Source organism: Engystomops pustulosus, chromosome 1, assembly GCF_040894005.1.
Source record: "Engystomops pustulosus chromosome 1, aEngPut4.maternal, whole genome shotgun sequence".
Classification (NCBI taxonomy): domain Eukaryota; kingdom Metazoa; phylum Chordata; class Amphibia; order Anura; family Leptodactylidae; genus Engystomops; species Engystomops pustulosus.
Window position 1 is genome coordinate 285,925,765 of NC_092411.1, and position 72,089 is coordinate 285,997,853.

A 72,089-nucleotide genomic window follows, 5' to 3' on the forward strand; every position below is an offset into this window, starting at 1 on the left:
GCATATGGTCTCTACACCTTTCTTCCTTAAGTCTCTAAATCTATCAAGACAAGCTTGAGGTTTTCGTGCCAGGATATCCCTTCATTGGCCCTAAGGAAACAATTTGTATCCTTAAGATACAAGTGAATATCCATTGCAATAGGTATCAATAGCCAATACAAAAATTGTGACCTTATTGGATTATTGCCACACACTGTAGGAATCGCTACCTTGTGACGTGCTTCACCTTGCGCTCATAGATAATTCTGATGCATTCCCAGGGGCAAAATTGTCAAGGCTGAAAGCTTATAAAAATTTACGCATGACCAGTAGTGACCAGTGCAGAAAGATTATAAGGCCGACACTAGGGCTCAGTCTGTGATAATCCCTACTTCCCCACAAAACAGCAGAACTGAACTGTACTCATGATTATCATTTTAAGTTGTTTTTGTAATACAATATTTGCATTAATATATTTCAGATGCTGAAAACTGTCAAAAGTGTTTGACCTCAGAGTGGCCAAATGAAAATAGGGACAATTGTATCCCAAAATCTATTGAATTTCTCTCCATTGAAACAGATGTTGTAGCTTATGTTTTCTTACTAATTTCTCTAATATCTTCTATTGTGGTTGTATTAATCATTGGAATATTTGTCTTTTTCCGGAATTCTCCTGTGGTCAGAGCTAATAATCGTAGCCTCAGCTTCATCATCCTTATTTCTCTCAAGCTTAGTTTGCTTTGCACTTTCCTGTTCATTGGTAAACCAGAGGACACAACCTGTATGTTCCGCCACATCTCCTTTGGGATCATCTTCACTGTTGTGTTGTCTTCAATCTTGGCCAAGACCATCGTGGTTTGCATTGCTTTCAAGGCCACCACTCCGGACAGCTATTGGAGAAGATGGATGGGTGTTAGACTTCCCTACTCTATAGTGATGATCCTATCATCTCTTCAAATCCTGAATGGAATTATATGGCTTTCATTTTCCCCTCCTTTTCAGGAGTTAGACATGGATTCTTATCCAGGAAAGATCATTATGCAGTGCAACGAGGGCTCAAAACTGGCCTTTTACCTCATGTTGGGTTATATGGGGTTCCTGGCAGCAATGAGTTTTGTTCTGGCTTTTATGGTGAGGACATTACCTGATATCTATAATGAGGCCAAGTACATCACCTTCAGCATGCTGGTGTTCTGTAGTGTCTGGATCGGCGCCATCCCAGCCTATCTGAGCAGTAGGGGGAAAAGTATGGTTATTGTAGAAGTGTTTGCTATATTGGCTTCAGGTAACGGGATAATGGTTTGCATATTCTTACCTAAACTGTGGAATATCTTAATAAAACCAAATCTAAAAACAAGATATTTATTAGAAAAATTATTCAGAAGAACATAAGTGACATTAATGATTGGACTCATTTTGACATATGGTGAATTCATTGCCTTGCATTTACTTTAGAAACTCTCAGTCATTATATGGGGAAATGTCTGTAGGTCCTTTACCCCCACCTTATATTTAATCATACTTTGTACTTCTTTTGTGCATTTTTATATTATACTAAAATTGCTTCCTGGAATTCATCCTCCTGTTTGTTTCTAATAACATCCCACATTGAGAGCGTTATGAATGGGCAGAATGTCAAAGAAGAATTTCAAATGGGAAGTACCATATCTAGCTGGTGGGGGACACTGTAATAAGCTTCTCCTGAATAAGCTATAAGACCAGAACTATTTAGTCAGCTACGACACTATCATTTTTTAATTATATTGGACACATTTTTTTCAGAATCCTCTCTACTTTTCTAATAACTTTACAATAAATAATGCAACTGATTATAAACAACAATGCAATATATCTGAAGAAACTTCCAAGATTTATTTGGGTCAGATTAGGCACATTCAGATTCCATTCAGCCCAATCTCACAAAAGAAACATAGTTTTAGAAATGCCAGTCACAAAAATTGGAATTGAAGGGTTAATTCAGTTATTGGCCGATGAGCGTAATATTTTTCAGGAATTTTAGGAGTCCCTGCCGATATGTCATGGAGCTCAAATAGCTTAAAGGGAACCTGTCACCAGGAGACCCATTTTTAGCACTCCCCCAGTCCCCACAGAGTACATACACTGCCAAAGTGTTTTTGTATTAAAAATTGGTTTTACAGAAAAAAAGATATGTTATATTGTACCTTTCATTAGCATCTGCTGTGTGACTAGGCAGTTGCCAATTGGGAGGGGCTGGAAAGGAGCAGTTCCCCCCCACCCTTGGGAAACATGTGACCTTTTCAAATATATGAATAACTGCCAACATTCGGGATTGGCTGTAGAGGAGCAGGGGGCGTCGCTGAGCCAAGTGATGGGTGTTTTCATATATGTTAACCCCTTCCCGACATTTGACGTACTATTACTGCATGGCGGGAGGTGCATTCCCGCAAAATGCGGTAATAGTACGTCATGCTTCTGGCGCCGGCTCCAGAACGGAGCCCGCGCCAGAAGCTGCGGGTGTCGGCTATATATTATAGCCGACACCCACCTCTAACACCCACGATCGGAGATTTCTCCGATAGCAGGTGTTAACCCCTGACACGCCGCGGTCGCGCTGACCGCGGCGTGCTAGGGGCATTTGAGAAGAATCGGACCCCCCCGCGGCGCTTACCGGGGGGGTCCGCTGCTCCGATCGCAGCCCCGGGACTGCCGGTGCCCGGGGCTGTGCGATCCTCTTCTGTGAGCCGGGTCCGTGCCTTCTGGCAGGACCCGGCTGTAACACACTGAGCATGCGCAGCATGCTCACTGTGTTACATTACACAGTGTAATACAACTGTATTACACTGTGTAATGTGAAGAAGAGCTTGAACAAGTGATCAGTGGATCACTTGTTCAAGCTAACCTGTAAAAGTTAATAAAAAAATGTACATTAAATCATTTTTTAATAAAAAGAATTAATTAAATAAAGTTAAAGTCCCCTAAACACAAATATTCCCTATACACATGCAATAAAGTGAAAAAAAACACAAAATCGCCAAAAAAACCCACATATTTGGTATCGCTGCGACCGTAACAGTCCGTACAATAACACAGAAACATTATTGGACCCGCTCGGTGAACGCCGTAAAAACAAAACCTGTAAAACACGCCAAAAATGTACATTTTTCATAAAATCTCTACACAAAAATGTTCTAAAAAGTGATCAAAAAAAGTTATGTGCATTAAAATGGTACCACTGAAAAGAACAACTCAACTCGTAAAAAATAAGCCCAAAACTAGCTCTGTCAACCAAAAAATATTAAAGTTACGTCTCGAAAAGATGGCGATGCAAAAACAAATGAGATTTCCTCTATATTAGTTTTTATCCAGTAAAATTGTAAAAATAAATGAAAAACGATATAAATGAGGTATCACCATAATCGTAATCACCTATAGAATAAAGATAATATAGTATTTTTAGTGTACGGTGTACGACCCCCAAAAAATATGAAAAAAAAATAAACCAAAATTGACAATTTTCTTTTCACCCATACATTCAAGAGTTAATAAAATCTCATCAATAAGCTAATGACCCACGAAAATGAATTATTTGTAAAGTGCATCTCATGTCACAAAAAATAAGCCCTTATATGTACAAATTGCCAAAAAAATAAAGATTGTATAGCCAATAAAAAGTGACAATGCATAATCTGCTCTGAATGGCGCAGCTTCCCTTCGATGCCCTGGCGTGTGCCCATACAGCAGGTTACCACCACATATGGGGTATTGTTATACGCAGGAGGGATTGGGTATCAAATTTTGTGGAGCGTTTTGGTATTTTATCCACTGAGAATTTGTAAATTTTTTGAAAAACACATTCATTTAGCCAAAAAAGTTTACTTTCAAAATTGTATCCGATTTTGTTTTAACCCCTGTAAAATAATTAAAGGGTTAATAAACTTCATAAAAGTTGTTTTACGTACCTTGAGGGGTGTAGTTTCTATAATGGGGTAATTTATGGGGTTTTACTTTTATTTAGGTCTCTCAAAGTGATTTAAAACCTGAGCAGGTCCCTCAATAGCAGGATTTTGCGTTTTTTTTTTTTTGAAAATGTGAAAAATCGCACCTAACGTTCAAAGGCCCATAACATCCTACAAAAATAAGAGGATGCCTAAAAAACCATGTCCACATAAAGTAGGCATTCCGTGAATGTTAGTTATTACATTTTTTTGTGGTTAATATTTAGAGGGGATGGGGCAAAAAGTTCTATTTAAATAGTATGTGTATCACACATCTAAGACAATATATGAAAATTCACAAGAGGAGATGTGTATAGAAAGTAGATAAATTTTATTTGAAACAATATAAAAACACTTAAAAACCCAAGCATTGGGTACATATCACAAATACTCCCCAAGTACATACATGTTAAATGACAAGAACAAAAGTATGATGCACAAGTTGAGACAAAGGTAAGTAGTAATCTCAAAAATGTAAATACTATATACACATGCCCGGGACCAATAACTGAATAATATGCAAAGTGCAATGTAAATGAGAGGTCCAGTACAGATAAAGTGCAATAGTGAAAAAGTGCAAAGACTACATTACCAAAATACAAAGTAGAGCCTCGGGGAGGAGAAGGTGCCCCACGCGTATCGCCCGGCTCGCGGGCTTCGGCGAGCCGGGCGATACGCGTGGGGCACCTTCTCCTCCCCGAGGCTCTACTTTGTATTTTGGTAATGTAGTCTTTGCACTTTTTCACTATTGCACTTTATCTGTACTGGACCTCTCATTTACATTGCACTTTGCATATTATTCAGTTATTGGTCCCGGGCATGTGTATATAGTATTTACATTTTTGAGATTACTACTTACCTTTGTCTCAACTTGTGCATCATACTTTTGTTCTTGTCATTTAACATGTATGTACTTGGGGAGTATTTGTGATATGTACCCAATGCTTGGGTTTTTAAGTGTTTTTATATTGTTTCAAATAAAATTTATCTACTTTCTATACACATCTCCTCTTGTGAATTTTCATTTTTTTGTGGTTATTAAATTTTTTCCAAATTTTCACCAAACATCTGATTTTCTCATAAATAAATGCAAAACAAAAAACCAAAATTTTTCAACTAACATGAAGTACAAAGCGTCACGAGAAAACAATTTTAAAATCACTTGTATATGTTAAAGCGTTCCGAAGTTATAACCATTTATAGTGACACAGGGCAGATTTGAAAAAATGGGCTGTGTCAGGAAGGTGAAAAGTGGCTTCAGCGTTAAGGGGTTTAAAGGTCACATGGAGTAGCTGTTCCCCAAGGGTGGGGGGGAAACTGCTCCTTTCCAGCCCCTCCCAACAGGCAACTGCCTAGTCACACAGCAGATGCTAATGAAAGGTACAATATAACATAACTTTTTTTCTGTAAAACCAATTTTTAATACAAAAACACTTTGGCAGTGTATGTACTATGCTCTGTGGGGACTGGGGGAGTGCTAAAAATGGGTCTCCTGGTGACAGGATCCCTTTAAGAAAGGGGGTATATCCTCCAAAACATTGCATTATGTGTATCTGTGGTGAATATACAGTGAGTATGTACATCAGTGCCAGTACACATATCACCACTACGACTAACTGCCTCCAGCCTAATCTTGAATGGCTTAAATAACTCTAAGGAAGGTATAGCTTCAAGGGTCCAGAGCAGATGAATACTTGACAATACGAAGCAGATGAATCGCACTGCCAGTACTCACAGAGTTCCCCCCAAAATTACACAATTATTGTGCCCTACAACTTTTAATGATCCACCCCATCCCAATGCCAGGCTCGTTTCAAAAATCAAGGCAGTGGGAGGAACACATCTGTCTCAATCGGTTCTGTAGGCCTTGGATGAGGAGAACTCTCAATGGGAGCATAGTAATTTGGTTGTTTTTGGTCTCAAAAGACACTATAGGGCGAGGAGGGTCTCATACAACCAGAACCATAATCCTATGTTCACCTATTGAGAAGATAGAACCCATTCTGTGTCCTGGGTCTGGTCCAGCAGGTTTTCTAGAACCCAACTATGGGTAGGGGGAAATGTCTATACCTTTGATAAAAGCCAGGCATCCCCCATGGCCATTATTCTTTGCCCGCAAGATTATTACTATCAAAGTAGGAAGAGTGTGGGCCATCTTTCCCCATTGGTTGTGCACAATATATGTATTGTCTATGGACTTTTAATTGAAAAGTCTTAAACGCTTACAACTTTTTTTCGTCTATGGGCATATATTTTTTGCTTTTTCATGTTGACGTTGTTTTATCATGTTGAATTAATTTGCTTTTCAACGGATTTATATTTTCGTGGAAAGCACAACATTTTACCACATTTTTCTGTATTCATTTTCCAGGTTGCCGGATCAGTTTAACTCCTGTGTTTAGTTAAGCAGAACACTCCAGGCTTCAAGATACCACCCTGGGGATTTCTACCTACAGTAAGTCGAATACTCTTTTTCATCATTTTTCTTTTTGTGCTGTAAAGGTAAACTGTACATGTATTCCCTTGTGTGTATTGTTTGTACTTTTTTTGATTTTTCCATGTAAAGAGCTCTGTTGGGGCTTGTTTTCTGCGTAAAAAATTACACTTCATAATGATGGTATTTAATATTCCATGCCCTGTACTGGGAAGCGGGAAAAAAATTCAGAATGAAGTGAAAATGATGAAAAAATGCATTTGTGACGTTTTCTTTGGGCTTGAATTTTACAGCTTTAACTGAGCGCCCCAAATCACATGTCTACTTTATTCTTTAGTTCTGTATGATCATGAGGATACCAAATTTGTATAGGTTTTATAATGTTTTGATACATTTAAAAAAATTTAAATCTTCTGTACAAACAAAATTCTTCATTTTGCCATGTTCTGGCACTAATAACTTTTTCAGTGCATGGAGCTGTGGGTGGTGTCATTTTCTGCAACTTTTGATGACGTTTTCTATGCTATCATTTTGAGGACTGTATGGGCTTTTGATCACTTTTTATAGAATTTTTTTTTATTTCTGCAGGGTCTGATTGCTAATACTATATACTGCAATACTACTATATTGCAGTATATAGCTATTTTACTATGATTTCTAATAGCCTGCCATCTGCTAGCTATTAGAAATCATTGCACATGGCAAGCCTACGAGTCTCAATGAGACTGTAGGCTGCCATAGCAACCGATCACCACCCTCCGATGACGTCACAGCAGGCGGCGATCGGCCATCCAAGATGGTGGCACCCATATAATGGTAAGTTAGGTGCAGTGGTCGGGTTCAACCGCTGCACTTGTCAGGTTAACTGCCGCGATCGGTGCCAGCACCGACTGCAGCACTAACAGGCGGGCGTCATCCGTGTTATACAGCCGTCACCCACTGTGTATGGAGAGAGCTCAGCTCGTGAGCTCTCCCCATACACCCTTCGCAGCTCGGGAGCGATATAGTTCGTCCTCGGTCGCGAAGGTGTTAAGCTACGTTGTTCTTTTATCTTGATCTACAAATTGCCACATCTTGGTCTTGGTTATATGTTTGGCTTCTGACCTAATATAATCCTGTAAAGGACCAGGCTTACAACGAGAGCTAGTGACAGTCTACTGTATTAATTAGTCTCTGTTTCACCGAGGCTAGAAAAAGGGGACTTTCATCCATTCAGGATTGAGTGTTGTGCCACATTGAAAGTTGTTTAGACAACTCTATCTCACTTTCTTTGTTTTCCAGAACAACTAAATGACTTAGGCAGCACCCCTAGATCCTTCAGTAAAACCATTAAACGGGTTAACTGCTGCAATTGTCAGACAGCTGCCTTGTATGGCGAGGATCAATACTAGTAAAGACTAGTGATTAGCGGACCAGATAAAACTCAAGCCTGAGCTTAAAAATTCTTTTCATGTCCAGTCCAGGTTAGGGTCAGAAGCCCCACTGGTAACACCCACAATTGATGCTAGCACCAAAGCCCAAACCGCAGTCAGGTACGGGGAGATGAACCCACAAATTCAGCACAGACCTGAACACTAGTGAAGACATTCCTAATTTTTTTTCACAGGGTGGGGTGGCTTACTGCCAAGAGAGCAGAATATATTTTCTCATAGCTCCCGCGCTAACTATTGAATCTGCTACCATGTAGGGGTGAAGATTTGGAGCTGAGTGCAGCGTGCTCTGGTCTAAATTAATGAGAAGGTGCTGGTGTTAAATAGGAATTAATGAGTTGGAAACTATATATATTACATTATATTATATTATATCATATTATATTATATTGAGAGGCTGCAGTGTATTATATGTATATGGAGGTGGCACATTATGAGGAGCACATAGCTGTTATCTTAGGGACATTATATTGACTGTGATTTTTTTTATGGATTTAGTGTGGAGATGTTTTCCAGAGGCCACAATCACCAGGGTGGCAAATTCTGCCGAGAGAAGTTGCACTGACATTTTCTACCTGATGGAGAAGGATTGGCAACAATGTGATGACTACAGGAAGAAGAGCGGGATGGACCAAACCAATATAAACATAATTTAAACAGTAAGTGCCTGTGCCTGTCTGAATGCAGCCCAGATGTGCAGTACATGTAGTGCTGGTATATAAATATTTGTGGTGATTTACAGCTGATATATATTTTTGGATATTTTTATGTATGCTGTTTATTCTGAGTTGGTAAATATTTATATGTGCAGCATAATCCTTTGTATTTATGCATTTGGTGTATTCATTTTCGGTATTTATTTATATATGTGGTATATACATTTCTGGTATATATCTATATGTGTAGCAATTTCACTGGAGGGACATATCATTCTATTTGCGCTAAATTACCTGCAGGTAGGCCTTATTGCAGATGATCCCATAGCAACTGGCCTCTCAGATTTAATTGTTATGATTTTATTGGTGGGGGCATTTCATTTTACCCCTCAGGATCTGACCTGACTTTACTCCATTTTTACTACAATTTTAAACTCTTAGCCACGTGTGAAATGTATAGCTACATCATACGTTGGCTGTGGGTGTGGAAAGGGTTCAATGGCAAAACCCTCTTCATACAGTGTGAGTGTTTGCTACACCCACCAGTAAAACCCATGATTGGTCCTAGCAGTGATCATGAGTGTTAACCATAAAGATTTGCGTGCGATGGTAAAAAGCTGGTGGTGCAACTTCACTTTGGTCATTGCTCCTCATGACTTCAATGAGGAGCAACGATCTGTTCCTATGACAGCCCTGGGTCTTTGTAAGATGGGAGGCTGTATAACTTCTAATCATTTGTTACATGATGTGCCAGTGGCTCATTGTAATATATGATCAGTACTGCAGTATGGCAGTATATGGTAGGATCAATCAGACAGCGCGGGGTACCCTACAAGGTCTGAAAAATAGTAAAAAAAATAAGTAAAAGAAATAAATTTTAAAAAACTTAAAATTCAAATCACCCCCCTTTCCCTAGAACTCCTAAAATATAAACAGTACGAATCATAAACATGTTAGTAGAGATGAGCGAGCACTAAAATGCTCGAGTGCTCGTTACTCGAGTCAAACTTTTCCTGATGCTCGAGGGCTCGTTTCGAATAACGAACCTCATTGAAGTCAATGGGAGACTCGAGCATTTTACAAGGGGACCAAGGCTCTGCAATAAAATGTGTTTTATTGAGAAATAAGGAAGTCAGTCCTGTTTCTTTGTTTTTTTATTCAATGGAATATTCGTGGAACTTCAAAAAGGAGAATGACCCGTGTTAAACATCTGCAATGTGTTCTTCACATACGATTGTGAAGAACACCGTTCTGCACTAATGTCTTCTAATAAGTTAGCAGATGTACGGAAACATCTGCAATGTGTTCTTCACTGAAGAACGCATTGCACATGTTTCCGTACATCTGCTAACTTATCCAAAGACAGGAGTGCAGAACGGTGTTCTTCACAATAGTATGTGAAGAACAATATGTGTGAAGAATCTTCACACTTATTGTTCTTCACATACTATTGTGAAGAACACCGTTCGGCACTAATGTCTTCTGATAGGTTAGCAGATGTACGGAAACATCTGAAATGTGTTCTTCACTTAAATGATCCTATGTTCACTGTTTTCACTGCGTTTCCTTAAGTGAAAGCTCATTATCGAGCAGGCGAAATACTCGTTCGAGCAACGAGCCGTATGGAGCATCAAACGAGCATCAAGCTTGAACGAGTATACTCGCTCATCTCTACATGTTAGATATGTGTCCTAAATTGTCCAATCTATCAAAATATTATAATGTTTATTCCCAGCATTTCATCCCATAATAAAAATAACGGCCAAAAATCCAAAAAGTCACTTTTTTGCCAAAATAAGTGTACAAAAGTCTGTACCGTCTACAATATCAGAGCAATGAAAATGTCATCTCCACTCACAAAAATGACACCTCACACAGCTTTATGCACCAATTTATAAAAAAAAATTTGTTAGCGCCAGGGAATGGAAAAATAAAGATTTTTTTGGTACAGAAAATCTATTTTTTTTCAGTTTTTTAAAACACAACAAAACCCATAAAAATAGGGTATCTCTATAATCCTACTGACCCCAAAAAAAAAGAAACCCATGTCATTAGGGGCGTACAGTGAAATCTGTAAAAAACAACCCCACAAGAATATGATAAAAATGCATTTTTTCACCAATTTCACTGCATTTGGAATTTTTTTACTGCTTCCCAGGACATGGCATGAAAAATTAAATACCGTCACCACAAAGTGCAATTTGTTACTTGGAAAAAAACATGTCTTCATGCAATTCTTTACATTGAAAAACAAAAAAGTTATGTATTTTTGAATGTGAGAAATGAAAGCGCAAAATCGAAAAATTGCCACGTATTGTCTGCCTTGGGCACCAAAATGCCTCGTCCCTGCCCTGTCGGTAGACACAGACCTCTAACACTACAATATCTCAGTAATGCAACAAGATTCAGTAAATAGCATCAGAATTCTTTGTTTCTTTTATATTTTCCGCACACCTGGGACATTTTACATTTTATTTTTTTATCTTTGTTATATAAATTTTACAGATTTAAAATAAAGCCTAGAACAGGATATAAAGCTCCTCCAGTCAGTGCCGGTGCAGTCCTGATCTTCTCATCAGATCTGTGTCTGTCATGTGTCTGGGGTCACAGAGGAGACTCTGTACTTATTACCTGATGTTCGGTTACAGTAAATCTCATCTTTTATGGAAACTCTGCTGGTTATTTCTCTTGTATCTGACTCTTAGCTCCGCACAGTCACAGACCTCAGCAGCTGGATGTCATCTCACCATGAAGGATTATACATTTGAGTACAAATATTCTCAGGATGGAGACATTATCATCGGAGGGATCTTCACTGTACATTCATGGATGAATCCTTGGAGATATAAAGGAGAAATGTTCCCCAGAATGTATTGCATATTGTAAGTACCATATTATGGATCAAGTAATTTTTTTTAGAGTAAAAGACATTGGTGTTCAAAAGTTTGTCAACATTTCATAATTTAGAGCAGTGTCACCTCGGCTATGTTGGTGGGCGTCCTACAATCAATGGCTCAATGTAACACAACATTTCTATTGCTTTAAGGTCAGGACTCACTGAGCCATTCCAAAACTGTAATTTTAATTCTTCTTAAATCAATAGTTGTTTGAACACCTTCTGGGTTGAAGTTCAGATTAATCTCTCGGTGAGATGTCCTGATATTTTCCTACACAATGTCCTAGTATAATGGTCACTTCCTTTGTCTATCTATGTTCATGCCCCTTCTGTTTCCTTCCCCATCACCGCCAAAGTCACGTGATGGGTGGAAAAGCCAAGAAAGTGGTGGACATGGAGCTTTATAAGTTCCCTCTAATGTCTGACTGTGGTTAGGTGGAATCCAAACTCTTCAGAGATGGTTTTTGGACCTTTTATACCTTTTATCAACTACTCTTCTTCCGATCTTCAGAAATTTCTTGTGTACGTGTCATCATACACTTCCACAAGCTTGATTGTGAAAATCAGACATTGATAGATGACTGAGAAAAAAAGAAAAAGTTTTTCAGCTCACCTATGGAAACATGTAGATGACGATTCGTGGCTGCACGGACACCTGGGTTGGGGAGCCAGTAAGTAGCAGCAAGAGAAAAAAGTGTAGTCCAGCTTCCAACGAAAGGCAAAAATATACGTTAAAAGTCCTCTTATTTAGAAAAAATTACATATTAAAAACATCATAGGACGTCCATGAAGAAGAAACTGACGCGTTTCGGGTGAGAAAACGCCCTTAGTCGAAGCCTGACTCTTATTGATAGATGACTGTTCTTTGTATGTAATGTAGTTTCCATATATTTAGAACTATAGAAAAACCCTGAAGGGTACACAAACTTATAAGTACATCTATCCATACAGAGAATCTACATTATGTAACATACTAAATGTATTTGTATCAAATTTGGTCTGAAAAGTGGGGTGCAGCAGGGTACAGTATTATCACATCTGGTTTAGACCCATTGGGCACATTTACTAAGAGAGGTGTGCTGGTTTTCTGTTGGACTTTGCACATCCTTTAAGGAGAAAACTGCTTGCACAGGTATTTAAGAAGTGTCTGTGCCACATTTGTGTCTCACATGACCATTTTGTGTTGTGGCTGCACCGTTCTTCATCCAACACAAATGTCTGCACTGAAGAAGGCGTTCCGGTGCTGTCAGGCCATGCGCCAGATTTATCATGCAAAGTCCCAAAGAAGTGTGTGGCAAGGCCCATGTTAAAGGGGCACCAAAAAAAGTGGTGGGCGCCAGATTCATACAGAATGAGCACCAGAAATCCCGAATCTGGCGCCCTCTGCACATTGCACAGGCAAACTGGACATTGTGCACACTGCACTGTTTTTAGTAACTGTGCCCCATTGTGTCTCTAACAAGTTTGACTACTCCTACCAGTGTTATCCGAGTGATCCTTTGGTATATTTTAGTATACTATACAACTATGAGAATTGTCAATCCATGGAGTAGCCTGCCTCAGGCGCTGGTCCCAGCAGGGACAGCAGAGAGCTTCAATAAGGGACTAGATGCCTTTTTACACTTAAATAACAATGATGGTTATGTTATATAGAATTGTTTCCCATAAATCTCTTCCTCATCCAATCCCTTCTCTTCCTTGGTTGAAAAGACATGTGTCTTTTTTCAACCGTATAAGCTATGATATTATATTATATTACTAAACTAATATTTCCATAAATAACTAATCGATATCTATTGCTTTCTACAGTGCTGGCCCTAGAGAGTACATCCATCTTTTGACATTTATATATACTATTATTGATATTAACAATGATCCAGATATTCTTCCTAACATCACCCTGGGATATCATCTGTATGACTCCTGTGGACATGAGAAGAAGGTGATAAAAGATGTTCTGCAGATCTTGTCCGGACACACAGTAACTGCTCCAAACTATTCATGTATGGACCATGGCACAGTAGTTGGATTTATCGGAGACCTAAGATCTGTCACCTCTCTACCAATGGCCCAGCTATTAGGGATGTATGGATACACACAAGTAAGTTTAGATAAGAAAAATTTTCAACATTTTGTCATCACTAAATGCTGACCGATCCAGATAAAACTCTAAGGTCTTTCAGTAATGCAATTGGTGCATATGTAAAAAAACAAAAGTGCAGACACTAGAGGCTCCCCCTGCTGCTTCATTTGCCACAGCCAGTACCACCATCTCCTGTTTGTCAAGGTCACCTGTTCTTTGTTTGGACAATGTTTTGCAACAAAACTGGTCCTGAGTAAGAGTATTTACAAATTTCAGGCTTCTGAAATGCTCCCATTGGACAGTATTAAAGATCTGATGTTGGCAGGTGCACCACAGCATGAAGTTCCCAGATGAAAATGGGGGACTGAATTGGTGAAGGCACTACTAGCAGAGTTTTCATTCGACATTGTGGAAGATTATCTGTCCCTATGTCTTCTAGTACTTAGGTATGGGTGGAAAAATGGACACGTGGCTAGAGCATGCACTCTAAGCCTTGCAAGTTCTGTCCTGCCCTGCAGCTAGGGTCCTATTAGAGCGCTTGTTCAGCACTGCCAGTGATGTCATCACCCACAAGAGGATTCCCCTCTCTATAGCCAACGTGGACATTCTCACGTTCTTAAGATGACCCAGACATGGATCAGACGTGACTTGGCTGTGTCAGTGTCTGAATAAGTTTGTAGAGACTTAAAAATCACATTACCTACACTTTTACTTGAAATTGCCAATTTAGGCATTAATGGAATTAAAACTTAAAATTGTCAAATTCTACAGTACCTGAACGAAACGCGGAATTTAACAGTATTTAAACTTGAAATTCTTAAATTCTTTATTATATGAATTATCCAATACTGCAGTAGCTGAATTTTAACTTAAACATTCTTAAATTCCACAAACTCCAACAAAATTTAAACATAAAATTTTTATATACTTTAGTAATTTGACTTTAACTCTAGTTAAGAGGAAGAGTGTGTGGTTTTACCATTACTTCTTTAATCCTTTGTGTAAATATCTGAGTCTCAACAACCAGAGCACCTTTAACTGCTGTGATATTTTTTTGGGGTTATGTTTTATTTTTAAGTACTTTTCTTTGCATATTTTGCTTTGTTATTCCCACAATTTTGAGCCTTCTAGCCCTTAATATTTTATAGACGTATTCAGGAATTAAAATTGAAGTCCCTGTTTGTTTCAATTGGGTTCATGTTTGAGTTTAACTTTGTGGTAAAGTCTGGATGCTGAACTGAATTCTTTTTTCATTATTTGGACAAATGCGAAGTAGACAACTTTTTCCCAACCACCTCATCACTGTCTGTAATACTCAACTAAATGAACTAATAATGCATCAAGGTCGCAGATATATAGGATACTATTTTTGAAACACCATCGCAAAATTGCAGCAAATCAAATGTTGATTTCAAGGAAGGAGAACATAATTCGAACTAATCCGGTTCCTTATTTCCAGCTCAGTTACGGGGCCAGAGACTCCTCGCTCAGTGACAGAAGATTATATCCACATTTCTTCCGCACGGTTCAGGGTGATGAGACACAATATGTGGCTGTAGTGAAGTTATTGTTGTATTTCCAGTGGAACATGGTTTGTATTTTTGCTACAAATGACGACACTGGAGAACGGGAACTTCGCCTTCTTAGACATGAGCTCAAGAAAACTGTAATATGTATCGAGAAAGTAGTTTTTATTACACAAGATAAGCAGCTGGATGCATCTGTCATGGAGGATTTAATAGCTGAAGTCATTATATTTTGTGGGACAAGTAATAGACTCTTGAATAGTATTCTCGATAAATCATCACTAAGTATCAAAAACAAAACTTTTATATTTCCGACATCTTGGTCACATGATGGTATTTTTCTAAGTGGAAATCAATTTAACTGTAGCCTCATATTTAGTCCTGTAAGATACACATTGAGGGGATTACAGGAAATATTTCTAAGTGTTAATCCATCCCAACACACACATGACCCCATCCTGGAGGATCTGTGGATCACCACATTTTACTGCTTTTCTGGAAACAAGTTAAAGAATTTTCTTTTACAAGACACTATTACTGTTCCTCTTCGTAACTGCAATGGTGAGGAACGTTTCTCAAACGGCACCCATTATTATGTGGACGGATCACCATATAAAGTGTATATGGCTGTAAAGATGATGGCCCAAACGTTAGATCACATCCATAAAACCGTACAAACAAGCGGAATAAACAAAGATAATAATGAGTTTAATGTATACAAGAAAAAGGTGAGACAACATTACAAGGTGATTTTACTTAATTTACCATATAAGAAAAGCACAAAAGAAAAGGACCACAGTCCTTTAAGTCACTCTAGAAATGTTCAATTGGGTTGAGGTCAGGGCTCTGGCTGGGCCAGTCAGTAATGGTCACAAAGAAGGTGAACCTTCACCCCAGTCTTCTGCAAAGATGTTTCATCCAGGATATATCCTTAATTGACCACATTAATCTTTCCTTCAATTGCAACCAGTTGCCCAAGCATCTTATACCCCCTTCTTAGGATGATGCTGCCACCACCATGTTTCACTGTTGGGATTGTAATTGGCAGGTGATGAGCATGCCTGGTTTTCTCCACATATAAAATACCTCTTAAAATTAACAATAAATTGTTCAATATTTTGGTAGTGATTCATTTTTTTGCAAACTTTATACAGGCTTTGATATGTCTTGCCTGAGGAGAGGCTTCTGTCTGCAAACTCTGCAATTAACCCCCAACCAATGGAGGGCTGAAGTAATAGTTGACTTTGTGGAACATCCTCTCATCTCCCTTCTGCATCTCTGGAGCTCAGTCACAGTGATCTTCTTAACCTCTGTCAGTAAGGCTCTTTTCCTGCGATTGCTTAAATTGGCTGGAGGAAGGTTGAGGAATAGTTGTGGTTGCCCCAAACTTTTTCCATTTAAGGATTATTGAGGCCACTGCGCTATGGGCTCCGTGAGCAGTTCCTTAAATCTCATGATTCTCATATGCTCTGACATGCACTGTGAGTTGTGGGTCTTCAGTACACCTGTGTGTAGTCCACATCAAGTAAATGAGTTTAATTAAACACAGCTGGGCTCCAATGAAAGAGTAGAACCATCTCAAAGAGAATCAGAAGGAAATGGACAGCATGGGAGTTAAATTTGCATGTCAGTGGAGAGAGTCTTAATACTTTGGACCATGTTATATTTTAGTTTTTCTAATAAATTAGCAAAAATATCTGCATTTCTGTCTTTCTCCTGTCAAGATGAGATGCAGAGAGTACATTAATGATTAAAAGGAACTTTCTTGATCTGAATAATTAGTTGCAGTGAAACAAAGAGTGATAAATACTTGAAATTGTTTGTTAATTAAGATTTTTATGTTGTAGCTGAGACATTACATGAGGATACCGTGTATCAAGGGTTTGGAGTTATCAAGATTTTGCTTTAACCATAAAGGTGAAATCTCTGAACCATTAGAGATTCTTAATTTTATAAATAAAGAAATTGGTGATACTGTACAAGGACTTGCAGCATCTATTGGTTCATTTGAAGAATCACTTCCTCCAAATCAGCAGCTAAATATTTCACCTGCGGATATAATCTGGATAAATAATAAGGTAGGTCATGCTGCAATTTACTTTACTATTTAGACTACTGGAGGCTTCAGGCTCCGTGTAGCATTTGAATGACCAACATTGGGGCTTATTTACTGCGGGTCCCGTGGCCACATTTTTGCCAGGTTTCCTGACTTTTCGGGTATAACGCTTGGGATTGTGTCGCAAATGATCAGATTGTGCACTTACATGCACTGATAAGAAGAAGGTGAACTCCGGTGGACCTGATTGGGGAAGCAACACATGCAGGATATCGGGCACAGGATCTACATGGATCGCAGCAGGCGTGCACTCCGGCGGACATTCCGGATCAGTGATTGCAACTCCGATGGGTAAATGTGCCCCATTGTGTTCCAAACATCATCAATACTTCTAGTTATTTTTTACAAAGGTTTATAGAATAACATAGGAAGTATGATTTGCCCCCTATTTCAAAGCGGTGCTAATGATCACTTTCATAGGTAGGGTAAAACATATCCATGAACTGACACATAAAGATATGTGCACAATACCAAAACAGATGAGAAATAGCTAAACTCATCCACCATAAAACAACTGAGTGCAGCAACCAGACAGGAAAAAAATTCCAAGCAAACAAACAACACTGAGGACCTTGAACATAGTAGTCATCCAAGCGGAATATAGACATCATGCTTACTTTTCCTAAAATTCAGATGTTCTTATGTTAATTTTCTCTTTCCCAGACACCTTATAGCCGGTGCTCAGAAAAATGTTCTCCAGGCTTCAGGAAAGCTGTGAAACAAGGAGATTATATTTGCTGTTACGACTGCATCTCTTGTTCTGAAGGAGAAATTTCAAATGCAACTGGTAATAAAAGCTCGGACTGGATAAAGAACAGTCCTTCTAGGCTGAACCCCATCAGCTAGTTTCTAAGACCAGGAATTCCAAAATTGGGATATTTGGTATCGACCTAAAAGGTCTTCAGCTAAAAGTTTGAGTTTGGTATTTGGGCTGGTAAAACACACCATAGTTATTGGTAGCAATCACAGTACTGTGAGTTTGTACCCAAACCAAACCTCATTGGGTCCGCTCATCCCTAAGCATGCTAAATAAAGAGATGACATTTCGCAGTTGATTGAGCTGGGCAAAAAATGTTGGGCCAATCATTGTCATATCTTTAGTAAAATTGATGATTAAGGTTTTGGTTTGTGGTTGTGCATCAAAAAGATAAGAAAACTTATTTAGCAATGTTCAGTGGGTGCATTGCGGCCTGTAGTAAAATCCAAAATGTTCTTTATTTGCTCAATAATGTGCGCTTTGAACCCCATCTTGCTATAAAAAGAAAAACTGAAATATGATGTAAGTCACAAGTATAAGTATTCAGACCCTTTGCTGTGACACTCATATTTAACTCAAATGCTGTTCAATACCTTCTGATCCTCCTTGAGATGGTTTTACTCTTTCATTGGAGTCCAGCTGTGTTTAATTAATTTGATTGGACTTAGATAGGAAAGACACTTCTCAAGGAGCTCAGATACAGAATTATGGCAAGGCACTGATCTGGCCAAGGTTACAAAAGAATTCCTGCCGCACTCAAGGTCCCCAAGAGCACAGTGACCTTCATAATCCTTAAAACGGAAAAAGTTTGGGATGACCACAACTCTACCTCAACTGCCAAACTAAGCAGTCGCCTCCTGATGGAAACCTCTCCTCAGTGCAAGACATATGAAAGCCGTACACAGTATGCAAAACACATAAAGGACTCCCAGACTATGTGAAGTAAGATGAGATGAAGATTGAACTTTTTGTTGTTACTTCTCAGTTGTATGTGTGGAGAAAACCAAGCACTTCTGATCACCTGCCAAATATGATTCCAACAGTGACAAATGGTGATGACAGCTTCAGGCTATGGCGGTGTTTTTCAGGATGACTATGGACAGGACAACTGGTTGTAATTGAAGAAAAGATGAATGCGTTCATTTCCTGGAAATATCCTTTTCCAGTGTACTCGGGACCTTAGACGTGCTAACGGTTCATCTTCAAACAATGACCCTAAGCAGACAGCCAAAAGAAAAAAATCAGCCCACCAATGTTCATCATCCAAACTAAGGGAACTGGGAAGGATCTGCAAGGAATAATGGCAGAGGATCCTCAAATCCAGGTGTGGAAACATATTGCATCATTCCCAAGTAGACTCCTGGCTCTGCTGGCTCAAAAGCTACTTCTATTCAATACTGAGCAAAGAGTTTGAATACTTATGGCCATAATATTTTAGTTTTTCTTGTTTAATAAATTAGCACCAATATCTAATGAGGAAAAAAAAAATAACTTTTTTTGAGCTTACCAATTGGCTGCAATAAAACAAAGAGTGAAAATTAAAATTTAATAATTTCCTTACCCACTGTAGTTTCCAAATGTTAAGATTTTAATACCACCTTACCACTGTCAGACAGTGCTATGTGAATGACCAAAGTAGTCCTTAAATGATTATTAGCTTACAGGAGCCCAAAGGTGGGGGCTGAGAGCTAAGGAGTGAGTGAGCAGCACAGATGTTTTTTTTTAATTCAAACCAAAATAAACCTGGGACTCAGAACAGGATTCTGTCATTGTGCAAGGTAAGTTAAAACCCAAAATTTAATTGTAATTCAAATGCTTATAAAAGTCAGAAAGACAACTTTGTAATATAGCTGCAACCTGTCTTTTAGTCAAAATGAGGTTCTTGGTGACAGGTTCCCTTGAAAGGATATTATATTTTTATTTTCTACTCACTATCACTACTAACACCTTAAAGGGGTTGGCCACTCGTTTACATAAATTGCCTCTGTGCCTTTACTGAATTTTCAACAATTGATTCATCATCCTTGATACTTCCTGTAGTGCAGTCCGTAGACTCTCTGTGGATTTTCTTTACATGTCTGTGCACTGATAAATAGGAGGGACCTACCTGGAGGAGGAGATGATGACTCATCTGCTCCCCCCTCCCCTTTCCCTGTGTCTGTCAGTGAGACAGACTGAGAGAAAAAAAACACAGTGGAGGCTGCCATGACAGACGTACTGAAGGAGTGAGAAGCCAAAAGCTGTGTATATATGCAGAGGGCAGCATGGGGAGAACAGGGAAATGCTGAAGCTCTTACAGGAGGCACGGGTACATATACTTTACATGCAGAGATATGTTGAATACAACAAATTTATTGAAAAGTGTCCAACCCCTTTAATAATTTACTTACAAAATCGGTGACATGTTCAATACTACTTTCACCTGTTGTATCCTTGAAAATAAAGATAGATCTTATGGAGGACATGCAAAACGTGGCATTTCTTGCCTTGGTCGCAGAGAAAATTTTGGTGCATCCTCAGAGGAAAAGTTATTTAGAGAGGCCAAAATCTCAGAAATCCTGACAAATCACGCACCAGCAGTAAATGGTTAAGACCAGCGCTGAAGGGAACAACAGATCATAAGGCCAATGCCAGGACTCATTCTGAGATAAACGGACCTTGTGCTGGCCAGATATCATGGACCGAGCACAGTGCTGGGGACGAGACTTCATGTTTTATAGATATATACAGTGGAAGGAGTCCCTGCTTCCCCACAAGACAACAGTAGCAATCTGGAATCATGGTTATTCTTTTAAGTTCTTTATCTAATTTACTATTTGCATTAATATATTTTAGATGCTGAAAACTGTCAAAAGTGTTTGCCCTCTGACTGGCCAAATGAGAAACGGGACAAGTGTATTCCAAAAATTATTGAATTCCTCTCCTATGGAGCTGATGTTGTAGCTTATGTTTTCTTATTATTTTATCTAATATCTTCTATTGCGGTTGTTTTAATCACTGGAATATTTGTATTTTTCCGGAATACTCCTGTGGTCAGAGCTAATAATCGTAGCCTCAGCTTCATCATCCTTATTTCTCTCAAGCTTAGTTTTCTTAGTATTTTCCTCTTCATTGGTAAACCAGAGGACACAACCTGTATGTTCCGCCACATCTCCTTTGGGATCATCTTCACTGTTGTCTTGTCTTCAATCTTGGCCAAGACCATTGTGGTTTGCATTGCTTTCAAGGCCACCACTCCGGACAGCTCCTGGAGAAGATGGATGGGTGTAAGACTTCCCTACTCTGTAGTGATGATCCTCTCATCCATTCAAGTCCTGAATGGAATAATCTGGATGTCATTTTCCCCTCCTTATCAGGAGTTAGACATGGATTCTTTTCCAGGAAAGATCATTATTCAGTGCAACGAAGGCTCAAAACTGTCCTTTTACCTCATGTTGGGTTATATGGGGTTTCTGGCAGCTTTGAGTTTTGTTCTGGCTTTTATGGTAAGAACATTACCTGATATCTATAATGAGGCCAAGTACATCACCTTCAGCATGCTGGTGTTCTGCAGTGTCTGGATCGGCGCCATCCCGGCCTATCTGAGCAGTAAGGGGAAAAGTATGGTTATTGTAGAGGTGTTTGCAATATTGGCTTCAGGTAATGGGATAATGGTTTGCATATTCTTACCTAAAATATGGAATATCATGACTAAACCAGATCCAAAAACAAGAGATTTATTAGAAAAATGAATCAGAAGAAAATAAGTGACATCAAGGATTGGGCTCATTTTGACAACTTCTACTGTATTTGTAGTCAGTCAGGTGGTGAATTCATTGTCTTGCTTTTACTTTTGCTCAAGAAACCTTCAGTCATTGTCTGTAGGTCCTCTACACCCAACCTTATACTTCATCATACTTTGTGTATCTTTAATGCATATTCATATTATACATATATGCATCAATAAAAAAATAATGTAGATCACCATTCTAGATATAAACTAACAAGCAGAGTATCAACTCCAAGAGTGGTAGTAGTGCCTTAAACCAAAAATGTATTAAATGACATAAAAAAACGCACACAGATCAATGTGAAATCTTACAAGCTTCAGGTATCTTTCTAATGTTACTTTATACATCAGTACCCTGCGAAAGTAAAGCAAAAACATATCATCCAAAACAGCCACTGCCTGATGTTTGGTAACAATCTCCCGTAATGTCTTACCATGATCCAGGCATATTGTAGTTGCAGCTAGACAGGAGTTTCGGAAGCCTGCAGAAATGCTGTCCCTGCAGGGTCCCCAATAACTCCTGTAGTACCATGACTGTCCGTATCAAAAAGAACTTCCCACGTTCACACACACTTCCCCGATGTGTCATCAAAAACTGATTCTTCAGAGGGACTAAGATGTTGAGGTAAAAAGGAGAGGGTAATACATCAATTAGGGTGCAGTAGAAGAAGGTCTTGCTGTGCACCTTGCCCATATAAAGACTGCTAGGCGAGCGTCCTGGTGGTGGAGCGTGGGACTCAGATGAGCAGAGTGGCATGACGTTCGTGCCATGAGGTTTTACTTCTGCCTATTTAAAAGCCCTACTCTGTGCTCTACCCGATTTGCTAAGGGATTCCAAGGAACACCCACATGACCGGCAGCGGTGTGTGTACAGTAGTTTAGTGGACCATAGTGTAAATTGCCAGTGGAGTTGCTGGATACAGGTGCCCATGCGCTAGTTCGGCAGGGGGAGCTACATAGAAGCATCTCCTAGGAGACATTGGTTTCCTTCTACTTATTACAGTCATCGAGACCACTTTTTTGCATCGCCGGTTTCATCCATGGCTAAGTAGATATTTAAAACTGTAGTTGGACTGTGTGTTCGAAAGTACCGACACCAATGTATAATGGAGCGATTAGCCTGATCTAAGCTGTACATGCACGGTTAGAGCAGATCATGGGTAATTTGGGGGATTCATAGAAGACGTGGGACATTATGTGAACTTGCTCTAACTCAAGGACCTTCTAGATACCAGGAAAAATGAAGAAAAGAACTGTCATTAAAGTATCATATAATTAAGTGGGTTCCTATCAAACCTTTGTATTGGGGACCTATTGGCACAATACTGTTAATGGGAGAAAGCTACATGGGACCACCCATATATGGAGCTGTCATTAATTTAAAAAATGGGACAAGTACAAGTTGGCCATTTTGACCATTAAGGGAGATAGTGCCTAGGACATAGATCCATCTTGCTTCCTTCTTAGGATTATCTTGTCACAATCACTCCCCCATTCTGTATATGGGACAATGTCTATCCCCATAAATCATTATGCAGAGGCATCACCATTGTGTTACCTCGTTTGTACCTTCTATATGTTACATCACCTAGATGATCTCCAATTCTTCTTCTCAGTTCTCTGTGTGTTTTGCCCACCTACTCAAGGCCACATCTATAGATTATCTTGTAGATGGAACCAACACTCTTGCAATTCATGTAATATTTTATTGTATAGCATATACACTTTGCCTGTCTGTATATAAGGACATGCAATGCAGCCACCACATCTATAGCTGCCTTTCAACTTCCTGCACAGCCAAAAGCCTGCCATTTCAGGGCAACATAGTGACCGTTGACCACCAATACCTGATAGATTAGGTTTCACAAAAAGTAATCAAGGGATGAGGACAGACCATATCCTTCACATCTTTGTCCATCAACAGGATGGACCAGATCTTTTTGAGGATTGATCTTGCTTCCGCCCCATAATCCTTAGTTTCTTATCATCCAGAGAAATGTTCTTATTAGAGAGACAATGAAGTTCCACCTGACTTTTCTTTAAACAGCCCTAGTATGCCTCCCACCAGTCCAGGAGCAGGTTGGCATATGAGGGAACACAAGGGCTCCCCATCACTGTGCCCATAAGCTGGTGGTAAATCCGGCTATCAAACAATAAAACATTTGTAGTCGGTGAGATCTTGGATCAGCTTGTTATGTGCCTAAAAACTACACTCTACTGCCTCCAAGTGCTTGTCATGGAGGGTGGAGAAGTAGGTATTTCGGACAGGTATTCCGCTGTAGGTTTTCACCTTAAAGGGGTTATCCGAGATAAATAAATAACTTAGAACCGGGCTGGGGTGGGCTTTTTTTTTTAAAAAAAAGCATCTTCACCTGCATCTCTGCTGATGTCCAGCGCCGTGGTCCCTTTGATCCGTGCTCCTGTTTGTTTACGGGGACACAGAAGCAGTGCTCTGGGAGATTCCGGCTGGCTGAGGTGGCCGAACACTCCCATCTGACACCATATACCCAGAGCTTACAATTTTCAGAGGGGGTGGATGGTCGTGGCTGACCACCTCAGCCAGCCAGAAGCTCCCAGAGCGCATCTTCCGTGCCCTGTAAACTAAGAGGGATGTGGATCAGAATGACAATGGTCTGGGACATCAGCAGCGAGGAGGTGAGGATACATTTATTTATTCTTTAAAAACCCACCCCAGCCCAGCCCTAAATTATTTATTAATCTCTGATAATCCCTTGAATATCTCTGTACCCGTTGTGTCACCTTACAATTCATAACACATTTTCCTATACTTATTTGTGCAAAGTTTAACAATGTTAGTACTCACCATTCCGATGCCCAACATTCCGATGTCAGCCGCAGCCTTATTTAAAAGTTTACGCCACTTTACTGCCTGACTTTTCACTTAAAATAATGTGCAAACTGCACCTAAAGTAGCGTAGCAATACCAATTCAGACACCAAAAGTTGGCACACATTGTGGTGCAGTGCGCCGGGCACCAGATTATTGAAGACCATGCCTGATGTGGAGGAGTTCCTGCCTTTGGGCATGGGCCACTAAGAGCTAAAGAAAGGGGGCATATCCTCCAAAACACTGCATTATGACACCTTGACTGTAGGATGGAGGTAAAACGGCGAGTTGAGTCCACAACTAGAAAGTTGGAGAGAAATTGGAGCAGATTTGGCAGCACCCCTAGATACTGCAGTCAAACCATTAAACAGGTTGACTGCTGCAATCTTCATACACCTGCCTTGTATAGAGACACTCAGTACTGGTGAAGACTAGTGATGGGCATACCCCAGGCTGGCGATAGGAGACGGCAAGCTCGGCATCGCAGGGGTCCCCTGCATTTAGTCTTTTGGGGGCAGAGGATGTATTGCTCTTTTAATTCCCCTTGAATGCCCAGGTGAAGATGCCTATCAATGATCTACTGTCTATACATCTATCATCTATCTGTCTAGTTATCTACCTCCTTTAATTTGTCTATTTCTCTACATCTGTCTATCTAACCATTTATCTATCTAGCTTTATGTCTCCCTGCAGTATCTATTTACTTTCTATTATCTAGCCATATATCAATCAATCGCAGTTTGGGTCTATCGACACTAGTGAAGACAGTTTTGTCCGGGTTTAGTGTAATATTGTTATTGAATTTTATTTTAATATCAGTTTTCTATTTCCTGTACAGTTTTGCACTGTTCTATACCGGCCGATACATATAGCCCCGCCCCTGCTGTCATGGTTCATTTGGTAATGACTAGAGGTGTGAGGCGACATGTATTAGTTGATGTTTACCCAAAATGGCCTGAGTAGGCATGTCAAATTGAAAACATCAAAGCTCCTCAAAAGACTACCCATCAGAAGACTTTGAGAAGATTCTACCTAGAGCAAATATACTCTATGGAAGGTACCAACTAATCCAACTCAAGAATGCTTTTTGTATCACAGTTGTGTGGGTCTCATTCCCCACAGAGGCACACTGAAACCTACACAACTCAAGTAGCATGGGACTTGGGGGTAAAAAAAATAAAATTAGAATATTTGGGATTATTCTATAAATAAGGAAACAACATAAGTCAACACTTCTTAAATTATCCTAATGCAGGCAGCTCAATGTTCCAGCACTGCAATGAAGTCCCCCTTTACACCAGCTCTATGTGGCTCACACAAAAGAACCAGTGGGTGAACTTTCATAATGCTATGGAACATTTCTTTGCCAGGTAGGACCTGTAGTAAAAATAGACACTGCACAGTTGGACACTGGATATATCAATACGTGGGACCCTCTCAATTTATCAAGGTGTGTCAGGGGGGCCTCAGAACTATGCGTCGGCACACGAGTGTGATGAAACATAAGCCATGCTCTGAAAATAAGCCCTACTCACAAACTATATCTTCTGAACTGTGGAACCTTAAAACACAGTCCTGGTGTTACATTAAAGAGAATCTACCCTTTAATATTGCATAAGGGTTGATTGTTTGATTTTTATATACACCTCCTATTAATAAATATAACTTTACCTGTCGCTTTTTCCATGTCTATGGCACTTAGAAACACTATTTAAGGGGGGGGGGGTATCAGCTCTTTAACCTCTTTAGGATGTGGCATTTCTCCTTACAGCATAAAAAACGTTATGAAATATTTCTGAATGCTTGTATGATTAAGGAGACACCAGACATGTGCATGTTCTCTTATGTTTTACTACTTTTAAAAATAAAAACACCTTTTTAAGCAATTTGCCTAATCTTCCGCATTTGCCTATGTGTCACCATTACACAATCGACAAAATATTATTAGGGTTTGTTCATTGCAGGAAAAGGTAACAGTTAGATTGGTACTATCATAGGGCACATCTGACTTTTTAAACACTTTTTATTACATTTTTTTGCAAGGTGGGAAGCTACTGTTGCGAAATTTAAAATAACGTTTGGGTGCTCTAAAGAACTGCATTAGGCTTTTCATAGGCTGCTGTAGTGCAGCAGTATTCTTACTGATTCTAGAGGATTATTCAGCAATACCTGGAAAGACCAGACATGAATATTAGCATTTACCAAGATCTTGAAGGTCCTGTTTTTCGATCGTTTTCAGCTCCAGTAAAATCAAGAAGGTTCTGTTGTTAGTGATAAGTCTGCAGTTATTCATAGATTCTGAAGATGTTGCTGTCATTAAACAGTGTGTAGTAATACCTAGGTCATAATGGTGTGGTTCCGGGCATAAAACTTTTTTGTCCTTCATTGATATTATTGATTCTACTATGAATATAAAAGAAAACAGGCAAAGACTTATCACACCAATATTGTCAGGGAAACTCTAATGAATACATGTGGTGTGCTGTAACGAATCTGTCCAGCAACAACACAACCACAACCAGACGTAGCACAAGCTGTCACACTGGGTAAGTGTTGGCAAACTAAACCTGTGATGTTCCTGTGGGCTATGGCACTGTCTGCAGCAGATAAAAGTGCCCTGACAAGGGCAAACCCGCTGTCAGGAACCTATTAGACCCTGAGTGACCATGCAAGGTGACACAGAAAAAGACTTACTTCTTCTGGCAGCTGCCAAATGGTGGAGCAGACAGGTAACAGGAAATAAGAGATAGACCAGTGTTCACACAAGAACACAGAAGAGTGACACTACACTACACAACTGAAACACACAGAGAAGCAGATTCAGTAAGAACTGGGTCAAAACCAAGATGGCAGCAAAGGTACAGAATCAAAAAGAGATAGAATGGTCGATTAAGCAAAGCCGAAGTCTGACACACAGAAAAGCAAAAGTAGCAATAGCCCACGACAGGCAAGGAGTAGGATTGCAATAACCAGCACCCTCTGAAGGAACTGGGCAGAATATACAGGAAGTAATGGACGCTGCCCCCAGAACTGACCAGTGATAGTTTAGAGATGTCATTGGCAAATTTGATGTGCTGAAGAGCCACAGTAGAAATGTTTGATTTATTCATATTTATAATTATATGACCTCTTCGAGGCAGCGGTAACAGTTTATTGAGGTGAAAGTACATGATAGATTTCCTCCTGCCCTGCACAGCCCCCCCATTTTCCTTCTTAACCCCTTCAGCACACAGCTTATTTTGGCCCAATTTTTGAAATCTGCCCTGTGTCACTATAAGTGGTTATAGCGGTGGAACTAATCTAAATTAGTTTAAAATTTTGGTTGAAATCTTTTGTGTTTAGTTATGAAAAAATGGACATTTGGCAAACAATTAGAATAATTCTTCTTCATTTTCAAAGTTCTAAATTCTCTACATTTGAAGCAGATAGTCACAGCACCCAAATTAATTCATAACTAACATTTCCAAAATGTCTGCTTTATGTTGCCGTGTTTTTTTTAACATTCCACATATTTTACTAGGATGTTAGAATGTTCCCAATTTTACTGAATTAAAAATCAATTTGGAGAAAATCTTGTAAATTTTAGCATTAACTTTTTTCAGACGCATAACGTTTTTATTTTTTCAGCTTACAAATCTGGTTAAGGGCTTATTTTTTAGCAAGAAGAGTTGTTCTATTTAGTGGTGTTATTTTGGAGTACACAACATTTATTAATCACTTTTTATAGCATTTTGTTAAGGGTATTAATAAAAAATTATATTTTTTCAGAAAGTTTTTTGGTTTTATTTCTATGGTGTTTATCATTCGGATCCAATAATGGTTCTGTTTAATTTACAGATTGTTAAGGATGCAGCGATACCAAATATGTGGGTTTTTTTGTGTATTTGTGTTTTTTATACTTTATTAAGTGTTTGTATGGAAAATTGGCATTTTGAGGGCTTAAATTTATTTATTTTTTTAATTTTATTTTAATGTTTTAAATCTATGGGTTTTTTTGAAATTTTTTTACTGCATACAAACTTGAACTTGAACCAGTGATGCTCTGAATTTAGACTGTCTCTCTGAGGCATCGGATAGTAACCAGCCATCATTGTAATGCTCAGTTTCCCTGGTATCTTCTTACCATCTCTTTAATGTCCTGATGGAATTGTTCACTCTGCTCTTCACTCACAATTTCTAAAATTCTCAGGAAAGTAGTCAATGTGGGAATGGAGGAAATGCAATGCTTCAATTTTTTTCAGCATTTGCCTGATGATCTTTTTGCAGTCTGGATGTTTTGTGTTGCCTAAACTCTTCTACATCCTCTAATGCAGTGGTGGCTAACCTATGGCACTGGTACCAGAGGTGGCACTTAGAGCCCTTTCTGTGGGCACCCAGGCCATCACCACAGATGACTCCCGGTATCTTCCTGCAGTGCCAGACAGCCTAAGACTTGCTACGCACAGAGCTATTTTAAAGTGACAGTGCTACCTGGGACTACTGGAGGGTGGGAAGGTGTGGACAGATCTGGATTATCATTGTAGCTCCTGCTCCGGCCCTGACAATTCTTCCTGTTTAGGGGATCCTGGAAGGAAGCTACAATGATCATCCAAATTTCTCCTATTTTCTGCTTTATTGGTGTCCTCAGGGTGCTGATATGAATGAAAGCTGTGACAGAGAAGGGAGTATAAATCACAAATTAAATTTCTGTGTTGGCACTTTGCAATAAATAATTGGGTCTTGGTTGTAGTTTGGGCACTCGGCCTCTAAAAGGTTCGCCATCACTGCTCTAATGTCTGGTTTAACTAGCACATTGACACAATAAAACCAATAAACTTCTCTTACTTTGTGCAATACCATAGGAATCTCTTAACGGAAAGTTTTTTTCTTAACCTTTATCCAATTTTGTCGTTAATGTTTTTTTCTATAATTCTTTCATTTACAAAATTGCATGGAAATTTTATTAAAATAATCAAACTGTTCATTTGCTGACTGATTGTCATCAGTGCGGTGATTCTGTAAGACAGTGCCAAAAGCTCACAATATAATGTGGAGATGGTGGAGTAAACAGAGCAAACAGCTTTACTACAGGAAGAAAGAACAATTTATTTTATATAGTTTATTGTAGTTGTTAATTATCATTACCATTCATTTCAAAGGACTAGAGACTGACAAAAAATAAAGCCTAAATACTCACTGTTTTTGAAAAAAACAACTAAGTAGATTAACTTTTTTATGATAAACAACATAAATAATAACATTACTTAAGGCCAAGAGCAAAAACGGGGCTTGGTATTATTTACAACCCTTTATTTTACTGCTTCTAATGTTTGATCCAGGCTTAATGAGTATAGTGTAGCATTTAGGAAAGAATATACAGACTAATATTCCAGCACATGAGGTCAAGATGGCAAATATCTCCACAGCCACCATGTATTTCCCTCTGGTGCTCAGATAAGCCGGGATCATGGCGATCCAGACACTGCAGAACAGCAGCATGCTGAAGGTGATGTACTTGGCCTCATTAAAACTGTCCGGTAATGTCCTCACCATGAAAGCCAGAACAAAGCTCACAGAGGCCAGGAGACCCATATAACCCAACATGGAGTAGAACCAGATATCTGACCCTTCATTACACTGGATGATGATCTTCCCAGGATAAGACGTGAAGTCATACTCCTGATATGGAGGAGCAATGGCCAACCACATAACACAGATCACAGCTTGGATCGTAGAAAATACCAGAACAATAGAAATTGCTAATTTGTGTCCCATCAACTTTCTCCATGGACTTGTGGGCTTGGTGGCTTTGAAAGCAATGCAGACTGTGATGGTCTTAGAGAGTACAGAAGACACAGCAATGGTGAAGAAGACTGAGAATAAAGTCTGCCTCAGCTGACAGGTTATATCCACAGGACGACCAAGGAACAAGAAGACCGAGAGGAAGCTCAGCAGGATGGAGACCAGGAGAGTGACGCTTACACTCCGGTTATTGGCTCTCACAATAGGAGTGTCCCAGTATAAGAGAAATAATCCCAGAATAACAATGGTGACAATGGAGAAAAACACAACTAATCCAGAGAAAACTGAAGCTAAAATATCTGATTCATAGGATAGAAACTCGTAGGGTTTAGGAAGACATTTCACTTTTCTCTCATCCGGCCAATGGTCAATGGGACATTTGTGGCAGATTTCATTGTCTGGGAGAAAAAGAAGACATTTTTAAAATCTAGAGTAGTCTATATGACACATACATCTGTACTGTAATATATTATATTACTATAAGACTTTTTAGAAAGAAAAAAATTCTTTCTAAAAAGTGTCTACATCTTATAGTCTTATATAGTCTTTAGGAGGTGTGTTTGTGTTCCTGTGTATAGCAGTGCCCAGTTAATGTTTCTGTATGTGTGCCTATCAATGCCCAGTGTACGTAGCAGTGATGACTGTGTCCCTGTTTCTCTTCTTGTGTGTGTGTAGTAGTGCTGTGTGTTTGTGTGTATAGCAGAGCTTTGTGTATGAATGAATGGATGTAGCAGAGCTGTGTCTTCTGTGTTTGTATGTGACCAACAGGGATATTTTAATTGGTGTAAAATATATTTTTCTGTCTTTGGATGACTAAATCTGCAGGTGTGTCTTAAATTAAGCACAATCCTATTGTCTGAAAATCATTGTATTAATCCTTAGATGAACAGATTTTTGGTGTAAAACACACCGTCTGCCAAATCTTTAATGCCTTTAAAACCATTTTTCTTTCACTTTTCCAACTCGTCTGACAAAGGGTTCATTGTTTTAATGAAAATGGGGCATGGTTGGACAGGAAATATTCCATGTGCCAAAAACTTCAGAGCAGATAAAAAAAGGTCTTACAACTTCAAAAAACGTATAAAACTCACTGTCGCTGGTTCACCCTATACCAGGTTTTGAGGCTGCAGGTTAAAAAGTGTACCTCCCTATCTTGGTACAATACATGTGCATTAAAACCAGAAAAATAAAATTTTAACCAAGCTCTAAATACTTGAACCACAGATAGCATTAGCTATAATCCTTATAGCAGTATCAGCCGGGATTATCTGGAATTCTTTTCCTTCAGATAACATGTTTGTGTCCAGTTGTAATACTATTTTTCTGCTTCCTTTGGTGTGAAGTTTCCTTTTTCTGATAAACTCCTCTTCTTGGGTACCGGTATATCCCCGGCCGGTGTCTATTTCTGGACGCTAACGAAAAAAAGTGTGAACGATTACGTATCCACTAGTAGATACTAGTGGATACAGAATCACTACTCACAGTTTTTTGTTGGCATTCGGAAACAGCTGCCGGCCGGGGCTATACTGATACCCAAGAAGAGGAATCTATTTGGAGCGCGGTTAAAATTTTTTTTCAGGTCTTACAACTTGCCGCACCATAACTTTACCTAACCTTATGGTGCAGCAGCGAGTGTATGAAGATCGCTCACAGGCCTGTGAACAATAGGTCATGTCATGCCCATTATAGCACAATTATACCTTATATAGTTCCCAACACTGAAGTATGAAAAAGTTATTAGTCTCAGAATATGGCAAAATGAAGATTTTGATTTTTTTTTTGTGATGATTTTTGTATACAAAATATTTACATTTTTGTACATTCTGGTTTAGGCAAAAAAAAAAGCATTTTATAGGAATTTTTACCGAAGTCTTTTTGAGACAACCCATGATCATCCTGAGCGTGACAATACACCTAGCAATTATGGATTCCTCACTTGCTTAATTTCCTCCTTTATCACAAAAATGTACTTGAACAAATCCTATCATATAAGTTCAAATAAGTTCTATAGGAGTTATTCTATCACTAGAACTAGTGTTCTATAGCCCCCACACCAGAAAATAAACTGCCATAAAGATGCTAGGTATGTGGAGATGGAAAAATCAGTTATTATGGGATTCAAGCATAGATACATTATTTAGATTTGAAGACATTTAAAATTGGGAAATAATTAAGATGTTTTTTTTATTTTTTTAAATAATTTTCTGCCATATATACATTTCTTCAATTACATGTTATTATTAAAAATGTGTGAAGATAATTTACACTAAATGTAGTCATGAGGTCCCTTAAATACAATACAGCTGTCCTTGGACATGACCACCCCTGCACATGGCAATGGTGGTGCACCTGCATTATTGAGCCCTGCCTTACCTGGATTTAGCATTTATTAACACAGGATGGCTGTTGAATATGCAATACATGTCCTCCATTTTTTTATGCAAAAACTATTTGTCTCTTTCAAGATCACTCCAGCAGAGATGGTTTGAATGGCTATAAAGCCCTTTTTTGAATTGGCCATAAATAAAAGATCATTTTGGTGATTTATGCGCTTAAGATAATCCTCGAACACTACAAACTACAATTTAATAGTACATACTACAAACTAAGCTGTGAAATGTGCATTGCATGGGCTGTACTTAAAGTTGGACCACTACCGATCTCCTGAATGCAAAGAGGTGGACCTCAACCCTTCAAAGATGAATAAAAAGTGTTGAGGGGACCTAAACCCAAATGTTTGTGTTTGTACCGAACTACATTTGATGTTTGGGTCCAATTTTGGCTCAACATCCCTTATCATTAACTTTTTAAATGCCACTGGCATTGTTACCCTCCAAACATTTTTTCAATAGAATTTTAAAGCTCATCTGTTTTTCAGTATTAATGTACCATTCTACACAAACACGATCCATTTTAAGAGGCCTGTATCCTCCCCATTGTCTAATATTTTATTTTACCTGTCACGTTGGAAATTTCTTCTTCAGTGCACAGGACACAGTCATAACAGCAGATCAAATGTCTTCCGTCCTGAGCTTTCCTGTATCCAGGGGAACATTTCTCATTACAACGAGACTGTGGAAACTGTTAAATATTGGAAAAAAGTTCAATATTTTGAGAGATATGGAAATAACACTGAATAACATGAATAGCTTTGAGCGTAACTCTGACGTTACCTAAAATAGGTAAAAATAGTTTTAGCACAGCTGAGGAGAGGATGGAAAAATAATTTAAAGGAGATTAACCAGAAATAAAACGTAAATAAAAAACAGATAAACATACTCACCTACGCTCCTCTTCATCACATTCCCAGCAGTGTTCTTCTCTAATTTTGACATGAAGGAAACACCTAAAAAAGAAAGCTATAGGTAGCAGTGTCGATAGTGGAAAGAAGATGTCCAGCCCTCTGGGCTGCTAATTATGCCCGTCCCAACACCTTCCTCTCCCATGTTGAGAGAGAGAGGTGACGCCACGCGAGAGGCATGAATTCATGCTTCTCGTGTGACCTCACCTCCCTGTCCCATGTTCCCAGCCTGGGAGAGGGACGTGCAGGGGCAGGCATAATTAGCTACGTGCTGCAAACTCTGGCGTATCAAGATTAGAGAAGAACACTGCAGGGATCGTGATGAAGAGGAGCGTAGGCGAGTATGTTTATCTGTTTTTTTTCCTTTTCCTTTAAGTATTACAATAGTTAAGAAATCCTTACTTGGTACTTATTTTCACATTTGGTTTTCTTTTCTTTTCCTTCCGTTCCTTTTTTTTAATTCCATGCACGCTGGCTCGCTACCAAATGGAAGTGTGAGCAGCAGTTAACATATTTTCTCCCCTTCAAGATGCTGTCAACCTTGATGGATGTTTGTCTCTAATGGGCGTTTAACAAACCTTTACCTGGTGTTCACCTATCACGGTACCCTAAGAGGAACTTATTCGCCTGAAATTTGGACCTTGTAGACTTTGCTCAATTTCTAGCTTTGATTTCCCCTTCTGAGGTCATAATGCTGGATTTTGATATTATGTTTTATGTGGCTATTATCTTGTGTGTTACCTTAACTACTCCATGATTCATCATCTATAGATGGAGAATCTGGTATTAGGATAATGAATTTTATCCACTGTAGAACTTGCTCACAGTCACGGGCACCCCTGCGATCCATGTCACAGATGCCACAGACTCACAGCCCTGACACTCACCTTCTATGGCGCATATTATTCATTTTTCTATAAATATGTGGTGTTTTGCCTAGGGGTGAATTTAATTCTAAGTATATTTGTTTATCTTATACGACTGATATCTTTAATATATACCACTCGCAGTACTGATGCAAAACTAGTTACATACATCTATGGGACCTGGTGCACTGTACTTACCCTTTCCCTGTCCATTCCATCTAGTTAATTTAGGCACTGATGCACCTTGATATCAGTCATTTAATAAATGGAGAACTTTTTTATTCATATTACGCTTCTTCTATTTTGGTTGTTTTTCATTTGACACTTTTTGGAAGTGGCATATATGTGTACACATATAAATATGTTTTTTTCAGTTGATGAATATATAGTATTTTCATAAAAACTAATTATTAGAATGACCTACCCCATATACTATGAAATATCTGTCCCCATTGTGCATATTAGCACTCGTACTCCAAACAACTTCTTTTAGAAAACCTACAGCGAATAATTCATTACTCGCTTAATAATTCAAAATAGTTTCAGGTGTAAAACTAGTAGGCAGGGCCCCAGGGCAGGCTTCTGAATATTTATACTCACAAATGTGAGTTACACACATTCATACACTCATAGGGGGTTATTTATCCTATCTGCAGCCACATACATCAAGAGAGTCCGGCCTCTTGATATAGCGTGGGTGGCACAGTGGCTGAGTGAGTAGCATTCTGCCTTGCAGCACTGGAGTCCTGGGTTCGAATCCCACCAAGGTCAACATCTGCAAAGAGTTTGTATGTTCTCTCCATGTTTGCGTGGGCTTCCTCTGGGTACTCCGGTTTCCTCCCACACTCCAAAACATACTGTTAGGTTGTTTAGATTGTGAGCCCCATTGGGGACAGGGACCACTTTGACATGCTTTGTGCAGCGCTGCGTAATCTGTGTGCGCTATATAAATAAAGGATTATTATTATTATATTCCAGCGACAGCCTACATATTTCCTACTTATTTCAATGTGACGCCCCGTCTGGCATAGAAATAAACGTATACATGAAAATTTTCTGGCCGCACCAAATGCACAGGTGCAGGGAGAGGAACCCCGTACCGGCCCACTACCCGCTGGCTGGAGGACCCTCTGGCCAGATGTGGGTCTAGGTATAGAGGTGGCAGTAAATTACATATATAAACACACATATGCAGCATATATACTATATACATATTATGCTGTACAATGTGCAGCATATTATCTATACAATGATGCACATCCTCGTTCTTTAGTGTGTCAGGAGGGATGACAGGACCCCCTAACATTGCGGGCCCCATAGCCGCTGCTATGGCTGCTACTACTGTAGTTACACCATTGAGTAGTTTATATCATATTAATCATATTAAGGACAGTTTACCACACAATCTCCAATAGATCATTGATATCATTTAGATGTTGTAGTACAATAAGGAATCAGCTAGTGAGCAGCAGCAATAAACGTACTGACCCACAGTGATATTATCCATAGTGAAACATTAACACTCACACAGTTAACACTCATCTCATCATCCTACTGGCCTCAACCATTTTTTGCCAAGGGCCCGGCTGTGTGAATAATTTTTCTCCAGGGACCAGTAGGTGGTGGGATGGGGTCTGTTGTCTAGACAAAAATGTATGTTTGCGCACTCCACTGTAACTCCATGTGCACCTAGCTTATATTGTCCCGTTTCCTGAAGAAGCACCCCCATTTATAGTGTCCCCTTTTCTGTTTGATACCTTCCCTGCCTTCATTCTTAGCTTTTCATGTAGCATGCGCCCTCCCATGTCCCATTTCCCCTAGCTTCTCAACCTCAATGTCCCATTCCTGCAGCAAGCTCCCCTCCCTTGGTGCTTTTCTTGGCCAAACTAAAAAAAAAAAAAATTAGAGCCGTATATTAACATGGAACAGAAGTGAAAGAAAAAAATGAAGATAAAAAGTTGCGGGGAAACAGGGATTTGATTTTTTGTTTGTCTTTGGCCCAAGATCAGGTGTTCTATGGCCCGGTCTTGGGCCATGGCCTGGTTGTTGGAGAACACTGCTGCACAGGATCTCAATCCCTTAATATGTTCAGAAATCTGATTGCTCTGATGTTTGAGTATAAAATCATTTTTTATGAAAGCAAATAAGAAATCCAGCACCTGTGTTGCACTCATGCCGTTGTATGCGGACTAGGGCCACACAACCCCTAATGGAAACTGGGTCTGATGAAGGTTGGAATTTTATCAAAGTATCACTTGTATGTAATTTGTTTTACAAATAAAATGAATCTTATGCTCCCATATCAGTGAGATGGGCTTTCTGTGCAATCCGTGCTCTAGTGTCTCGCAGTGTCCTGGTAGAAGGTGGACATTGGGGCAGGGAGCAGTAGGCTCCTGTGCTTCCTCCACGTGTTATGTATAATCCACGGGCTGTATAACCCTGAGGGTTTCAGGACTGACCATGCTCTGCCTCTTTAAGGCGTAGGCACCTCCACCTCTTGCCCCCCCCCTTCCAGTGGCCTGGCCTGCCGCAGGTACAACTGACCTTTAGGGGGGAAATGGCCAGCGATATTTATTCCCTTTGTTTGCTATTTGTTTTATGTTTGCTTTGTTTGTTGCCTTTTTAGTAGTCATAGCTTAGTCTGTGGCAGAATCCTGACCCTCTCATGCTGTGGGTAAACCAATTGACAGAACAACTAGGACATGCCCCCATGGAAGCGGGGCCAGGCACGCAATGTGGTAGATCCTAAGAGCAGGTAAGGTTTTCCCATATGCAATGTAAATTTGTTTAAATAAAGCTGTGGCTGGCTCCCACCTATTTTTTATCCACAAAGTTCTGTTGTCTCACTTCTGCCTGGGAAGCGGGGTGGTTTAAGAATACCACTGATAATATGGCCAGGCTGATCTCATGGTATCTGGAATTGATAATCTGCTGAGTTTTGAACAATTAGTTGGGAAGAACAGATCAAGTATAAGCCCTGGATTGCAGTGGAAGTATAAGCCCTGGATTGCAGTGGAAGTATCAGCCAAGGATTGCAGTGGAATTGCTTGAGTTGCATATTGGGGAACACATCCCACAACTTCTTAAAATGTGTTCACAAACAAAATTTTTCCTATTCTAAAGATCTTAAAATATTCTAAAGGGTCAAATAATACATTTTTAATTTTGGACTATGTTTACAATTATGTCTTCTTATGTAAAGCTTGCTGATACATTAAAATGTTATTTACTGGCAGAATTTTGTTGTGGATGTTATGATGTTACGATGTTACACCAGCAATCAGCAAAATGTACTACACGTGTAATTCTCTACTGCTCTGAGCTCGAAAATTGTGAGTACTCTTCAATGTCCCATATGCCAAAGATATTTTCACTATTGGTGAGACGCTGCATCCACTAGAGGAAGTCTGGCAAATCAGATGCCTTAGGAAACTTGACCCCATAGCAAAAAACGACAGCCACCCACTGCACGACACACTACTGCAGCAACGGAGCGACAGAAGCTATCGCTACCGCCAGGTGTATTGCTGCACCACAAGGTTCCACAACTCCTTCATCCTGCAGGCAATAGAACTTTTCAACCATACGGTAGCTAAAGCGAAGGACTAATTCACACCCTCATTCCCCTAAACCCTCTCCCCACCCCCTAAAATTAAGGTAGTAACTGTAATGTTGTTTGTGCATGGTCATGCCTTACCTGGAGTTATGATGCACAAAACAATTTCCCAACGGGATTACTAAATTTTTATTCTATTCTATGCTATATAGAATTAATCTTAGTGTTCATTTTATTTGTACTTACCTTTCCTTCTTTCCATAGAAAATTGTCTTTATTAATTTGGAATTTTAAACCTTCGTTATTGAAATAATTCAAATCCATTGCTTTAGACCGAACTATTTTCTCATTAACAAATGACACCCAATGGATTATCTGGATTTCAGTATGAAACTTTACTTGTCCATTCTTATGGAAGGAAACCTGGGTCCCGGTTCTGTCTATGAAATTAACTTTTCTTAAAACTCTTTGAAGCTGGAAACAAAATTACAATTGATTGATTGAGTGCAGTTGAGATACAAGATACTGTTAGTGTTCAATACCGTAGACAACAAGGTAAGGGAAGCCTTGGTAATTGACAGATAGTGAATATTCCTTTAAATGATCATATCCCATTACAACTCCATTTAATATAATCACAGCAACAAGACATGGAGGGAAATAAAAGTGCAATGGCAAAAGCTATATTGCCTGTGTCAGCATTAAGCCATCAATATCTCTGGTCCATGTCTTTTGGAGGTATTTCCTATCAAGGCAAGACTCTATTATTACTGAGATACTAAGAGTGTTATGGAGCAGTCTTCAACTATTGCTGCAATCTGGGGAGCTCTACTATATGTGTGCCAGTTTGTGCAGGTATGTCACTGTGTGTTTCACTGTATGTGTCAACATTTTTGTATATGTTCCTGTGTATTTGTATCCTGTAGATGAGAATGCAATCCTCAGTCTAAATTAAAAGAGCAAATGAGTACATGGCTTGGGGTTCCCGCCACGTTTAAGGGACTAAAACAAAAAAGCTGCAGTACACCTTAGAATTTCGATCCAAAAATAAGGTGTCCTTTATTTCGAGAATCCTGCAATGTTTTGACATGCTGGGGCACATTTACTAAAAATAGTGCAGTCTGTACCATGGGCAGTTTGCTTGTGTAGTGTACAGGGGGCACCAGATTTAGGATTTCTGGCATCTATTCTTCATGAACCTGGTGTCCCCTGCACAGCTCCGACAGAGTGCACTACATTTTTTTGGTGCACCTTTAGCAAGGGGCGACACAATTCTCTCAGACCTTGCATGTCAAATCTGGCGCACGGTGTGACTAAGAACCAGAACGCCCCCTAATTTGTGTTGCATGATGCCTGGTACAACTGCTCCCCAAAAGGGTTACGTGCAACATAAATGAGGCATCGACACATCTTAAATACTTGTGCAAGCAGTTTTCACTAAAAATATGGAAAGACAGAAAACTGGCGTATGGCCCCTACTAAATGTGCAATGTCTTTTTCAAGCAAAAGACAAAACGTTGAAATGTGGCATCAACAGCTTTTTTCGTTTTGGATTTACTGGTGGGTCCTGGCAACAGGGTCCCATGGCAGCCGGCACCCGGACTTACCTCACTAGACCCTGCGGTTTGGGAACTAGTTCAACCATTGTGTGCCCCCAAATGGTTTACTATTTTAAATAATTTATCCTTAGGATATTATAATTGTCAGCATTTCTAAGACTTCTGGCATCTCCAATGATAAACTCGATAAAAGGGCTACTTCCTTTTCACAAATCTGTGGCGTATCATCCATTGGCCAGAAGGACTGCAAAGCCACATTTGAGAAAAAATAGTAGGTTTCTCCAATTTGTGGAAAATATTATTTATAACACCAAGCATTTTTGAAAAACTTAGTTTTGTATTAATGTATGTATGTGCCCAAAACACATATATTTTTTCCAAAGTGCTGAGGCAAGGTAAACAGTAACTTATTGTTCCCTGCTCTACCATGTTTTTAAACGTTATTGGCATCCAGGGACACCAATACAGTGGATAGAAGGGAGGCATATTCTAATTATCATTGTAGTTTATTTGCCAGGCCCCCTGAAAAGGTAGAATTGTGGGACCAGGAGCTGGAGCTCCAACGATAATCTGACCCCCTCTACACATCCTCACTCTTCCTTTAGTGCCAGGCAGCCTACGTCATACTGGGGATGTTGGGGATGCTGAAGGATGCCCTAAGTCCTTTCTGGCAGACTTTGTGCTGAGGGAGATTGCCCATAGAGGTCTCAGAGAAGGCTCGGTGTGCCACCCCTGGCACCTGTGCCATAGTTGCATCACCGCTAATTTAGGGCATGGAATGGATGTGCTTTGGCCCAGAAGATCTATAGAACCTTGGCTCCAACCCTTTATAAGACTCTTTAGCCTGAAAACAATTAGGGGTGATATAAAGAAGGTATTGTACCACCAATTGGTCAACACTGGCATTACCTATCCCTGCCCGCAGCATTCTTCTTGGTGGATATCAATGGTGTATAAGGAGCTTATACATGTTGTATAAGGAGCTTTTTCTTCGAAGGAAATCTATTAGCCCCCCTTTCTCCCCCGCAAACGAATACTACCTTAGGTCATAAATCCAGGGCATAATCAATGCCTCCACTACACTTCAGATATGCTCACTGCCTCCTCTGCACTGCCTGCTCTTGCTGACTTCACTTCTCTTCTCCAGATCCCAGGCCTCCACTGTGCACCAATGACACTGGCATCTTCAAAGTTGCATTGCTGATGCTAAAGGTTGAAGTAGTTGCAGTATCTTACGGGAAGAATAGAAGTGAATTTGAAGTGCAGTCAATTTAGAGGAGGCAGTGGCCGATGACCCTGTCTGTTAATGACCCTCAAAGAATTTCAGATTTATTTGTATATTTTTTTAAATCTTTTTTTCCGCAGCATTATCATGTTCAATTAGTGCCGAAAATATTTTGTTTATTTGTGTTTTTTATGATAATAGCAATAACTTTTTATTTTCAACCAACCACCATCAATTTCTTGATTATATTCAAATATTTATTAGTATTTTTTTTCATGTGGTAGTGATCAGCAGTTTAGCTTATTTGTACCTTGTGTGTATATCCATGAGCTCTGAACCTTTTTTCATCTCCTTTTCCAATCACCTGCATTTGGTGAAGAGTGTGAGCCAGGCTGTACACTGCACTGTACACATAGTAAGGATGAGGGACATAAACACCTACAAACTCATCCGGGATCTGAAGATTTAGACCAGTGCAGTTCTGTAGAGTAAAATTATTTAAAAATTGTAGAATTTCCAACCTGTTCGAATCAGAGATGCTACAGTGTATAGCGTGGTACCAGATATCCTCAAGTAATGGATCTTTTGGGCAAGTATTTGGGGTTATTTTTCTTAGAAATGCGCTCAGACCAGGGATAACCTTAGCAGTGAATGTAAAACTTATACTATTATTGCAGGCTTGTATAATTCTTAGTGGTAATGTAATTGTGTCATACAACCACATATTTAACATAATAAGTGTTATATATCTTAAGATGAATTGTGAGAATTTCAGAAATTGAAAAAGATCAGCTGAAATTTTCATGGTAACAATTATAACCCTGGAGATGGATTTCTCCATTATATTACGAGCTTGCACAGCAGGACGATTGTGAATATCAGGGAATTTAATAATATACTCAATGCAGATTCCTTCATTTCTAAAATATTCCTCCATTTCCATCATTTCACCATCTCCATATAATTCAGTTGAGGTAAACAGACCAACCATGTTCCATCCAAAATGTTTGAGGTATAAAACCACAGCTTTTATGACGGCCATGTTATCTTCTTGACTCGTGTAAAATGAGTTCATTTGAATGTTTCCTCTTGGTGGTGGAGAAGGGATCATGTAATTGATCTGAAATAAAAGTATACACATATCATCAAAGTTTTTTTGGATGAAAATGGATGGATGGACCATACACATTTTTTTTGTGTACATTACATAATTTACTAAAATTTTATTTTATATTTCTTAGAAGCTTGGAATTTTACATTTGGATTGTTCTTCTTATCTATTCGAAGACATTTTCATTGCTAAGATACTACAATAATACCGGATTCTGAGCCATAAAATGTTATATTTACTAATAAACTATAGTCCCCTCTTTCAAAAAAAAACTAATTATCATAGAAATATAATGGTATTCAATATATTATGAAATTTAAACGGCTGTCCCACAAATTACACTGGAAGCTGGGGATACTACTGGAACCCCGGGAATTAATATCGCCCCATATTAACGGAATAGTGGCAGACATACATGAATACCACCTCATTATCTTTAGTACAGCTGACAATTCTACAGTTTAATCAGGCCACTAAAATGTAATTAAGAAATAGTTAGTGTCGTGATAATCAATGGGATCCAAACGGTAAGGTATCTCACAGACTGGAGATTAGAAAATAGTTGCTCACAAAATCAAAATCAATAAATATCTGTGTTGATATATGGACAACTCAATCAGAGAACAACTACAATATATAAAAGGACATCCAAATATATTACCACATATGGAATCCTCACACAGTTGCACAACAAGCTCTGGTATAGCCAAAACAATATGAAAACCTACTATAATGATATAGAGGTAATATCCAATGCATCAAGACAATGAAATGACAATCCTCCAGTATGTCAGTGGAGAGTCACAATAAGGATGCCCGAGGTTATACGACATCCATATATACAAATTCCTGAAGTGCATAGGTGAAATCAAATCTAGCATATTATCAAACCTGACATTCAGTATGGGATAGTAAAATATGGAACGTTCTTACCAATCCAGTGGATGCTGGCTCACTCCTACCTTATGGAAGAAGCTATATATCCCTTATATACTCCAAAAGAGAGACACCAGGGCTTCAAGGGATAGTGCATAATAAAAACTTTTTTTCATTTATTAGAACACTGGCAAGAAGTGCGCTCTTTAAATTGTTTGACATTTTAAGTGAAAGTAGACCATGATTAAGCTCTACGGAGTGAAACGCGTAGGTCGTGTACTGGATATTGCGTTATGAAACTGTGCACCTTGCCATGAAATATGAGATATGTTATGTGTTTTATCATTTGAATTTTAATCATTGAAAAAAAGTTTTTATTTTGCATTATCCCCTGAATCGCTGTGTCTCTCTTTTGAAGCGTGTCTGTGCCTGAAGTCTGCAGGGCTTTATGGGGGTGAAATCTTCTAGAGGAGAGCTGATCTTGGGAATTTTGTTACTTCCTTATATACCGTCATGTCCTTAATAATGCCCAGACTCCGGTCTTGACAAAGACGGTCCACAACTGTCCCTGAAAGATAACTTCTCCTCACTAAATGACCTAAAAGATGGCAAAAGATTTCCCAACGTGTTTCCTCCGCTATAGTGCAGATTCATCAGGGGATAAAAATTGGATTGTAGTCATGCGGTCATAAAAGAAAAAATGCAGATGGCTAATCTTGTGAGATCAGAGCAGTGGCTCCATTTCTCATACAACCCGGCATAGTGAGAACCGGATATGCTACTGGCATGCCCTGGAGTTTACTGCGCATGTCCGGCTGTTTTAAAACAGTCCAGATATTTATTGATTTTGATTTTGTGAGAAACTATTTTCTAATCTCCTGTCTGTGAGATATATTACCATTTGGATCTCATTGATTATCACGACACTTGCTGTGTCTTATGTTTTTATGTGATTAGACTATGTGCAATAGCATGTGCTATGTTATGAGTTATTTTGATAGATATTTTTAAATCTTGGAATTAAAAGTTATATTTTCGTGTATTCACTGTGCTGTAATATATAATTTTCATTTGATGATAAGTACAGCCTTATGATACATTGGGGCAGATTTACTTACCAGGTCCATTCGCGATCCAGCGGCGCGTTCTCTGTGGTGGATTCGGGTCTTCCGGCGATTCACTAAGGCAGTTCCTCCGATGTCCACCAGACAGTTTCTTCGAATCCGTCGGGTTTTCGTTCGGCCACGCCACCGATTTCCATCGCGTGCACGCCGGCACCGATGCACCACAATCCGATCATGTGTGCCAAAAACCCAGGGCAATTCAGAAAAAATCTGCGCAAATCGGAAATATTCGGGTAACACGTCGGGAAAACGTGAATCAGGCCCTTAGTAAATGACCCCCATTATCTATAGTGTGAGAATAAATTGGGCGTAAGACGTAAGAAATATTTAGACACAATATAAATACTGTATATTGTATGTGCACCTCCACTCTTCTTACTCTTTGCAATAGAGCTCCAAAAACATGATCCTTCTAGACTGATCCCACAAAGTCCATAAAAGAAATCCAAAAAAGAAAGAGGATAAAACTCACAAACTGTGGCTCAACATTCCAAAGGTGAGACACAAACACCACTATTCCATTCACACACGGAGCCACATTTTTGTGATCAGTACATCTCCCATTAATTCTGACCCCAAACATGTATCTTCTAAAAATGGTATAATTAACATTGTTGAACAACAAATGCGTGAAGCGAAGACCCCCTTCGTTTTGTTCTTGTGGTTTCAGTCCACAGCTTAAGATTTATTGTAATCGGAAACTTTTGGGAATTTTGGAAATAAATCAGTTTCTTGACAGTTTAGTTTGTTAAAAGCAAACATGTTACATAAATTATTTATGTACAAAGACGAAAAAAAGACCAAAAAAGACTTGGAAAAGCCAGCTCATCCTTTCCTTGTATGCTTGTATAAGAAAAGAGGATATTCGGCACACAAAACCACGCTGGAGTGAAAACGTGCTTCCTTGCTTCTGACAGAAAAGCAGGTACATTCAGATAAATCTAGATGCATCAGCTTTCTTTTCGGCATGTATTAATTGAATAAAGAAGCAAGAAAACACAATTTCACTCCAGTATGGTTTTGTGTGCCAAATATCATCTTGTGCATTGCAATTTTTATGCCTTTATGAAATGGGCATTGAAGTCCACCGGACATTTGATTATCATCAGTAAGGCAAATTTAAATTGTCTAAAATGTGCCAAAGTTTTTGGTGCAAAAACTTAAGGAAAACTTACAAAATTGAAAGAAGTGACTTGAGACAGTTGTACGACATTTTTGAGACATTGTTAACAAATGTCCCAAAAATGATCTGAAAAAAACCCCCACATTTAACACAAGGAAAAAGGGAAATTAATAATTTCCAAAGTAGCAGATGGAAAAAAGACAGGCCAAAGCTAGTCAAAACAAACATAAAAGATGAATGACCCCCATTGAGTCTCTTCCTGCATGTATGTAGTAAGTTTGTGTCTGCTACGGTATCTAGGCAGCAAGCTTAGTTCTGTATAATGCTAATGACTAATTCTTTTATAGTTCTTACAGAACATTATAGAGAGTTTCCTCACCATCTTCACATGTCACTTACCATGGGGTATCCAAATATGTTTAGAAACTGTGCCTGATAATGTGAATGTCCAACAAACCCGGCCAAGTCTCCATGTTCCTGGCAGGAGTAATTTGGAGCTTGTTTCCTATGACCAGAAAAAATTTGGAAAATGTTATGAAAGGATTTTATTACATCTCCACATGTATCATATATCTGATATCCTAAAGTCACATTGGGCAGAAGATCCGGGTCCTGGTTAATTTCATCAATAGCAAAGATAAAAGTCAGAAGGCCGACATAATGTTTCACACATGGACTGCAGGGACAAAAAAAATATCATTAATATTGTATGAAAATAATATTTTTGACAAAGCAATGAAGATAGAAAAGAATGGATGTAAATATTCTTATTATTTCAAAAGTGGATCAAATGACTAGGACAGGACCTGGGGGTTACTACAACCCAAGAGGAAGCTTCTATGAGCCAAAAGGAAGAGTCTGCAAACATTTAGGAGATTGGTCCAGATTTTTGAAGCAAACTACAAATTGTAGTGTAGATTGCACTTAAAAAAGACCTATCACCAGAATTTATCCACCCTAACTAACAATGCCTGCTGATAAAGAGGTATACGGCCTCTCCATATCACCTAAAATTAGCTGCCAGTGTAGCACTGTACCTTAATTAGAGTCATTTTTCTAATATGCAAATTAGCTTTTTTAATGTGCCACATCTGCCACAGTGCCTTGTGTTACATTCATATGTTACATGTGACCAGTGACATCATTGCAGGTCTCAGCCTTCTAAGAATAGCAAACTGTACACCATGTTTGTGATCACATGAAATCACAGCAGTCTCCATGGAGGATGAAGAGGAGTAGAAGTCCATGGAGGCAGCTGTGATTTCATGTGATCAGATACATGCATGGAGTAAAGTTTAGTATTGTTAAGAGCTGTCACCCAGGTCACTTGACAGGAACTGCTAAAAAGTAAGGAGGTACAAGGCATGGGGAGTATTAGATGGGAGGGGTCGGCCAAGCAGAAAACTCCTTCTCTGATGCCAGATAATGTAAGATAAAAGGTGATTTGTGTGGATCTAAGGGAAACAATATTTTTAGCTAAAAGAAGTGTGTCAGTTAGTTAGGAACCTGCCACTGGCTGTGTGCAAATGTGGTGACAGGTTCCCTTTAAATATATGAGCAAACTGGTACAGTACTGTCCACAGAAAGGGCTTACTGGTGAACCTTTGCAGCCACCACTATTATGTCAGAATTTGGCAAGTATGCTTCGGTCTTCATGAATGTTGCATATGCTGCACATAGTGCAGTTTGCCTCATCAATAATAAATGTGCGCCATTTTCTTCATGGGTTCAGTCTACAAACTCAATAGTATTGAGTCTGGAGCAGGAGCCTCATCCATATCTAATCACACAACTGCAAACTGCACTTTACTAAGTCAAGGGCAGAGGGAGATATTTGAAGCTACTAAGGAGAAGAATGGGGTATTGTAGGATATTTTAGCAGGGATAGTTCTGATTCAGAAACCTAGAGTCAAGAGCTGCCTATGTGGACCTATGTTGGCTATTCCTTGCAATTGCAGATTATTGTTCATGTGTTCACTACAAGGATATAACATGCATGTTGGGCAAGGCACAAAGTTCCCGATCTCTAAAAGAAAATTGCTGCACATCTGCAGTTTCAAAAGAACACCTAGACAAGCCGAGTGACTGGAAAAAAGGTTTTGGGGGACGAAATATGAGAACTGCAAGAGGGCTTTGGTCTTTTGAGAGGACAGGCAGGAATGGGACCCCTAAACTGAGCCCCTCAAACTGTTACCTGCATACTTGCCTCTGAAAAACAAACAGAAAACCACAGGCGTGGTAAGGGGTCTGTGTCACAGCAGAGATGGCAAATGCAACACAAAATCACAATACAAAGGGATAGTCCATATACAAAAGCCAAGATTAGTTAATCAGTTAATCTGAGATATCAGAAGTATATCAAGTAATAGCAAACAGGAAAGCTGGAAATATAATCAGAGAAGTACTAGCTGTCAGTAGAATACAGGTAAGTACCGAGAGAGCGTCAGCTGTAGATTACAGGAGATGAGTTCTGTCAATCACAGCAGTTAACTACTACTGTGCCAGAGCAGCAGAGGGAGTGTGTGTGGTGCAATAGTCTCAATATAGCCATCAATCTGAGGCACAGTTCACACTTTAAAAAGTCAATCAAAAACAACCCCAGCTAAACTGCATTCTGTGGACAGAGGAATACATTGGCATGGATGTTCCAAGAACATTGGGGCAGATTTACTTACCCAGTCCATTCGCGATCCAGCGTCGCGTTCTCTGCGCTGGATTCGGGTCCGGTCGGGATTTAATAAGGTAGTTCCTCCGCCGTCCACCAGGTGGCTGCGCTGAAAAGCATCTGAAAGCGCCGTAATTCACCGAGGGCGGCTGAGTGCAGGTAAGCGTGTCCCGAGCAACACATTTTCCGTTTTTTAAATGCGGCGGTTTTTCTGAATGCGTCGGGTTTTTGTTCGGCCACGCCCCCTGATTTCCGTCGCGTGCATGTGGGCGCTGATGCGCCACAATCCGATCGCGTGCGCCAAATTCCCGGGGCAATTCAGGTACAATGGGCGCAAATCGGAAATATTCGGGTAACATGTCGGGAAACCGCAAATCAGGCCCTTAGTAAATGACCCCCATTGTGTTTGTAGAAAGAAAAAACTCAGATTCCACTATCATGGTTTAGGACTGTTTTGTTGCATCTTGATGAGGAAAGCTTGATGCAACAATCTTTCCTTAATTATACCAAAAATTGTAAAAATCTCTGCTGTGGGGTATACATCTAGACAATTCGAGAATATTTACATTGAGCAGGCTTAGTCATCTGACTGTTTCTATCCCTTTAACAAATCTGTCTCAAGTTTTGTTCTATACTGCGGGCTATTTGTGACTAAAAAAACTAAGTTTCAATTATTAAATCTGGCCTTGTGCCCTTTTCCACTAGTCAATAGATTAACCAAACAAAAGGAAAGAAAAAATAGACTAGAATAAAATAGTCCACACTGACCTTGCATGGCTTACCAAGACATGCCACAACCAAGCCAGGGCGCCTGGGGTCTCGGTGAGCCATGAGAAGTCAGTGTGCACTATTTCATAATTAAGGACTTTTTCTGGATCATGATGTAACCTTTTGATACTCCATTGGCAAATGTTAAAATTTTATAAAGATGAAATGAATGTGAACTTTCCTAAAGTGCTTTTTTTTAAAATAAATTGGATATCGACAATGCATATCGAGGGATCACTGATCCCCCGTGTAATAGACCACTGTCCACACTGACATAATACAAGAGGAGTTAAAAACAATATTTAGTTATTAGTTAAAAAGTGAGGCCAGTATCTTTGATTATTGTTGGTTGTCCCAAGCCTCATAGATTCCAGGGAGGGTGTGGTGTCATATAGTGTCACTATTACAGTATTATTCGGCCTATAAGGCGCACTGGAGTATAAGGCGCACCTCTAATAAATGCCTGCTAAGACATCTAGGTTCATACATAAGGCGCACTGGAGTATAAGGCGCAAGATCAAATTCAGTGTGTCAGAGAGCTCCGGTCTCAGAGGTCTGGGCTGCTGGGGGTTAATGCAGGGTGATGCAGCAGGGGTTAAGCGGTCTCCCTCTGCCCCTTCTCCTTCCCTACTCAGCCAGGGTATTATTCCTGTGGGGTTCCCTGTGGCTGCTTCTCTTTCCCCTGTTACAGGGCTGTCAGGTTACTGATGATGATGATGATTGCCTCGTGGTCGGCACTATGGTGGCTCCGGTCTCTCCGTGCTAGGGGAGGGCAGGATGGGCACAATGTTAGTTGTGGTGCCAGGGCACTTCAGGAGCCAGGGACCCTGTATACTGTGCAGGAAATTTCTGGGGTTGGAGCTATTAAGGCGCACCTTTGATTTTTGAGAAAATTAAAGGATTTTTGGTGCGCCCTATAGGCTGAAAAATACGGTACACCTTGATAACTCCTGCCTTTACAAGGCAGTGTGAAATCCCTGACTTGAAACAAAATCCCTGCACCACCCTAATGCATTTCTACTCTTAAATGATCATTAACTAACTGGTTAATGGGGGAGGGGGGGTTCTATACTGTGTGCACTAACAGCTGCGATTATGATACTCGCAATCCTGGCTGTTTAACCCTATAGATTCCACGGTCACTGGAAGTCCCGTGTACCTACTCAGTTGTTTGCCATCCCCTGTGTCTTACACAGAGGTGCTGACCCCTTCTATGGCAGCCCTGGGGTCCTATGAAGGATCCTAGTACTGCCCACAGTAGATACTGCTAGATACTGCTATGAGCATGATATAACAGTATGTATCTCACCTTTGGAGAATAAATAAGCTGACTAAAGTAATATATTGAAATAAATTAGTATTGCAGTGTATTACATTGAACCAACATCGAGGTCCAACATTGGGTCAAGATAAAACAGTTAAAAAATAATAAACTTTTTAAAAAAATAATAAAATAATAAAAGTGCCAAAATTCCCCAATCCCCAATGTTAAGACACATATAATAAAACAAAGTAAAAATCACTACAAAAACAGTACATAATTAGTATTACTGTGTCCATGACAACCCATACATTTAAAAAAAAAAAAAAATTACTGAACCAGTGCGGTGGAGACTGTAAAAAACATGCAACAGTTCCTGTTTTTTTATCAAAATGGATTTGAAAATATTGGAAAAAAATTATCAAATTGTAACATTTACCGGTAAAAAGCTTGTCCCTCAAAAATCAAGCCCTAAAACAGCCCCATTAAGACAAGTTGAATAAAGATTACATATTAATTTTATGGCGCACTTCCAACAAAAAAATAATACAAAACCCTTAACCAGAATTAATGATTTTCTTATCCCCACCAAGAGTTAATAAAATCTCATCAATTAGCAATTGAACACCCCCCAAATGATGTTCCTGAAAAGTATGACAATGCACATCTGTTCTGAATGCTGAAACTGCTGTGGAGCTTTTAATCATGTAATACATTGTGAATGTTCAATTTTTGGTCCAAAATGTATGCATTGTCCCAAAAAATTACAAATTGTAAATTCTACCATCATTTTGATGTAACCCCTGTGAAACACCTAAAGGGTTAACAAACTTATTTCTCATACATTAAGGGGTGCAGTTTCTGTAATTTTCGCATTTACAAGTTTTTTTTACTATTATTTAGGCCTCTCAAAGATACTTAAAGCTGAACAGCTGCCTATAAACACAGGTTTTGGCAATTTTCACAAAAGTTTTCAAAACTTCTAAGCCAAATAGCATTTTAGAAAAACAAGAGGATTCATAAAAAAAACATCTCAACATAAGAAGACATCCGGGACATGTTTGATATGAATTTATTTGGGGGTTATGACTATCTGCCCAAAAAGCTAAGAAATTAGAACTTTATAAAAATTGAAAAGTTTTAAAAATTATTACTTAATTTAAAATTTTCATAACGAAACACAAAAGAAATCATCAAAATGTTTCAACTAATTTGAAGTACAATGTGTGATGAGAAAACAATCTCAAAATCTCCTGGATACGTCAAAGCGTTCGAAGGGTATAATACAGGGCAGAATTTAAAAATTGGGCTTGGTCCAAAAGTGGCTTGGTCCGTAAAGGGGTGTTGCCATTTCAGCAAAAAAATTGTTATTAATGAAAAGTTATACAATTTTCCAATAAACCAATGCTTCTCAATTTTCCAGCTCTCTGCTTGTTTCATGGTTAACTTACAGTGGATAGAAATCTGACCATGGTCACACAGGTGCACGGCTCATTATATCACACAGCTCTGATTACTGTCTATGATACTAACGAGCCGTGCACCTGTGTGACCATGGTCAGATTTCTGTAGAAATGTCTTTCCATACAAGGACAGCAAGCAGAGATCTAGAAAACAATGAGAAATTGATACAGAAAGTATATTGGAATACTGTATAATTTTTCATCATATGAACAATAACATTAATTTGCCAAAATAGGAATATCCCTTTAAGAGTTGAAGGGGCAGGAAGTATATGTTATTGAGTGAGATGTAAAATAAATGCCCAGGAAAGCTAAGTATCTTTAGCAAGACAGAGTTTGCTGGAAGATTTTGGTAAATCCTGTTTTCGTGCCTGGATTTTTGGAATGACTGGCACGTTGGTAGTGGCACTGCTCATACCCTTCCTGTCATGCACAGGTTTTTCTGATAGCTCTCCGGAAAGAGAGATGATGGAGGTCAGCTCTTTCTTAAGTTACAGGGGAGCCCACGTGGAGAGACAATTCCTGCCTCACAGTTTGGCGTCTCCTGTACTGAGGCCGTATGGACTGGACTGTATGTGCTAAAACTCATAACTCTGCCTTCTTTGGTTTCAGGTGGCTGTTAGTAAAGCATCTTTGTAGTCAGGAAAAACTTATTTTTTTCCTTGCAATAAAAAAACGCACATATTGTGACATGGCCACTATTGAATTGGAGAAAAAAATGTGAAAATGTGTATTACAGCGACCAGAATGTGCATTTGATCACACTTACCATGTGTTGGTCTCTTGGAAGACCTGGTACAGGACTGTAATTGCTAGAGTGGAGACCAAAGTGTGATCACCGCTCCAAACCAAAGCTTCCAGTTTCTTATGGGTCTAACAATGCACCAGGTGTGGAGCAGTCAGAAGGGTCTCTCTACCTGGAGACACAAGAGCTGGAGGGAGTGAGGGCCGCACGTGAGTGACACAGGTTTACTGAACGTATTTTTCATGCTGGCAGGAAGAAGCCCTCCAGTGGCTAGTAAGGGCCGCCAAATGTAAAGTTAGAGCCGGACAGGCAAGGATTTTGTTTGATGTTTTGATTTATACTGTTGTTATTCTGGAATAAATGCACAATTCAACTTGAAACCTGCTGTCTATGACAGATTTGTCATTGCCGACCCCCACGTTTGCTGGGCAACAACAACATGCATGGTGGATGCTAGCCATCCATTCTTGAAAGCCAATGGTGATTGATACTTAACAATTTGAATCGGTATTGAAATTCTTCAGTCCTGCTAACAGTGATACAAACTTGTCCTGTATACACACCATTTTCAGAAAATATTGGTGACCTCCCCACCCATAAGGTGCAACCTAAACGTTGCGGCTTTGATGTGACTGACATGCGGCTGTGCTATGGCCGTCTACATCAATTAAGTAATTGTGATCATAGATATAGAAATATTATTTAGTAACAGTTTCATGTACTGATAACCTGAAACTGTTACTAAATATCGATTCCATTATGAATTATGGTCACAATTACCCAATTGATGCAGCCGGCCGCAACACAGTCACAACTCAACGGTGTCAAAGTCAAAGTTGAGTTACACCCTTAGAGATAACTATTATTTAAGCAAATTATTAAAAAGTAAAGATGTTTAGATAGACTTGCTCTTTGCAGAAGAGTCTTGCGTGTAGCTGATGGTAAAAAACACTCCATGTGACGGCATCGTTCACTCTGAACAGCCCCCCGATGATGACGTCTCCTCTCTTGTAATACTTGTATTGACACGACGCCTGGATCGCAAACAGTTTACATTGTGGAGATGAACTCTGCACCACAATCCCATAAAATAACTGACAGAGAACATTTAAGCACATGATGATTGGAGACATGAATCAGACTGGATGCTCTGGGGATCGGTACAGGACACAGCATCTCCTCAGCTCAGAGCAGCAATAAAGACTGGAAGACATCTGCAGCTTATATACAGATTTCCCGATAAAATTAGTAAAGGAGCTAAAATGTAAAATCCCCAAGATATCTCACAGAATCAGAAATACTGCTCCTCGGTTATTTTATTATTCAACAGCCGGTCACATAGTTTTATTTCAGACACTACAAATATATCCAATTCAGTGCGCGTTTTATGAAGAAAAGCTGTGTATTATCCATTTGTTATGCAAGGCATTGACACATTCATTGAAATAGACTTATGAACATCAACACATTTTCCATGGATCTCATTGGAGGCTGTTATAAACTGTTACTGCTTTTGTTTGCGACCTGTGCCTTCCAATATAAGTCTATAGAAATACTGATGCCACATTGATATCCCACAGGTGTCATCCTTGTCTGGTCCCCCATTTTGCCCTCTAAAAGCAACCTACCACTACGGATCTACCTATTAAAGTAGATCTGGTGGTAGGTGCATATAACGTATGTAAGGATAGCCTTTTTTAGGGCTAATCCTTTACTCTGCTCTATCTTTTCTTATCGTTAATCAGGGTAATATGCAAAATTTCTAAAGAGACTACTGGGGCATGGAGTAGCTGTAGCTGAGGCTACATGGGGTGGCTACTCCACGCCCCAGTAGCCTCTTTTATCCTCTTACCTACACATCTTCAGCATGCAGCTACAAGGAGCTGCGTGCATTCGTCTGCAAAGCCAGAGTTCTGCGCATGCACAGTATCTCCGTCTTTGGAGCCGAGACCCCGCAGCCGCAGGCCTGTGTTCTGCGCATGCGCGGAACTCTGGCTTTGCCGACGAGATGTCTGCATATTACACTGATTAAAGATTACAAAAGATAGAGGGGAGTAAATGATTAGCCCTTAAAAGGGCTATCCTTACATATGTTATATGCGCCTACCACCAGATCGACCTTAATTTGTAGATCTGTAGTGGTAGGTTTCTGTTAAGGTATTGGGAAAATTGAAAATGGGATTCTATTCTGGACTTTGGTGCACTTTGATTTAAACCATTCCATTGTAGCTTTGGCTGTATGTTTTGCACCATTATCCTGTTTGAAGGTGACCTTACATTACAGTCTTAGCACTTTGTAGTCTCTATCAGGATTTCCTCCATGGTTGCCTTGTGTTTAGCTCCATCTATCTTTTCATGAACTTAGCGGCTTCCAAGCAACTTTATTTCAGAGAAATCTGGTGTGTTCATTGATTTTCATGATGTTGTTTGTTCATTGATATTCTCTAACAAACCTCAGTAACCCAAAGGTGATGTCTGGCAATTAGAGATGGGCGAATTTGTTAAAATTCGGTTCGTCCCGATATGCCTGGATACTTGCATGTCCTATGTGTTCTGTATCCACTCCTGCTTTTGGCTATTAATCCTGAAGCTTTTCATCCTTCTGGCAGATGAAATGAAGGGGAAAACCAAACACTGGCAACGTCATAGAATGGTGGGATGGTGAAAACAGCATTATGGAAATCACAGGGTGTTCCAGGGAGACATTGGTCAGTTGGCAGCAGCATGAGTAGGCTGCAGAGTAGCTGAATGACAAATTATGGAGGCGGCGGAAACATGATAGGCTACAAAGTGGCACAATGATAAGAGTGAGGAGGTGGCGGCAGTAGCATCAGCAACAGGAGGCCACAGGTGGCAGCAACATGGAAAGCCACAGAGTGGTCCAATGACAGAGTGTGGAGGTGGAGCAGCAGCAGCATCAGGAGGCCACAAAGTGGCACAATGATAAGAGTGTGGAGGTGGCGGCAGCAGCAGGAGCCCACAGGTGGCTGCAACATGGTGGCAGCAACAGGGAAAGCCACAGAATCTCACAATAATATAGTGTGGAGGTGGGATCAGCAGCAGCAACCAGAGGCCATAAAGTGGCACAATGATAAGAGTTTGAAGGTTTTGGCAGCAGAACCAGTAGCAGCAACAGGAGGCCACAAAGTGGCACAATGATAAGAGTAAGGAAGTGGCGGCAGCAGCAGGAGCCAACAAGTGTCAGCAACATGGTGGCAGAAACAGGGAAAGCCACAGAGTGGCACAATCATATAGTGTGGAGGTGGTTTAAGCAGCAGCAACCGGAGGACACAAAGTGGCACAATGATAAGAGTGTAGAGGTGGTGGCAGCAGAAGCAGCAGCAACAGGAGGCCACAAAGTGGCACAATGATAAGAGTGTGGAGGTGGCGGCAGAAGAAGCAGCAGCAGGAGCTCACAGGTGTCACAACATGGTGGCAGCAACAGGGAAAGCCACAGAGTGGCACAATTATATAGTGTGAAGGTGGCATCAGTATCAGCAGGATCCCTCAGGGTGGCACAAAGATATAGTTTGGAGGTGGCATCAGCAGCAGCAGAAGCCCACAAAACACACAGAAGAGGAGGCCACATTGTGGCACAACAATGAAGTTTGAAATGAATTTGAATTCGAAGTATTTAATGTAAATTTTAATTTGTAGATTGGAGATGCCACATCCATTATAAATTACAGTTTTCCTAAAAAATATCAGGTCTTTGACAAAAAAGAATTCCAAAGGTGGCACCAGCAGCAGCAAGAAGTCAGTGGTGTGGAGGTGGGGGCAGCAGCAGGAGACCAACAGGTGTCAGCAACATGGTGGCAGCAACAGGGAAAGCCACAGAGTGGCACAATGATATAGTGTGAAGGTGGCATCAACAGATGCCCACAGGTGGCAGCAACATGGTGGCAGCAACATGGAAAGCCACAGAGTGGTCCAATGAAAGAGTGTGGAGTTGGAGGCAGCAGCATCAGCAGCAGCAACAGGGGGCCACATAGTGGCACAATGATAAAAGTGTGGAGGTGAGGGCAGCAGTAGGTGCCCACAGGTGTCAGCAACATGGTGGCAGCCACAGGGAAAGCCACAGAGCGGCACAATGATATAATGTGGAGGTGGCATCAGCAACAGCAGAAGCCCACAGAACCCACAGCAGAGGGGTCCACATTGTGGCACAATGATGAAGTTTGAAATGAATTTGAATTCGGTGTATTCAATGTAAATTTTAATTTTTAGATTGGAGACGCCACATCAATTATACATTACAGTTTTCCTGAAAATATCATGTCTTTGACAAAAAAGAACTCCAATGTTGGCACCAGCAGCAGCAGCATGAGGTCAGAGGTGTGGAGGTGTCGACAACATGTGATATAGTGTGGAGGTGGCATCAGTAGCAGCAGGAGCCCGCCGGGTGGCACAATGATAGAGTTTGGAGGTGGCGGCAGCAGGAGCCCATATAGCCAACAGCAAAGGAGGCCACATTGTGGCACAATGACGAAGTTTAAAATGAATTAGAAGTTGGAATTTTCCATTTAAATTTGAAGATTAGAGACTCCATATCCATGATACATTACGGTTTTCCTGAAAATATCATGTCTTTGACAAAAAAGAACTCCAAAGGTGGCACCAGCAGCAGCAGCATGAGGTCAGAGGTGTGGAGGTGGCAGCAACATGGTAGGCCACAGAGAGGCACAATGATATTGTGTGGACGTGGCATCAGTAGCAGCAGGAGCCCACAGGGTGGCACAATGATGTAGTATGAAGCAGGCATCAGTAGCAGCAGCAGCAGGAGCCCGCAGAGTGGCACAATTATATAGTGTGAAGGTGGCATCAGTAGCAGCAGCAGGAGCCCGCAGAGTGGCACAATGATATAGTGGGAAGGTGGCATCAGTAGTAGTAGCAGCAGCAGGACTCTGCAAAGTGGCACAATGATATAGTGTGAAGGTGGCATCAGTAGCAGCAGCAGCAGGAGCCCGCAGAGTGGCACAATTATATAGTGTGAAGGTGGCATCAGTAGCAGCAGCAGGAGCCCGCACAGTGGCACAATGATATAGTGTGAAGGTGGCATCAGTAGCAGCAGCAGCAGGAGCCCGCAGAGTGCCACAATGATATAGTGGGAAGGTGGCATCAGTAGTAGCAGCAGCAGCAGGACTCCGCAAAGTGGCACAATGATATAGTGTGAAGGTGGCATCAGTAGCAGCAGCAGGAGCCCACAGGTGTTAGCAACATGGTGGCAGCCACAGGTTAAGCCACAGAGTGGCACAATGATATAATGTAGAGGTAGCATCAGTATCAGCAGGAGCCCGCAGAGTGGCACAATGATATAGTGTGGAGGTGGCGGACAATTCCAGTCCCTGGTAAAGATGGTAGGAGGCAGATGGAGCAACTGGCAGCAGATGTGTGGCAACAGGCGGGTGGCAGCATCAGAATAGTGGCTGAGGCAGATAGTTAAAACCCAGACTCATTTCTCAACGTTTGGAGGAGGCGTCAAGGCTGATCTAATCTGATGTAATAGGCATTAATGAGTTGAAATCCTGGCCGATCCAAGCCTGATTCATCTTGACAAACGTTAGTCTCTCCACATTACGGGTGGACAAGCGGGTTCTCCTTGGGGTAACGATGGCCCCCACCGCACAGAGCACCCGCTTTGATGCCACACTACTGACCAGACAGAACAGCATATCTACTGCAAACCCCGCAAGTTGCAGCCACGCATCAAGTTTGGCTGCCCAGTGGTCCATGGGATCCTCTACCTGAGGTGGTAAAGTGCTGTCCAAGTAAGCAACCACCTGCCAGTGCAGGATCTGCTCCATGTCCTGCTGCTGCTGGTGGCGGTTACCCTCTTCACTAGGCGGGTGGAGGAAGTTGCTCAATAAGGAATCCAGACTTAAGCGGCTTCCGATGGAGCTGCTACTGCTCCTACCCCCCCCCCTGCTCCCCACAGCAGCCGTGGTAGTAGTTTGCAAGCAATAACTGCCAGGAATCCCCCGGTCAGAGCTGACAGAGGACGGACAATGTCGCACATAGGCAGCGGCCAACTCTGTGCACAGTAAGGGAGGTTACTCCCTCTCAGCAGCTGTAAAAAAGTCACCCATTTTTGACCAGTAGCAAGGGTCTAAGAGGGTGGAGAGCCAAAAGTCATCCTTATGGCGGATGGACTATTCGGCTGTCACTAGTTAGGCAAAGCAGCATGCTGCGGGCCATCTGCACAAGTGACTCTGAGGGACTCACGGCCTCCATCTCCACATTATAATGCCACGGTGCTTCTGGGTCATTTGCCTCATATTTTTACCTCCTCCGGATGCTCCTGTTCCTCCTCTCTTTCACATCCACTCACCTGAGTGGAAAAAACACTGATTTCACCAGACTCTGCTTGTGCTCCAATGTCCTCCTCCTCATCCTCCTCCAGTTCAGCCCCAACCGGACTCATGTGGCCATGAGATATAGTCTCCACTTCTCCAGTGCCCTGAGCAGACAAATTTTGCATCATGAGTTCTGGGACATGAAGCTGTGGAATTATGTTATTCATCCCGCAGTCCTGGCGACTGAAAAATAATGTGGCCTCTTCAAAGGGGCTGAGTAAACGACAGGTGTCAAGCATGAGCTGCCAGTGGCTGACACAGGGGAGTACTACACTCCGCTTGCATCATCAAAAAATCATTAACAGGTTTTCTCTGTTCATACAAGTGGTCTAACATATAGAGGCTGGAATTCCAACAGGTGGAAACATTGTATATCAGACTATGTTGGAGTAGGCCGTTCTGATGCTGCAAATCGAGGAGGGTGTGCTTGGCTTTGTAAGAATGGCTGAAGTGCGTGCACAGTGTCTTGGCCATTTTTACAATGACTTGCAGATGGGTGTAAGACTTCAGGAACTTGTTGACTATCAGATTGAACACATATGCCATGCAGGGCGCATGGACCATCCCTCCTCGGTGCAGCGCGGACACCATGTTCCTCCGATTGTCTGTCACCATGGTTCCAATTTTAAGTTGTCGTGGAGAAAGCCACTCATTGATTTCTTCTTGCATGACGTGGAGCAGTTCCTCCCCTGTGTGACGTCGTTCGTCCAGGCAAACCAGGTGTAGAACTGCATGACACCACTGTGCCCTGCACATGTGGTATGATTGAGCAGCACTTGTGGAGGCTGAGGTGGTGGAGGAGAAGGAGGAGGAGGTGGACAATGGTTTAGGAGCAGCAGTTTTACAACGTGGAGGAGAAAGCACTGTCTCTTGTGGAAGTTGTTGGTGTGGCTGGGTGGGAAGCACATTCACCCAGTGGGCTATAAAGGACATGTACTAGCCATGACCATAGTTAAAGCTCAACACGTCCGTGCACCTTGTAAGAAACTGATAAGCTCAATGACCTGCCCACCTTCTGTTATACATATTGGTGAAGGGCTGGCACAGCCTTTTGGAAAAAAAATTGCGGCTTTGAAGTCTCAACCTCGGTTCGGTACAAACAATTAGTTCTCTGAAGGGTGCAAAGTCCACGACTTGGAAAGGGAGAGACTGCAGTACCAACAACTTGGACAAGAGCACGGTCAGCTTCTGCACCTTAGGATGGCTGGACGCATAGAGTTGTCTCTTTGTAATCGCCTCGCTCAACGACTTCTGGCACCATGCATAGCGAGGAGCAGGAGCATCTTGACCGGGAGATGATGTCAAAGACAAACAGCTCCCTTCAGCAGAGGTGCTGGAGCCTTGGCTTGCTGAAACAACATGTGTGCCACTAGGTGCTGCTGCTGCACCTGCAGGATGGACCACATCTGACACCCGTTTCTCCCAGGCTATTGGATGGTGACTCTGAATGTGTTGTCCAGGGCCGTGTTGCCAAGGTTAGCTACCTAGCCACGCTTCACTTTCTGCCCGCATATACAACATATACCCACGTTCAGCTCCTCTTTTGTCTTAAAAAAACTGCCACACTGCCAAGGTGGTAATGTTACCGCCAACACGACTACTATTGCCGCTGCCCCGCTAAGCCCCTGTGCCACTGCTTATGCGAGTCGGGATTTGTACCCCGCTGATGTTTGGCTCCAGTTCTCACACTGCTGCCACCCTGCTGACTCACGGCCACATTGCAGCTTGCTGCTTTCTCCGCTGCCTGATGTGCAAGCTGATACTCTCTTTGCCTGATGATGATGAATCCCCTGCTACATCCAGCTCCCAAGTGCGATCAACTACATTATCGTCAATTTGCGTTTTCAGGTCACTGCTACTCTCCTCACCGGCGACAGTATGCACAGCCTGCCTAATGCAGGAAACAGCAGAATTCTGCCCCACCTCTTCACTGCGAAGCAGCTGCTGACTGTCAAACACTTCGTCCTTGCTGAATAGTGGTGTTTGTAGCTCTCTGGCTGCGGGAAAGGAACAGGACAGAGGCTGGTTGAGGACAGGTGAGGGCCAATGACCTGCTCCTGGGCAATGCCAACTAATTGATGTATCTGAGGAACCCACATACTCTTGGCTGGGGTTGTCAGATGTTATATTTGAGGAATTGGATGACCTAGCCAACCATTCAACATCCTTTGAGTTGTTGATCAACACACTGCCACTAGATGACAACAGCAGTTCTGGCCTCACAGAGTCACCCCTGCTGCAACGTCCCCTTACTGTGCTGCCACCTCTGCCTGCTCCACCTGCCACCTTTCTGTCTGACATAATGGTTTATAAACTACGTAGATTTCACACATAAATCTAGCTGTAAACTATAGCCCCGAAAATGTATGGCAATGTGCGTTATGCAGATACCCAACAACTGACAGTGTAATTTCTTTGAAAATCACTCTACAAACTACATGCATTTGAAACGTAAATCTGGCTGTAAAACATAGCCTAAAAAGGTATGGTAATGTGTGTTATACAGATACCCCACAAGTGAATCCAAGTAAGGAGAGTTACTATAAAGCAATAGTGACTGTTCTACAACCTTTGGCTGTGGCAGCCATGCTGTTTTTAATGCAGGTGAGCTTGGAGTTCTGCGATTTCATCAGGTGGGCTGGATTGATAAATATCCAATCAAACTCTGTATGGCCTCTCCGTTCTGACAGCATTTGTAGCTTACAGGAATATGGTGCAAGCCTGGCGTCTGCTTGCACGAGTGGAAGTTGTATTAGACACAGATGTGACCTGTCCGCCTCCTGCAGCATCAGCTACCTTATTTGCTCCCTTCTTTATTTTAACACGACTACACTACTGAATTTTATGCATATACAGATGCAGCTCCAGTCACTGCGCTATAAAATGGTTTTGAGATTACAAATGTAGTGACTATGGTATTATATTAGTTTGAGATTAAATATGCAGTGACTGCTCTATTTGATAGTTTGAGTTTAGAGATGCAGTTAATGGTATTGAATTATAGTACATGTATAATGAGGCAACTATAGTCTCTTCTTGAGATGGGTGAATTTCACAAAAATTTGATTTGCCGAGTTTGCTGAATTTTCGGTCAAAATTTGTTTTGACCCGATTCAAATCATGTTGAATCACGTTAAAAAACAGGAGCGTGGTTTGGTCTTCAAACAATGCTGTGTTTTAGTATGACATGCACATGACAGCCGCCGCTCTTAGAATCGCTTCACTCTTCACTTCCATGTGCACTTACAGAGGCCAACTTCACCGAATAAGTGAAGCAGGAATGCAGGGTGTTTCAGGTAAACAGCTGTCAGTTGGCAGCAGCATGAGTAGGCTGCAGAGTGGCACAATGACAAATTCTGTTGGTGGCAGCAACATGCTAGGCCATAGAGTGGCAGAATGACAGATTGTGGAGGTTCCAGCAGCAGGAAGTCAGAAAGTTGCACAATGACAGAGTGTGGAGGAGGGTGACAATTCCTGTCGCAATAAAGATGGTGGGAGGCAGATTATATTTCTCTATAGTACACCAGTTGTTTCTCCCTCTCAGCAGCTGGCAAAAAAACAACGGTAGCGAGGGTCCAAGAGGGCCAAAAGTCATCGCTATGCCGGATGTTGACTATTCGGCTGTCACTAGTTAGGCAAAGCAGCATGCTGCAGGCCATCTGCGCAAGTGACTCCCGGCCTCCATCTCCACTGTATACTGCCATGGTGCTTCTGGGTGCATCTGGGTCAAACAAATTGAAATTTAAGGTATACAGATCCCTAAAATGGACACCCTGGACTTTGAGCAAAAATCACCCCATCCGCTACTGAGTACAAGTAGCTAGACATTAGAGACAGCACGTGCAGTGGGAAATGATGGGATTGCAATACACATAAGCCTGCCGGTCGCTGATTGGCTTACATGTCTGCACATGTGATCAAGGGTGTTCCTTTCTTCTTCACAGAGTTCTCTGCCCACATGTAACATGTTGTTACATTTTGCTAATAAAGGAAAATAAAAAATGTGTTCCTATGAATCACCATAAACTTAGGATTTGTTCAGAACTGAAGTTTTCCTGAAATTCTAAACGATTTCCACTTTGTTAAAATCGATTCGCCCATCTCTAGTCTCTGCCTCCAAAAGGGCAATTATTTTTATGTGTCTATCTATGTAACAGCCTCCTACTCATACCTAGCTTCCCTGAAAAAGCCAATTACTCAATTTTTTATGTCACTATCTACCTGTCTCTCTCTCTAGAAGTCTCCTCTCTTTAATGGCATTGGGATGTGTGACCTTGCCTTTTATACAGTAGGGTCAAGCATCCTGCCTGGTCAATGCCCACACTGGATATGGCTTGGAGTTGCTGGGGGCTAAAGCTCAGCAGCCATTTAACCAGAATTTGGCAGATAGATAGTTCATATGATCATCATCCCTGGTTTTGATTGTCATCTCTTCAAATCATCTTTTACTGTAATGTACAAGTTGTACTGTAACGTCCTAGTGCTGCAGGGGGGTGTATGGAGAAAGTTCATGGGCTGAGCTCTCAGCGGTTGTCAGCTGTATAATACGCCTGGCACAGCCTTGGTTGGTGCTCGCACCAATCGCGTCAGTTACACTGTTAAGTGACACGATCGGACTCAACTATGGCTCCTACCATTTTGGATGGCCGATCAGGGCCTGGTAGGCTTGCAATATATATTGACCTCCAATCGACAGCCGATAGCTAGCTATTAGAGTTCATCAGTAAAATAGCTATATACTGCAATACAATTGTATTACAGTATATAGCATGATAAATCAGACAATGCAGGGTTAAAGCAGAAGTTTAAATCACTCTTTCCCTATAAAACATATAAAAATAAATAAACAGTACAAAAAAAACCCACAATTTGCACGGGTCTGTACACCAAAGTGTGAAAAAGTTATTGGCCTCAGAATTTGGCAAAATTGTTTAAAATCTATTTACCGTATATACTCGTGTATAAGCCGAGTTTTTCAGCACAAAAAATGTGCTGAAAAACCTAATCTCGGCTTATACACGAGTTAATAAAAAAAAACATGAGTTAATAAAAAAAAAAAAAATTAATACTCACCCTCTGGCTCCCGGTCCTCGGCGGCGGCTCCCGGTCCTCGGCGGCGGCTCCTGGTCCTCGGCGGCGGCTCCTGGTCCTCGGCGGCAGCTCCCGATCCTCTGCGGCGGCTTCTCTCTTCGATCTTCACGTGCCGACAGTCGCGTCTATGCGACTTGCCGGCGGGCGCACAATATGATGTAGCGGTGTCGCCGCTGATGACGTCATCAGCGGCGACACCGCCGCATCGCAATGTGCGCCCGCTGGCACGTCGCATGGACGCGACTGCCGGCACGTGAAGATCGAAGAGAGAAGACGCCACAATGGACCGGGAGCTGCCGCCGAGGACCGGGAGCCGCCGCCGAGGACCGGGAACTTCAAATCAAAGGTGAGTATTGTCGGAGGGTGAGTATTAAGTTTATTTTTTTATTATACTGAGGGCAGGCTGTATACTTTTTGGGACAGGCTGTATACTTTTTGGGGCAGGCTGTATACTTTTTGGGGGCAGACTGTATACTTCATGGGGGCAGGCTGTATACTTCATGGGGGCAGGCTGTATACTTCATGGGGGCAGGCTGTATACTTCATGGGGGCAGGCTGATTGTATACTACTTGGGACAGGCTGTATACTACAGGGGGCTAGCTGGCTGTATACTACACCCTCGGCTTATACTCGAGTCAATAGGTTTTCCCATTTTTTGTGGTAAAATTAGGGGTCTCGGCTTATACTCGGGTCGGCTTATACTCGAGTATATACGGTAAACCTAATTAAACCTATATAAATGTAGTATCCCTATAATTACCACGCCCCAAAGAAATAAAAGTGTCACGTGGAGCACAGAATAAAAACCGTCCTCAAGAGTCCACAAGAATATTGATCAGTGGAAGGAGCATTACACTTGTATCTCAGAATGCAATCCAATGGTCCTGCATGTGAAAAACACACACAGAACACACAGGTGAAAAACATTCATGTCCAGTTGGGCGATTGGAAAATTGTAACATTTATCGTTTAATTTAAATTTGCACATTAAAAACATATCTTTTGTTAAAATGAACCAATCCTGGGATTTCTACCTGCCTGACTACAATGAAGTGTCCTGCTGACCATTATGTTCCTTAGGATGTGTGCTGCTGTCATGTGCTGGTAGGCCAATCTGATGCACTCCTCTAGACATCTAGGCATATGTGCCTGGTGGTCATACACAGACAGCATGTCCCACACCTCTACAAGAACCACCAATTGCTTTTGTATCCTGGAGGCTCCATAACTGCTGAGAGCCAGGACTGTGAGTAGACGATCACATGCATCAGCTGACTAATGACGAGCACCAGGACCTGACAGGTTAGAATTTGTTGTGACATTAGGAAATGTCATGTTGAAAATAGTAGATGCAGCGGGTCTTGGAGTGTTGGGCAGCAACAAGAGATTCTGTTCTAGTAGCCACAGGTATGGAGTTACAAGGCCACATGATCAGACAATGCCAAGTTTAAATTTTTTAGTTTTTAATAAAATAAATATAGAATTGAATTGGAGAATTTGACTGAAAAGGACATAGTTACATATTAATGTGGTTGAAAAAAAGACACGTCATCAAGTTCAGCCAGGCCAGGGAAAGATTGGATGAGGACGGGAATTAAAGGAAACAATTCTTTATCATAACATAACCATCAATGTTATTTTGATACAAAAAGGCGTCTTGAAGCTCTCTGCTGTCCCTACTGTGGCCAACTCCTGAGCACCGCTACTAGACAGAATAAAAATTCTTACAGTAAAGAAGCCCTGTTCCCTCATAATTAAACTTTGTTTTTTCCAGGCGGAGACAATGCCCCCTTTTTTTTTTTTAAATTTAGTTAACCTGCATTGACTTTCAAAATATTTTTTGGATCTTTCAAATATTTATACCTATTAATCAGTCATCTATTTTAAGTAAATCGAATACTAGAACAAACAATGTTATTCCCAATAATATTACAATACAATGAAGCAGAATTTTATAGAACACGAGACATTTCAGGATCTGTGAGATGTCTTGGGGATTTTACATTCTAGCTCCTCTACTAAATTTATCAGGAAACGTGTATATAAGCTGCAGATATCTTCCAGTCTTCCTCCTTGCTGCTGAGGAGCTCCTGAGCCGTCACATATTGTGTCCCGGTCTACAAAGCATCCAAACTCACTTATGTTTCCATTTATCAAATGGTTCATTGTTCAGTGTGACTTATTTTCTGCAAAGTTGGTGCTGAGTTCTTCCCCATGTCTGCTGTATATGATTGGCGCATTTCATGAATACAAGTATTATCAGAAAGGAGACCTCATAATCGGAGGACTGTTTACTGTCAATGATGCGACGAGATTCATGGTTCCACATAATAACTTATACAGGAGAGTCCTCTGCACACAGCAAGTTCATCTCTTTTATACTTTACATCTAAACTTCTTATTATATTGATTTTTTATTTGAATAAAAATGGGGGGGGGGGTTATATTATTTTATACTTTTCATATATTTTATTATTTAACACCCGCAATGGTCGGCATTGGCTGCTTGGATGCCGTCGGCAAAGCCGGCACAGACCATTGAGAAGGCCTTGCTATTACATCAGTACTCTTCTTTTTGGTCAATTAATGCTTACATATCATATCATATATGGTAATCTTCTTATATTTATCTAAGGCCTCCTTCCTTCTAGATTTTTAAAATGATGCTAACGATTACTGAGGTGGTTCTCAGAGCCCCACTTTTCTGCAGATTCACGGGTTATTACACTGTCTCCCCCTCCTCCCGCAGCACTTACCCCTTCCCAGTGCCTGATGTAATCTAACTGCAGCAGAGAAGCTTTTAGCACACAGCAGGGGGCAAGTGCACACTGTTACAGCCTCTGAATTTGCAGCACAGAGAATCCCTGGTATTGCCCCCAGGAGCCCTTTGGGGGCATTAGCATAATTTTAGCCCCCACTACTGATGAAATGCCCATGCAGCCATCCACCCCTACTAAGGACATGCCCCATGCAGCCAGACACCCCTACTGAACCTCAACCCGTTAATGTAATGCCCGGCAGCTGCTTGGTCAGCCCTTCTGATGCTCCAAGATGTTCCCTGCGGCTCCTCTTACTTATACTCTTTGCGTGTAACAGCGTCCATTCACTGTGTCTCTGCCTGCTGTTAGATGCAAAAAGAAGAACGATGGGGAACCGCAGGGAGCATCGTGGAGAGCCGGAAGGTAAGTATGCAAGTTTTATTTATTTTACATTTTTTGTGCTGAAAAACTCAACTTATACGCGAGTATATAAAGTAATAACTAGCTTGATAAACTCAGAATTGCAGAAAAAAGGTGATTTTCTCTGTAATATAATTTTAATGATTTTTACTTTACCATTCCACAGTCCATATACTAAGCAATACATTGGACTCCTAACTTTTATCTTTGCTGTAAATGAAATTAACCAGGACCCGGATCTTCTGCCCAATGTGACTTTGGGGTATCACATATATGACACATGTGGGGATGGAATAAAATCCTTTCAAAATATGTTACAAATTTTATCTGGTGATGAGATAGAAGCTCCAAATTATTCCTGCAGGGAACATGGAGACTTGGCCGGGTTTATTGGACATTCATTTGAGCTGGCAGAGTTTTTACATATATATGGATACCCAATGGTAAGTGGAACCTGCAATGATGAAAGGAAAATAATGTTTACTATACTCTATACATTTTAATGCTGGATGAAATTGTTTAAATTACCTCTTATTGAAATTCTGTAAATTTGCCTTTGAATACACTGGCTCATGATTATGATGGAATAGGTCAAAACAGACTCTTTATTACTTAATTATTAAATGGTAATGGTAAGGGGGTTAGTGTTAGCCATTTTAGTAGCTGATAATAGGAATCAGTGTTAGTAGTTGGCTCTAGCTTTAAGAAAATGCAATTGCAGGTGAAATTGAAGTTACAAAAAATGAGCACACAGTTTTAAACATATTTAATTAAAATATAAAAAATATCCTGAAAAAATTAATATACGTCTACCTGTGCATCTATCTCTCCCTGTCTGTCACTCACTCACTCTCCCTGCCTGTCTCTTTGTCGTTCACTCACTCTCAGTGGCTGTCTCTCTGTCATTCACTCTCCCTGCCTGTCTCTCTGTCTTTCACTCACTTACTCTTCCTGTCTATCTCTCACTCAAACTCACTCGCTGTCTCTCTGTCACTCACTATTCCTGCTTGTCTCTCTGTCTTTCACTCACTTAATCTTCCTCTCTGTCTGTCTCTCACACTCCTTATCTGTCACCTCCCTGCCGGATTGGTGACCAAATAAACAATCCTGCAAATTGACGCCTATAGCAATTAACCATGGTTATGATTAGCCAAAGGGTCCCGCATGCTGAACCCAACCTTAAGATTCAATCATCTCTATTATAAAGATTACATTTCATCTACCATGTACATGCCCATGCTATAGTTTCTCTAAGTCTTTTTTGTAATATTTTATAAACAAGCTCAGTTTTAAAGGGTTTGGCCACTCTTTTACATGAGATGCCCATGTGCCTTTATTGCCTTAATAATGATCTGTAAATATTAACCAAATAATTCAGAAGACTTGCTATTTATTTTTTTGTTGTGTGCAGACTCTCCATGATTCTTTGTTTACATGCCTGAGGTGTGCTTAATAGGTGGGGCTATTAGTATGAAAGTTTTGACTCACCCTGCTTCCATTCTCCTGATGTCTCTGTCAGGGAGGATGGACAGTGAAAAGAAATACACAGTGGGGAATGCCATAAGGATGAGCTTGAGCAGTGATAGAGAGGAAGTTGTGTATATATATATATATATATATATATATATATATATATATATATAGGGAAGTATGGTGAGAATAGGGTAAGCCTGAAGCTCTCAAAAGAGGCGAATATGTACATATGTAGGGACATGTCTACTGGAACAGATTTATTGAAAAGTGGCCAATCCCTTTAAGTATTTCACAAAGTTTTTATCCTCTTCAGAGGCTAACACTTAACTCTTTATTCCATCCACAAGGTCATTTATAAAGAAGTTAGAGAATGGGCCCCACCACTGATCCTTGTGGTACCCCACTTCTGCCTGTACACATCCTTGCTGGATTTAGCCCATTTTCAGTATGTACCATTTTAGTGACTCATTTTTTTTGTATTTTGCAACCAATTCTTTACCCATGTGTATATATTATCTCCTAGTTATCTGTAGCTGAAAAACAAGATGGTTGCGGATACAGTATCAAAATTTTTGTTGTTATAGTTTGTTTAAGACATATGTATTTTTTAGGTCATACCCTAAAATACCTTAAAATATTTTGCATTCTGTTAAGTTAAGTCTGCTGGATGGTAGCACCACCTTTGTACTTTTCTTAACCCTTTACTTATGGAGACTTCTTCCTTTTTTTACTCCCCTCTTTCCACAAGCCATATCTTTTTGTATTTTTCCATTTACAGAGACATATGAGGGCGTGTTTTCTGTGGGACAAATTGTCATTTCTAATGCCACCATTTTAGATTTTGTTCAGTGTACAAAGAAGCTGGAAAAAATTCCAAATCTGGTAAAATTGCCCCCCAAAAAATAAAAATAAAAAAACCTTTATTCAATGGGTCGGTACAATCACAGTGATGCCAAATTTGTGTAGGTTTGCTATGTCTTTAATTAAAAAAAAATAAAATACTTTGTACCAAAAATTGTTAGTGTTGCCATATTCTGGTGCCTATAACTTTTTCATATTTCAGTATATGGAGCTTTGTGCATCATTTTTTGCCTGAGAAGCTGCTGTTTTAGTGACTGTATGACCTTTTAATCACTTTTAATAAAAATTTTGGGAAATGGAGAACAAGTGGTGATTTGAAAATTTTTTTGAGGGCTATTTTCCAGTACAGGGTTCAACACCAGGAATAATAATTTTTATGTTTGGATAGAATGTAAATTTTATTGCAAGTGGATAGCTAACATTTTTCTGATTTTACTTGTTTGTTTTTTTATGTGTTTTTTTTTACATGTTTTTAAATTTTAACTTTTTCTACTATTATTTAACGACCTGGCCTTTCTTTGTTTTTTCATTTTCAATTTTCACTCCCCACCTTCAAAATTCTCTAACTTTTTTATTTTTTACACATAAAGAGCTCTGTGATGGCTTGATTCCATGCCATGAACTGGGAAGCAGGAAAAAAAATCCAAATCTAATAAGAATGGTGAAAAAATGCATTTGCGCCATTTTCTTTTTGGCTTAGCTTTTACAGCTTTCAATGTGCACCCCAAATGACATTTCTACTTTATTCTTTGTGTCGGTGCGATCATGGATAACAAATTTGTAGATTTTATAACGTTTTCATACATTTACAAAAATTTGGGGGTGGAGGGATTTTGCCATATTCTGGCGCTAATAACTTTTTCGGTTTACGGAGATGAGGGTGGTGTTATTTTTTGAGACTTCTGATGATGTTTTCAATGCTACCATATTTCAGACTGTAAAATCTTTAGATCAATTTTTATTGAATGCTTTATATTTTTCAAAACGCTAAAAAAGTGCCATTTTCAACTTTGGGTGCTATTTTCCACGACAGTGGAGTGTAAAAACGTTCACATCACAGTGAAAAACCGTTATTATATTTTGATACATTGGGAATTTTAAAACGCAGCGATACCTAATTTGTTATATGAATCATTACAGATCTAGGACAATAATGGAAACCTTGGAGCCCACTGTGATATTTTATTAAAAACTAATATAAAACCTATTGTGCTATGGTCACTGCTATCCACATGCTGATGAATGCTTCTGACCAAATCTAGCAAGCTGTCTTGCCTGGTCATATTTTCTTGATTTGTAGTTAAAATCTTTTATCTTTTAGAATGACCAGCTGATTTTACATCCCACTTGATGTTATGATACTTAAAATCCCTGATTACAAAGAACCCATTGTTAATTTTAGCCTTTAGTATGTGTTGTATTTAGTGCAAATTGATATTATGAACTTAATATTATTAGCTGATCCATAGATATCAATCCATGTAATCTACACACTAGCTGAGCCTTCTCCGATGTAGTCATTGGGGGATATTTAGCAGGGCTATTGGACCACATCAGTGGAGTAGAAGCCCTGAACTAATTGCAAATGCTAGCTTATAGCTAGTAATCTTGAATATGTACCCCAATTTGCCACCTCCCCACCAGTGGGGCACAATGGGGCGTGAAGTGGGGGTGCGAACTGCTGGGCGGTAAGAGTGGCCGGCAGGGAGTGGCAGCGCACAGAATTTTGTCCCTATGCCTGCGGGCTTGCTGCATCCAGTGAATTTTTTGTTATGAAATGTTGCAGGCTACCTTTATTTCTACACCAGGCAGGACCCAACCAGGTATCTCAAGAAGCTGAAGCCTCTTGATGTAGCGTTGCACCAGAGCAGCGATGCGGCCATCATACCCTGGTGCCACCCATTCTGTCATGGTTTTAGGCTACATTATTACACAATTTAAAATCCCTTACTCTTATAATCTTTATAAAAAAATAGTGTACCCCAAAATTTTATAACTGTATATATTAAATTATTATTTACAAAGTACAGTTTGCCTTACAAAAAACAAGCCCTTAACCAGTTACATTTATGGCAATATACAATTTTTTAGGGGCTCTAAAAAGCTGTTCAACTTTAGTAACATTGTAGCACTTAGAACCTCTGCCTTAAACCTTCATTGTAAGAGAAATTATTTTCTGATGTAGATCAACCATATGGCTTCTTCTCCACCACCAAGAGGAAATAATCAGATAAAATCATTCTACACCAGCCATGAAGATTACATGGACGTCATAAAAGCTGTAGTTCTATACATAAAACATTTTGGATGGAACTTGGTCGGTCTAATCACATCAACAGAATTATATGGAGAAGCCGAAGTGATGAACATAGTGGAATATTTTAGAAATGAAGGAATCTGCATTGAGTATATTATTACATTTCCTGAAATTAAGAAACAGCAATCTCATGAAATACAAAATACTGTCAAAAAATCAATCTCCAGGGTTATAATTGTTGTGATGCAAGTTTCTGCTGATCTTTATGATTTTCTCTTTAAGTCAGAATTCCTCCAACGATCTATAACACTTCTTACGGTTAATATGTGGCTGTATGATACGCTTACGCTGCCAGTCGGAATTGTAAAAGCGTGTAATTGTAGTATAAGTTTTACATATAAAGGTAAAGGTATAGCTGGTCTGAGCACATTTATAGGCTCAGTAACCCCAAAAACTTACCCAGAAGATCCGTTACTGGAGGATACATGGTACTATGCTAAACATTGTAATATGTCTAATAAATTAAAACTCATAAGGTTACAGTATATCAATAGATTTCTACTACATAACTGCACTGGGCTTAATCTTCAGATCCCTTCTGAGTTTCTTATTGCCTATGTTCCCAATCTTTACTACGTGTACAGCGCAGTATACAGCCTGGCTCACGCTCTTCATGATATGCAGTTATCTAAAAGAAGAGATGACAAAGAATCCAGATCTCTTCGATTAACACATAAGGTAATAATAGAGCAAAATGTCTAATACTAAGGTATAACTACAATTATAGAATTATTTTATGAGGAACGTAAAAGAAAACAGGGTAGTACAGAATGCCCAAAAATTACCCGATGCAGGAGGGAATAATAAAGTGTAATGGCACTAGGGTCATACCTAGGGAGATGAAGTCATTGGGGCAGATTTACGAAGAGCTTTGTGCCTGTTTTCTGTCGGACTTTTCACATTCTTTTTAGTGCAAACTA

At 40.3% G+C, this 72,089-nt stretch overlaps 2 protein-coding genes across 2 annotated transcripts; one reads left to right on the forward strand and one right to left on the reverse strand.

Annotated features, from left to right (window-relative positions):
- Positions 1 to 11,735: 11,735 nt before the first annotated feature.
- On the forward strand, positions 11,736 to 23,574 carry LOC140127612 (vomeronasal type-2 receptor 26-like). The gene is made up of 7 exons (XM_072148531.1): positions 11,736 to 11,802; positions 13,253 to 13,473; positions 14,915 to 15,709; positions 16,829 to 17,059; positions 17,761 to 17,884; positions 20,690 to 21,339; positions 23,548 to 23,574. The coding sequence occupies exons 1-7, from the start codon at positions 11,736 to 11,738 to the stop codon at positions 23,572 to 23,574; spliced, it is 2,115 nt and encodes a 704-aa protein (XP_072004632.1).
- Positions 23,575 to 26,625: 3,051 nt separating this feature from the next.
- Positions 26,626 to 46,648, reverse strand: LOC140127666 (vomeronasal type-2 receptor 26-like). The gene is made up of 8 exons (XM_072148660.1): positions 46,587 to 46,648; positions 45,392 to 45,668; positions 41,579 to 41,878; positions 41,069 to 41,239; positions 38,221 to 38,448; positions 33,209 to 33,332; positions 30,086 to 30,649; positions 26,626 to 26,639 (listed from the first exon to the last, which is right to left on the reverse strand). Exons 1-8 carry the CDS (start codon positions 46,646 to 46,648, stop codon positions 26,626 to 26,628), a joined length of 1,740 nt encoding a protein of 579 aa, XP_072004761.1.
- Between the last annotated feature and the right edge of the window lie 25,441 nt (positions 46,649 to 72,089).

Coding starts and splice junctions, on each gene's coding strand:
- LOC140127612 (XM_072148531.1), top strand. CDS start 11,736: ATGGGTGGAAAAGCCAAGAAAGTGGTGGACATGGAGCTTTATAAGTTC. Junction 13,474..14,914: donor GGATGTATGGATACACACAA/GTAAGTTTAGAT, acceptor CCTTATTTCCAG/CTCAGTTACGGGGCCAGAGA. Junction 17,060..17,760: donor TAATCTGGATAAATAATAAG/GTAGGTCATGCT, acceptor TCTCTTTCCCAG/ACACCTTATAGCCGGTGCTC.
- LOC140127666 (XM_072148660.1), bottom strand. CDS start 46,648: ATGAAGACCGAAGCATACTTGCCAAATTCTGACATAATAGTGGTGGCT. Junction 45,669..46,586: donor GTGGCTGCAAAGGTTCACCA/GTAAGCCCTTTC, acceptor TTGTCCCTGCAG/TCCATGTGTGAAACATTATG. Junction 30,650..33,208: donor AGAAATTTCCAACGTGACAG/GTAAAATAAAAT, acceptor TTTTTCTCCCAG/ACAATGAAATCTGCCACAAA.